At 33.5% G+C, this 72,089-nt stretch overlaps 1 protein-coding gene across 4 annotated transcripts; it reads left to right on the plus strand.

Annotated features, from left to right (window-relative positions):
- The first annotated feature begins 17,893 nt into the window (after positions 1–17,893).
- Positions 17,894–58,965, plus strand: LOC149487898 (uncharacterized). 4 transcript variants are annotated; one of them, XM_089696601.1, is made up of 18 exons: positions 17,894–18,149; positions 32,974–33,121; positions 37,726–38,054; positions 38,235–38,390; positions 39,950–40,133; positions 43,851–44,000; positions 44,904–45,019; positions 47,298–47,472; positions 49,181–49,309; positions 49,547–49,689; positions 50,025–50,241; positions 50,427–50,701; positions 50,809–50,990; positions 51,219–51,410; positions 54,588–54,747; positions 55,481–55,605; positions 55,975–56,144; positions 57,375–58,965. In XM_089696601.1, exons 3-18 carry the CDS (start codon positions 37,967–37,969, stop codon positions 57,562–57,564), a joined length of 2,652 nt encoding a protein of 883 aa, XP_089552727.1. In that variant the 5' UTR covers positions 17,894–18,149; positions 32,974–33,121; positions 37,726–37,966; the 3' UTR covers positions 57,565–58,965. The 4 variants fall into 4 exon arrangements, with proteins under 4 accessions (XP_089552727.1, XP_089552730.1, XP_089552728.1 ...); XM_089696604.1 differs by having other exon boundaries at positions 37,726–38,048; XM_089696602.1 differs by having other exon boundaries at positions 32,974–33,114.
- The last annotated feature ends 13,124 nt before the right edge of the window (positions 58,966–72,089 follow it).

The raw sequence follows: 72,089 nt of genomic DNA on the forward strand, positions 1-72,089 counted from the left end.
TCGTTTGTCGTATTGATCCGTGCTATTCGTAGCCGGTACTCGCTACTGGCGGCTAAAAAAAGATAGCTTAGCCTTTTTGTGCTTTGTCACTGTGATTAAGTATTTAATTTCGAACAGCTACACGTTTAAAATAGGTATTCATGAATAGAATTTATAGAGAAGTCTGGCATTTTTGTATTATTACCTTCTATTCCTCAGAGCATATCATCGAAGTGGTCGTTTTAAATATCTTTCTAATTTATGATACAGACGTAGCCTTACACAACACCATGGAGTTCTATTGCGACTTTGACCCCATTATTTGTAACGATATACATATTTGGAACAAGTACCGTGCTATCTGTAGAGATAAGAATAAAATGTGAGGTGGATTGCAGCGCAGACGGCAGTCCGAATGCTATAAATTGCAAGCTAATATCGGAGAGTAGAGGCGCCAGGTGACACTTTGGCGCAGTCACGGGGGAATACTGGTAATATTGCACTATCCTATCGTGTACATTTGTTAATTTCACCTACTTGAGTTATACTTTATTATGTGGGAATAATTTCATATTTCAAATATAGCATTGACACTGGAAATAAACCAGAAATAGGTACGCCTACCTACATACAAAATTTTCCGTTCTGTGTCGAACAACATATTTGTGCTAACATAACATTCATAACAAATCTGTTGACTAAACTTTGAAGATACCTACTTATAAAGCATCGATTTTTAATTTTCCACATTTGTGTTTAATTCCTTTCCTAATATGATTAAACACCGAATTTTACACCAGAAATGATAAACAGATACGTTTTCCAGGTAAATATTGGTTTTTCATTAAACAACATACAGGCCTGAAGGTAAGCTCGGTGAGCCAGCTAGTGAAAATAATGCTAACATGCAATTTATTTTTCGTTCATCCCTTCATTTTGAAAACATAAAAATGTACAGATAGCAGCGCAGTCACTGTGCTCTCATTTATTTTACCGCAACATTATTTAGAATGTACGTAGGTAATACGTATGTTTTATTATTATGTTAATGCTTTTGACAGGGACGGAAATTAAACTCAATTGTACACTAGAAAATACGTATTAAATTCTATTGGGACAGATATAAAAGAAAATTCAGTGATTTTTTCCGAAGTCGGGTTCGATAATCCTGTTCGGTCGCTTTTATAATTTTCTCAATGGCTGTCTGGCGTCTACCGTCCCATTACATGGCTCTCCTAACATATCTTATGAAATGATCACCTGTTTTCACCTTCATGTTCTAGTTCTACTATGGTTCTAGGATGATAACTAATACGTTAGATGTCGTAAAAGATTTCCCTTTAGCTAAGTACCATAACATTGTAGAAGAAGAAGAAGAAGTTTAAAAATGATCTGTAAATAGTTGTATATAAGTAAACAAACTATAAAAAATTCAACGAACAACTCGCCGTTCTATATATTATGTAAATGTGTTAATATTGTAAGAAAAATGTTAGGGCGCGTTCCCACCGTGTCGTGACGACAGATAATCGTGTAGTTTTAAGTGTCGTGGCTTATATGTTTAAATGGAGGTGTTCACATTTAGAACGACACAATTTACTGTCGTCTACGACAGTTTTTGCAGTGACGACACTTTGTCGTGACAGTGGGAACGGCAAGCACGACAGTCGTAAAACGATAAAAAATCGTGGACGGCAACTCTATAACGTCCATTGAACTCAGGAGAGTAAACGCACTAGTAATCACCAAGCGAACGCAGAGGCGACTAGATTTGTAGCTTGCTGATGATGTGTAAACGACAAAGCGACTCCCAGGAAACGATAAAATGTGGTCGCGATCCAATGGGAACAGCTAGATACGACAGTCGCTAAACGATAAAAAATGTTGACGACAAACAATCGTTATAATGGGAACAGGTAGAGACGACAGTCGTCGAACGATAAATTAGTCGTTACGACATAGTGGGAACGCGCCCTTAGTCGTAACCCGCCTAGATGCAAAGCTGCAAAGTAGAGAATTTATGTTAAACGCGGAGAAAATCATTTTTCATACTCTCGGCTTGTATAATGCTAAAAAATTAACTAAAGCTCAGTAACGAGACAGTGGTTAAATGAAACATTTGGCGCAGGTGGTTGACAATCCCACGGCAGCCGGCCACAGGCGTTACATAAAACGTAAAATAAATGTACTAGGGCTTTAATAAAAATGATGAACAGTTAACGCAATTCAGATGCTTTAGTAATGTATTTTGCATACAATTTTAGTTCTGAAGTTGAAAGTTTTGGTTTGTACACTTACCTATTATTTTGTACCTATGACAAATGTCCGATGCACGCTATATTGTACTCTGTACACTCTATAGTATACGTTTCGTTAACTTATCCTTAAACTTGATTCGGTTGATTACTTTATTATTTTCTTTGGTATGATTTAAATGCGTGTTGAAAGCATTTTAATAGCTACTTTTTAAAGACTGAATTAGACTAAACCCGCGGTACTATCTAGTTTTAAACAAATGAGGGCAATTACAACCTCTATATTACTACTTCTATATAACTACATACGAGCCTTTTGTAAAATCCTGGCAGCTGCATGGCCAAGGGCTTTTCAACTGATAATGCACACAAAAGCTGTATAATGTGTTACTTAATTGCTTCGCATTTAATATGTTAAGCACACTGTATCAATTAAAAGTTTATTGAAGTATTTAAATGTACTGACAACTTTTATATAACAGTGAATGTTTGTATATTTATTTTATTATAAAGTTGATATAATCACAGGTTTGAAATAACCTTCTTGATCACATTCTAAAACTCCAGAGTCCAGACGCTCTTTCTAAGATGCCAACATTCTTCAAACTCATTTGACTTTACAATGCGTTTTCATCGTAGGAAATCATGGGACGCAATGTTCAATGATTTTAAAAGTTTTATTCGACATCGTATGCTAGTAAAAGACATATGGAATGAGAGATAACATAGAGTTATATTACTTATAAAAATATGGTAATTTATTACATTTATCGTCTGTCAGCCTCCGGTAACCTTCAAGTGTGGACCAATTAGTGCGGACAAAACATGGGTCGAGAGAATAATATAATCAAATTTTCATAATTTGCTATCGACGGAGGTAAAAAAAAATTAATATGTTTGCTTCATTTATTTTTAATATAGTTAATAATCCTGTAATAATAACAAGTAAAATTACTTAATCTGCTGCGAATAATACGAATAAAATACAAAAATACAACAAAACACATTTTTTTTTAAATAAACTCCCAAACCACTTAATTATAAGTTCAAATAATACTAAAATATATAAGGCTTTAATAGCTCAATACTTAAAGGATAATCCACCGTAAATCTTGTAAAGGCAAAGGGTAGCGGTGGAAATTTACCTCGTCCACGACATTAATATTTTTATTCAAGGTTCCTACAGATATGAACATAATCTTTTCCTTTGACGTCCTTGCCCTTTAATCATTTTCTATTTGGTACTTATATCCCATCTTTATATTGTTATATATTTTTAGATTATCTTTTATGATAGTTAATGCTTATCAACAGAAAATTATTCTTATATTTTATGACTATAAAATGGAAATAAAATGATCAAATCTTCTTTATTTATTTTCGATTATGAAAACATTATATTGTTCTAGTATGAAATCGCTGTTACAACTAATAGTAGTACTTAGGCTTTGCTTCTGAAATTAATGCATATATTGAATGAATGAATGAATGAAAAATTCTCTATTGCACACAAAAATATAGGATTACAAAATAATAGCGATACAAGTTAAAATATGTACAGAGGGCGGTCTTATCGCTGTAAGCGATGTCTGCCAGACAATTGTATTTATTATATTGTCAGGAAAGTAATATTAAAAATAGTTTAAAGGGAATGGGGTTTTCATTCATTTAATAGGTATGTAAATAACTACAATTTTTTTATGAGCATTAGGTAACTATAATTTACTAAAACAAACCATTTTAAAGCCTATTTGTAGTCAGTTTCATGCTTAAACAAACTGAAATTTGAATAAAACGCAATATCGAATTATAGAATAAATTTTGTTTCCAGAATAACGCAGGCTGAAATGATTATGCTAATACTGGCAATTGCTTCCAGCTTGGTTGCCAGTATTGTAATTAAAGTTCATCAGACTGCGCCATGTGTACTGCTCGCTCATAAATAGCTTTACCTGTCTCAGATTCGAACGTTTCTACTACATTTTCTTTGTTATATCAAAAACATTATTTTAATAGCGAATGTTAGTGGTAACATGGAAGCTGTGCTCGCTTAACTGCGGCAATAAATTGCAAGTACCAGGAGCGATGCGGGCATTTTTCGTAGCAAGTCTTTAGAGGGTACTCGAGGGAACCGCTCCAGCAAGGATTTCTTGTGTGAACTAAGCCAAACGCTCTTGAACTTACCTGCGCAAGTAATATAGCTAATGGTGATGTTGCCTTCGATGTAATGCTCTTTGTAGTTAGCATACCTGTTAACGTTTAACATCACATATGTTAGAGCATCCATTTAATAGAAATACATGGAAATTGCTCGACCTTCACGAATCTGTAGATTGTCGTACGTAAGTATACCTAAGCGATTTTAATGACGTTAATCCAACGTTATCCAGCGACATTATAAAGTGTAAATAATGGAAAATGCGAGAGCGTTAGACAGTTTTTGTCTACAATTCCAACGTAGCGAGAGCTTGTTGCGGTTGCAGCACTATGCATTTCTGTCCGGAAAGCCTGGGATATTGCGTCAAGACTGCAAGTCCTTCCTATAATGAGACACGACCCGGCAAATTGTTGGCTCAGCCCAATGTTCCCTGGCTCAAGGGAAATTAAAATCGTTTATTTAGAATTATTTCCAGAAAATTCGAGATCGAGTCTGCGTAAGGAGCTGTTATCCAATTATATATCGTAAACATACGTTTACAATTGTCACGCTCTATTCCCATAGGCAGCGAGGCAGAATAAAAAATGTTTTTGAAGTAAAAATACATCCTTTGATTGCTATGTGTCCATTTTTTTTATCGTTTGTTTATTGTGTGCAAACGATAAAAAAATAAAATTTACATATCTATAAAGAATTGATATCACTGCCGCAAGAGCGTTTCCAAAATTCGGACAATAACTACCGAATGATAAAGTGACAACATGATAAATTGATTTTGAAATTTTAGCAATTCTAATTACATTGATAAGATACATTTAATCAATGCGAAATGAATATTTAATAAATTACTAATAGGAAATTTTGAAAATGTGCTTAAATTTTCAAACAAAATCAACCTCGTTTGATGTAGGTACATGCTAAGGGTACATATAAAATGTAAGAATACATTAACAAAACCATTAATATATCAGTATCAATACCAGCCTAAATCTCGTTTAACATAAAATTTGCACTGAAATGAAATTAAAACTTGTGTAAATATTAGCAAAGGAAAAACGTAAAACAAATCGTCGTTTCAACATCGACACAACATCCATCATGGCGGTTACTTGGCAAATCGCTGACAATATCGATTACGAACGAGAAAAATAATATTTATGGTACTTTCGAGTCAACTTTCCACATTATTCCTTTGTTTGTTTAACTTTTTGCACGCAAAAAATAAAACACATTTTCGTGGTATTTTACGAGATCATTCCTTTCAACCGTTGCTTTTATTGTCTACGGATTACGAGAATATTTTAAATGTTTCTTTAATGTTGTTAGTAAATGTATATGGAGTAATAAATAGCGCTACTTTTTATTCGGAATACTCTCTTATTTAGTCCATATTTTTTCCATATTGAAGGGGAAAATGATCGGATTGGATTTTATATGCGGATCTCTGAGTGGACCTTTTTCCGGGCAAGTCGTTCTGTTCGTGTGTCAATAAAAATACAAAAAAAGATTTCCTCCCGTAAATCCTTCAGCGATGTTCACGCATAACAATAGGTGGTGATAGTTTCAATTTACGTTGAAAACGATAAATTGTAACGGAATACAGGGTCAAAATGTTCGTGACAATCCCTGAGCTTACACTCAATACGTGAGAATGGTTACGACAGTGAGTGATTTACACAAATATTGGTGATTAATATTACTTTCACGGTCTTTTCAGGATCATTTGTATTGAAAATTGGGTTTAGGGTCTCCGGCTGTTTATCATAAGGAGATACTAATATATTACAAATACTGTTCCAGACAACTGAAGAACTTCGCGGGTAATATTAAAATTGTGATATTTTCGGAAACCTAAATAATTTTTCTTGGTAATACTCAATGTTATTGTAGTCGTGTCTGTTGTATTATCTTGTCTACTTATATATAAGGTAGACAAGAATATCTTAACCTTGCGGAGTTGTCTTTTATTTATCAAAACATTCGATATGTGACTTGCTTTAGGTATCTGACTTTATATAAAAATGAACTCTAAGATTACTTACCTACAATAAAAATAGGTAAAACAAGCGGGATAATTATATGAATGGCGATGGATAGAACTATCATAACAGTTATTATTATTTTTACCCATTACGACAGACGACAATATGTAGGTTACTTATCTCAGAATTAGTTGTTGTATAGTAAGTAACATAGTCACTTTGTAATATCGGATTGTATGTCGTTTACTTGCTAGTTAAACATAACCTTGACATCATAAACAGCTAAAAGCAAGTATGTTTACGTATTTCTTGTTACATTCAAGGCAATGTAAACTCGCGAGGAACAAAGGGCGCAAGAGAAATAAGGTAGGGAATTTAGTATTCCTTTATCACAATAGTGTCACAGAGGTGGCAACGGCGCATCAAACAAGACAGATCGCAAGATGGCCGGGGACGGGAGTCCCACGAGAGACATTTTTCACCCCCATTCAAATTACCGACTTGGTTCATTCTGAATAATTTATGATGCGACGTCTCTCACATAAATATCGTGGAACTCGAATGTAAGTCAGTCTTTCGACATGTTTTTCGATCAAAACAGTTTATGTGTGATAAACGTTACGACGTGAAAGTGCGTTTTCTATTGCTATTTGATTTTGTTAATTAGTTAATGAATGTAAAATAGCAGCAGTACTCCAACTTGTCTATTTTAATACTCATGACTGTCATCAGTAGTTTCTTTCAAACGAGTTTCCAGTCTCCACGGTCTCTAGGTCTCTCACGTCAACAGTCACAAAAAGGCTTTCAAAAGTACAAGATGTGTTTTAACATTTGCTATTTAAGTTTCTGAAGAAGTTAAAAGCTGTGTTGGTATCAGTTAAATTTATCGACAAAACGACGAGGTTTTAGAATACAAAATGCATACAAGATCCACATAGAATTCATATTTTATTAAAGCAAAATTACACTGTGGGTTCCAGGATCCGTTCCAACAAACTGTAACTATTCAACTGATATGAATCCTTAATTTTAGACAGCTTCTTGTAACGCCACTGCATGGCCTATCAATGATTCATTTGCGAACACTCCAGGCAACAACACTCAGAAATTCCACCTTCTTGAAACTCCATTCATTCGATTATGTCCTGGGCACTTTGGTATTTCATGTTCTATTCCAAAGGGAAATGCTTAGCACGGTTAGTTTCGGGTGGTTCTACAATAGTGTCCATACGGACGGCTAGTTATCGTCCTACGAACCTACGTATAATTTTGAAACGCCTCAAGCTATCCTTGCAATGTGCATTAGTATGCGCCAATTGCCAAAATTCATTATTTCGTCTGCAGATTCAGTACTAGCTTCTATGTTCAAACATCTTACATATATAGTTAAATATAAAAATATGTGATTCATTTGATTATGTGTACTTTGCGCTAATTTATGATTTTGCAAGCAAAAATGTGTTTTTAAAAGAAATGTTCTAAGAAACTAATTCATATTATAAAGACTTCAATTATATCTACGAATACTACCTACTTAAAATGAATATACGTTGTGGGATATTTTTCTTTTTCTACTTGAACCATTTCTCAATTACTTCAAGAAAGTGAAGCTCTCATAAATATCAACACGTGTATCTTTCGAAAAAGAAGTCGTCATACTATATTTAGAGATATCAAAATGAATTTAAAATGTATTTTTGTGAAAAGCATGTTTAATATTTGTCTAGACATCTCCGGTCCGTAGGCAACCAACTGTATTTACATGCTCAGGTATTCATATCACGTCTCGTTTATGTGTTATCATAAATATATTTTGTTGGAAACTATTGGGGCCACTTATTGTTTCTTTCAAAAAAATATCAGACATATATGAACTATGTGGCAATTAATTTAACAAATTTCCGAGGCTGAGGGTTCCAAGCGATGGCCCCCTCTGAAAGAAAGGAAGACAAAGTACAAAGGTAAAAAGATAAATATTCCCGTGTAACACTAACAGAGAATTAACAAATTGCAGTATTAAATCCTACTGTTATATTCGTTTCAAGCATTGTTGAACAGGATTACTCAATTAATAACTGCTTTTTTGTGTCATTTATCATTCTTTTTACAGCCTTTATTATCTAATGAGTTTTGAGTGCGATAAACGATCAACTGAATAGAACCTATTTGTTATAATGTGACATCTACTTTATATATTTAAGTATGTCCATAGAAAATGAAGAGAAGACGCAATTAAATAGTGGTAATTAGTATTTTTAAATAGCTTCTCCTATATAATGTAATATAAATACCATACTAATGATGGAGCACATTTACTGTGAATTCTGAACTATTTTGCTACCTGCTACAAATCTGACGTTTATTTGGCGCGTAAAGGCTAAAATTATCATACAGAGATCAACGCGCACCTTGCCGTTAGACGTGCGAATATAGCCGGTACAATTAAAGCGCATCGTCGTGTTACATTTAGCAGTCGTTAGCAGACGAACGCAACGCACTGATGCTAACAATTTCTAAGTTAAACTTACAGCCGTAGGTTCATAACAGGCTGCACAGTTCACCCACTGCAAATTGAATTTCTAAGTTATTCTCCAAGTTGTGAAGGCACGAATGAAGTGCGGTCGTTTCGAGTTGTTGTTTCCCGGGTCTCGATGATTGGAGACAGCTCGAGCGATGTCGGTTTAGAAACTTCGAGACCTCGAGACGCGGGTGATTAGGTGTAGCGTTCTTGAAGCTAACAATGCTTGAAGAGTGTGTGTACGTTGGTGTACAGCATTCGTATGAAATAGAATTCATTATGATATCGGACATCGTGGTTAATAAGCGTATGCTATGTTAATCCAATCCAGATGTCCTTTCTCCTTCGATATACGATATACATTGCCTCAGAATAATGTACAATGTTTCTAAATACCTATATTTAAAGTAAAGAAGAAAAGGCAAGAACATAAATAACTATTAATATGTAAATGTAAACATTACGTGAAGCGTATTAGTAGCCTATTCTCCTAGTAGGCTTTTAATTAAGCTTTTAATTATATTTTAGCTTTCTATACGATAACCTTCCGTGGTTCGCGTGCAAGCTATGCATTAGCACGGACTCTCATACTGCGTTACTCTACGATAATTGCTATTAATAAAAGTAGGAAGTCAAATCAAAATGAACCCTATTGTTATTAAACAAGGGTTTCTTTTCTCATAAAATATTGTAAGCGTGGAGACCTTTTCAAGTGGTACTTACTATTACTCTGTTACATACATATTTTCATTAGATGATTGAGATTTTTATATTTTCTGATGCAATAAAACAGGCAAATAAACTTCTATGGGAACACTAGTGTAACATGAAAATTTAAGATTAAAACAATTTGAATGTAAAACATACTGAGAAAATTCAGAGTCTAAGTCAAATGAAAAAATATTTAGAGGCCAAGACGTTGCCTCTACAATAAAGAATGTGTATTTTGATGAAACCACAGAATACAATTTAAAAATAACATACGTATTTTTCATCATAAAATGTTGTACTCACTATTACTGAGCCTTAATACTGACACTAAAATTAAATAAAAAAGTAATTAAGTAAAAGCGTGTTGCAATAGAACCATCACATAATGTTGGAGGCAAATGAAAGCGCGCATAAATCGGCCATGTCCGCTAAACGTACGGAGAGCCGTGACAGCACAATGTTCGCTTATCTTAATTGCTCTCCCAGATACGATCAGACTCGAATTTATCTGCGGCTCCTCTCCGAATACGTACCGGACTTTTAACCCTCGTTGCAAAAAGTTTAATGATAGCGATCGGGTTAAGAATCTGTAGCCGGTGTTTATTTATCGCTTCTAGCTACAGCCGTGACTTGGTTCGCTTTCGAATGTTTTTCTGCTTGAATAAAATATGGGACTCGATATTTTGTACTTTAAAAGTACATGAATACTACTCAATATAACTCTTTACATAATCAATCGACAAAAAGCTGGATTAAACAGGTAAAAAAAACAATGAAGCATCGTTATTTTTACCAACATTTTTAATATTATAATATATTCTTATTGCACTGACGCTTCTAAAATCCCACTATTTAAAACTATACCGCAACCGTATGACCTCAAGGTAATAAAAGCATGTTAAAGTTAGGCAGTATATTAATGAATGAGGAGCAAATAGCCGTTAATTCGCTAGTTGGCACGAACCAATGCAGCCTCCGTTATTCCGTAGAGCACGCCACTGGTTAATGTGTCATGTTAATGACTCCCAGTTAAAATATCGCACGTTTTCCTTTTACGACCAACCGATTTTACAGCGTACATAAAGTTCTTCAGCTTCCCTATAGTGTATTCATGTTTAAATAAACTTTACTAGTGTTAACGTGAAATTTTCAAGGATTTGGTTTTTTTATCTTTGACTGCCCAACTAAAAATGAAAAACTGAAAAATAAGATTCTGTTATGGTCTAGAAGAAATAAAAACAGAATTAGACAGTACTGCACATTAATACATACAGCATTACACTTTTTAACAGGATTGATGAGTTCATAAAATAAAAAAATGTGAGCCGTCATGGGACGCCTGGCAGATGTGAAACATCGTTCGGTTTACAAGTGAGCCTATAGATGTGTATAGCGTGGCGACCCGTCGCCATGGCAAGCGTCGCCACGTCAACAATTCGGTTTACAAGTGAGCCTAATATAGATGTTTCACATCAAAAAATGTATGCGTGTACTAGAGTACACACGTAAGAAGTGAAACTTCTTTATGACCTTAAAAATGTCACGAGTATGGCGTAACGCAAAAATGTCACGCGTACGGCGTAACGCAAAAATATCACGCGTACTTCGTAACGCAAAAAAATGTTACACTAAATTTTTGTCCAACCCCGATAAAGAAGTTTCACTTCAAAAAGATAGAATTGTAGCTGGTGTACATAATATTATAAAGGTCATAGAATAAAATAAATATCTATATGCCATAGGTATTTAATGGGTGGGGTAAGCCGCAACCACTGATGCCTATTTTGTGAAAATTGCTATTTTGTAAGGAGACACATTTTTGATGAATGTTGCTTCGCGTTTTAAATTTTCTTTTATGGTATTTTCCGCAGCGTGCCGATTCCATATTTTCATAGTAAATCCGAATGCTTCAAATTTTTTATTTTCAATAAAATTTTATACTTTTACCGGATATATGACAATAGTACATATACACTTTTTATTTTAAATTAAAAGTGAGAATAAATAGAAGGGTTACAACTTTTCTAATACGATATTTATCTTAGCGATTGTGGTGCTTCGTTTTATTTGCCGTTTACACTCAAGCATCAATCTTACTTGCGTCATAATCTACTACTCTGCATAATGGATAAGGGAATTTAGATTGTAATGACGCTCTTTACACATAAAAACATAATATTTTCTCGTCTTTATTCAGCAATCCCCCTAATAGCGTATGATTACATTAAAGAGCTACGACCGAGAGTATGTCACGGTATAACCAGCCTTACGAAAATCATGCCATTTTATTTGAGCTCTCAAATTTGTTCCCGTCGTATATTAATAATGCTAAGTAAAAGGTGTCGACCATTTTTTTATTAAGAACGATTTCGTTCACCTTGAGGTATAAAATTCATTCGTTTTTCGATTCTCGGTAGTGAGATTGTGAGCGGGCAATTTGGGCGATTTCAATTAAAAATTCTTCGTATATTTTGTGTTTTCAAAATACAACACGAGCGTTGTAAATTACTTGTAGTTAAATTGAGTAGCGAGAAAGTTTTATTATCAGTTAGCTGCCGTTGCAATGAATAATAAGGAGCCTTCCAGTCAGCGAGCTTAGCTTATATCCCGCCACCACTGGGCTTCAATAAATTACAAATAGTAATGTTATTATGCTGAACACAAACAAGTATGGCTTTGATTTAATTTTATTATACATAATAATTTATTGTTTAGTGTATTTTCATGTATTATAGAGTAAGCAGTGGTTTGTTGAAGTAATCCAAGATTTTAAAAACAGTACAAAGTACATATATGATATTTTAACAACAAACAATACAGTAAAGAAAAGTCACATTAAAATTTATAGGGAAAGTTGAAATTATAATGAGCGGTGATATTAATTTAATAATTATAACAAAGTAGTTGTAATATTGGATAATTTTCTCAGAATTAAATAGTTAGAGATAATGGTTGAATCGTTTGTCTGAAAGTAATATCAGGTTGCTAAGCTTAATTGATACCGTACTAACAAGTTTGTGTTAAGTTCAGGTAAATAATGAAAATGCGATACTGTTAACTGGTCTCGTTGTTTCAACGCAGGATTTATTGTAGATGTAAATGTTTGTGTTAAAATGTTTAGAAATGAATACATTGAATGTGTATACTCAGGTAATATTTATACTATACATCTAAATGGGTTTGTATAATGATATCTTAGGACTGTAATTAATAATGTAATACAATATGGTTAATATGCACAAAATTACGTTATCCAGAAAAATATAGCATACATTTTTTCGAAAACGGTCGTAATTTTGTCATGGTTCTTTATTTATAACAACAAGAAGTAGAGATTAAAGAAAAATGGTTTTTGTATTGGTTTCAGATGTGTGAGAATAATTTCAAACTATAACTTTTATATTTATGGCTATTTATTTTAAATTTCCTTTCTATACTTCTCATATAATATGATACAATTGAACGACTATATTTGACTAATGTTTGATACTTAAATATCTTCTTATATATAAAATTCTCGTGTCACAATGTTAGTCTGCATACTCCTCCGAAACGGGTGGACCGATTCTCATGAAATTTTCTGTGCATATTGGGTAAGTCTGAGAATCGGCCAACATCTATTTTTCATATGTACCACGGGCGAAGCCGGGGCGGACCGCTAGTATTTTAATATAAAAGCTGTGCACTCTATCTCGCTCCAATTGTGTCGGATCTTCCATCCCATTGAACTATAAAATTAATGGAATAGGCAGCTCTTTTGTTCTTTTGAATACTTGTGGTAGTACAATTAGTCAGACTAAATATCCCGTTTCTTTAAACAATAGTGTATGGGTAATTATATAGTAATAACTTGAAGTTTTTTCATGGTAATAGACAGAAATATGAACCACACCAACAAAGTTTTATTTCAAGAGCTGATTTTGATTGGAAAACACTCCAAAATTCGCGGGCGTTAAGTTCACAAATAGAAAAGGAATGTATAAATATTGCCTTGCTTTTTAGCAGTGTGCTGAGTGGCCGGTGACATTGTTGGCACAGTATGAAGACATCTGAATATGGTCTCGGAAATTTTACAGCTACGTAGGCGAGGGTTGTGGACTCGCTGCATTTCAATGAAGCCCACATTGTCATGGAAAGCTACCAACAATACAACTCGTATTGAAATATATGTAAATAAAAATATTTTATTGCATTTTTGGCTAACGCACACCCGACCAAATGTGATATGTAACTTGGAGCACGTTGACATTTGAATAATAGTGTTTCAAGAGGCAGGAGGAATGATATTATTCTAATTTGTATAGATATGTAAATACATATATAGTAAGTACTACTTGTATTTGTTGAAAATGTGATGTGATCTTGGTGTGATGTATTTATCTATGGAGTTTATTCTATAGTTTATAGGAAATAGTTTGTGGTTGAAAACAATAAAATTGAATCTTTTTATTTATATATTTTTACATTAACACCCAGAAATACTCCGAACATTTCATTGCAAATCTTTTACCAAATTTATGTAGGGTTAAGACTAAAGAAGGAGAGTACATAAATATTTGTAGTAAAAACACATTCACTTACATAAACGTCATGCTTAGGGGTACTTGTGCGAAATATATTCGGCCGATCATCCTCAACAAATCCCCATTACCAGCTAAGATCTCTGTTATACTATATTCAAATTCGCGTAAGCCTGTGTTTTCTCTGTATAATATGTTTATCCACCATCGTGTTGACCGTATTATCCTCTACCCCTATAAACCTTATTGAAATTCGTAAAGTTCAAACTGTGTTATTTTAACCTTCCTGTCGTGTAACATTTGCAACCGGGGCAAATGTTTATTTGTTTCGATAAAGACTAAAATCCTCTAAAATCCCTGCAAACGTGAAATGCTATGCAATTTAAATAATTTTGTTTATTTTATGTATACATATGTACCTCTGGAATAAGCCCTGTTGCTGAAGGTCTCTTTAGTCGTACTCGTTTGAAAAACATAACCACCCAAAGTTTTAGTTAATGTGCTATAATTTCGTAAGCATTTAGTAAAAAGGTATTATTTTATTTTAAGTCACTATAATAAAGATACTATACCGCCTATATCCGCTCTGATTAAAAATATTTCATTAGGAGATACATAATTTATTGTTTGATTCAAAAATAAATGTAATATTGTTCTAAATAGGAATTCAAAATTAGTTATTTCAAAGCAAATATTACAACCTTTGAATCGCTGTAAAATGTTGTTAGAACTGCAAATATTAATACCTACCACCGTAATGTACAAAATGAAAATATCTCGACCAAGCATAATGTAAATAAGCTCTATTGCTGAACTTATCACTAGTTCTCAGTCTGCAAATATATTTAAGGCTTATACGATGTGTAACAAAATGTAAGCATATTTTAATACGTTTATAAGTTCGTTGCCTCTGGGGGCATTAAGGGGAACCACGTTTAACGTTTGCATTTCATATTTGTTACCAAAATAAAAACGTTACAGAGTGTATTTTATCTACCTTTTAATTGTCCCCTTAGGCCTCATCAAATTATTATTTTCCAACGTCAGTTATATGAGGTTATGTGTATAAATAAAGCCTGTAGCATAATGAGGCGTGTGACCTGCGTCCTGACGTTTTCATTTTATTATTTTTAAATTAAATCACCCGCGTGAGTTTCTGAAAAGACATATTCTCATTATACATCGCAAATTTGTCAAGTTCCACAACGTTCCTCAGTTTTTTAGCTCATGATCCGTGAAAAATGAGCACTTTATTTTGAAACTTCGATAATATCCAACTTAGATTATATTGGTTCCTCGCTCGAAACTAAAAAAATGTAAAGCGCTTGTCGCTCGTTTTTTTGTTGTATTGCTCTTTACCAAGAAGAAGAATGTTCAATATTGAGTTAGTAGTTTTTGCTAATAAATAAGAAACAATTTAATAAAGTTACAAAATGTAAGCTTTTGTCTTTAAAATACATAAAGATACAAATATCCATTACTTTAATGTTGATGACTTCCCATTCTTTTAATTATATCACTACACATGGAAGGTTATCCATGAAAAATATTTGGCGAAGGAAATAAGTAGACCAGACACCCAAGGAGCATATGTCATGGACAGCAGAAGGTTTTATGTGCGGATTAATCTGCCCCCAGGGCTCACCCTCCATTAATTAGGTCGGTCTACCGCCGCCTTCGAGGTTTTTGCGGCTACAATTGACATATGTCTTACTTACGACCCTGATTGGAACTTATTATCAATACTGATGACTTTACGATGTCCTAATGAAAAGTTTTAATTAGCTTTGTGATTATTTTTAAGTTAAATTTTTTGTCACCTGTCTTATATAAAGATCCTTCAAAAAGAACACGAATTTAATTATAATATCAATAAACAATTGATGTTATAAGCACCTAGGGCTCGACTGATTTTCAGTAAATATTATTTTAGATTGACACATTATTCAATGTTTTACGTAGCTAATAGATATAATATTTCATCCAATATTACCATTACTATTCGCTAACCAAACTAAATAAACAAAAACTGTACGCATGATCATTCAACTGAACGCAGTCAAAATAATGCACAATAGTTGCGAAGCGTAGGTAATTTATGCAATTAGCTGTATAGTTATCACGAGACAAATGACAGACGGAATGCATTAAATATGTATCTGGAGAGTCGGGAGGTCAGTTGCCAATTGACTGGCTATTGATTGTAACTATTTTCAGTTTTACCGACTCCACCCGTCGGCGTCGCCTCGCTTCTGATGAGAAAAATAACTAATTGCCTCTGGAGCGTGCTTTTGCTACTATAAATATTTGAATTTATTAAACATGAAATTTCTTTTTCAATTTTAAAAATGTTTCAATATCACGGTCTGATAAGGTGATAGGTGAAGATACACTTAATTGGGTTATACAAAACTTGTTCTAAGAGAATATCAACCGCCTTTTTAAGAATAGGCATCATTTTTTAAGCTTTAATAATCTCATAAAATTAAAAAAAAATGAACAACCAACATAAACTCAATTATATTCTTATTTCATAAGACATGACATTTGCTACAAAAGCTCTTAAAATTAATTAAACAAATTATCGTCCACATCTACCTGCGCAATACACATTTAATCAAGAAAGCAATGAACATAGAATTCGACATTAGGTACAATCTCAATATACGAACAAATTTCAGGTACAATAGTTATACGAACGGGAGATATGCGTGCAGCGTGTTTACATGAACATTTAGTCCGTTCGTGACATCATTTCGGTGCAAAAAAAAACTGGTCTGCCAGCACTTTCCATTCGCATCACGTATGTACTTCCCGCGCAACCCTGTACTAAGCCGTGTTAGATAAAATTCCAGTTTTAAATCAATTCCACGTCCAAACTTACAGAATGCAAATGCAAATAATATTAAAATTATTTTAGAACTTCATTTCGTATAAAATTCATTAAAATACTACTGTAAAGTACTACTTTAAATAATAATTTTAATTTATAAATTAAATTTACACAAAGTTGTTTTCAAAATTTGACGAAAAATGTTTCAATTATTGATATCACATGTCATAATTATCGATATCACAATTAAAAGCGAATGCAATGCACCTGGATATCAAGTTAGCGCTGATGTAATTTTCCGTCAAATTATTAAATTATAGGCAAAGTTTCGAAACATAGTGTGGGAGCTTTTTGTATTTGTAATAAAAAGTAAGGGTAGAATGTATAGTAAGATGTATGTAATAGTAAGAATGAGTATTTCTTGTCTCCAGATAATAATTAATCAACCAAATATATTGTTTAAAAAATATAACCATGTAAACACGTGAAACTCCAAAACATTCCTGAACCCAACTGAAACTATGTATTTCGAGTCACTTGACCGTTAAATAAATTGAGCCATGCTATCGTCGTATACATTCTATGGGACGCGTCCCATGAATGAAAATAGGCCTGTGTAAATAAATTACACTGGTCAATCTAAAGGGTACGGTGAACAATAAGGAAGTCCTTAAGTGATTCTAGGATTCGCAAACACAATCAAGCATTCATGAATAATTAAAAGGTGAGCTACAAAAGCTACGTTCACACTCTACACAATTAACGTAGTCTACGATTTCAGGTCGATACTTATTATGAAATTAGAATGTCGTACCGGAGACAAAAATAGTAAATAGAGATGTAGATATATCGGTACGGGGTCTTAGATTGTTCATGTGAGTAAAGGTTTATTGTGATGGAGACATGCGCGGTGTATGCCCCGTAGGCAAGGTCTCAGAGTGACGTCGAGCGTCACGGAGCACGCCCGCGAGCGCTGCTCCTGTGTCCCCGCTGCCGGCAAACTTACGTAAGTTCAAACATAAACAGTGAAACTTACCATTGCAAATAGACATTACAAAGATCACAACGGAGCTGACAGCAAAAATTACAAGGGAAGAATTGAGCAAAGAAAATCAAGTGTGTGTTAGTGCTACGAACCTGTGTTAAGTTTGACATTAGAGTGATGTTTTTAATGTTTAAATTTTCATGATTAGGTGAGTTTATAATAACCAAAGGAATGTATTAAAATATTTTGTAGGTTGGAAAATGAATTAATAGTAAACTTAGTAAATAATAATTTTAGTATTATTATTATATTTTCGTAGTTATCACCTACGAAGCTCTACGGAAAGGGCAGCATCGTTTATGTTATCATTAATTTTATAAGTGCAATTTCGATGCACCGGGTATGCATAGAATTTGTAAATTTTCGGAGAGATGTAGAGAGTAGATTTTTAGCTCAATGCATAATCCCCAAAATATACTCTCAAACATATTTTCTATTAATTATTGGTGTAATTGTGTAGTTTATTTAAGTGAGAAATCTTTGTTAAAGTAATATACGCATGGTTATTATGATAACTATTCTTTCAGTTTCATAATACGCTTCGTGATTCTTAATCTGGGGGCACGGTAGTGCCCCCGCCAAGACGAGCCAAGCGAACGAAGCGCACGGGCACTACCTACCTTTTCTCGAAGCGCTTCGACATTTTTGAACCCTCATAACTTGGGTTTGGATTATGCTAGATCAACAAAATTTTTGGGATATATTGTCGTTAATTGTTTCTGATTATTCAAATTTAAACTGAATACCAAATTACAAAATAGATAATTATTATAAGTTTATTTTATTATACTCATCAAAGGTATATTTTTAATTTAACCATTAATTAAAAGATTATAATGAATATATAATTTAGCATACTATGGGATACAAGTTTTTCATTATACAATAGTCCCCGTGTTTTCCGGGATCAAAACTAAAGTATAACCTCTATCGCTCATTGATTAGCTATAGAACTTACTAGTCTACTGACTTCCTATTACTGAAAGATTTTTTATAAATCCATTTTTGAGTTAATCCATTTCAATTATGCAGAAAATGTAATTCAAATCCAATCGTAGGCCCCATTAACGTTATAAATGAGAAAATTCCTATCTGTCTGTGATATGCTTTTACATCTAAACTTTTAGTTAAATTTTAACCACCTATAACTTAGGAAAGGACTTAATATACACTTTTGATCAAATAAAAAATAATTTATGTGTGTATGGGGTTGCTACGCGAGCGGACCTGCGTGTGAACAGCTATTATAGTTGTAGATGTAAAATATTTTAATAATTACGTAGGTACTATATTTACAACATTACGTCACACATCAACTATATTAAAATGTCCAGTAACCACGTATAAAATAAACTCGTTTGAAGAGCTCCAACATTATATAAATTAGACTCATATTCACACAATACAGAATTATTATTATGCCGTGGACTGTAATAGCTGTTGTCACGCAAGAATACCTCACGTACTACATGACAAGTAAATACTAGGATTGTGTTATTATAAACTTTTTAGCGCTATTTTAAAATGAGACTTACTAAATAGGTACTTTATTTATTTATAATGTGTGGCTTTTAGTCGTAATATTTAGAAATATTTTAATCGTGTATAAAATCCATATAATAGCTATATTGAAAGACAATAAAAGGACTAAACAAAGAAAAAAATACGTACATTATTCCTGTGTATAATTTTTAGCGTATTGTTTTCAGTGTGTTTGCTACGAGCTTTTGTTGTCATCTTGTATAGTCTCACGGAGGTGTATTTTCCTTAGCATTAAATAATACAGAAGTCTGATTTATTGCCGTTCAGAGTCGCAACAACATTATGCGTTGCGTTATAATATCGATTTAGAAAAATAAATATTTCAGGGCAATTTTCACACACGGTACGATCTGATCCCATACTAAGCTTTCGCTTGTGATAAGGAAACCAGAAGGCTGATAAACATACATATATAATTTTAAATAAATACTGATATAGTTAAAATATAGCACTCAGACACAGAGCAAACATCTCTTTTCATCACACAAATATTTGCCCCGGGTGGGAATCGAACCCACGACTTCTGGCTTGGAAGGCAGGGCCACTGCCAACCAAGCCAACCGGTTAAAAGGTCAAAAGTATCATACATCGTACTAGTACAGTACACTGAGTACCAAAGGTATACAAAGGCTTTAAGGACCGCTATTGCACTATGATTACTTTATTGATGTGGCTTTCTGAGCGTAGCAAATAAAAAAGTTCACTTTAATGTTTATAGCAACATTATTATAATGATACAGGAATGCAATATGCAATGAATGTTTGCACAAAACTACACGAGAACTTACTACAGAAATGTCACAAAATTTGTATCTGTTTATCTTACAATTTCGTTGAAACCTAGTTAATATTGAGAAAACCTCGAAGCTTTCATACACAAATGGGAGTCAAAGTAGTAAGATACAGAGTTAAATTTTAAATTAAATAGTATGAATTGTGTTTCTTAGAAGCACTTCTTCTTCATCTTATTTACTCTTTATTTTCAGCTCCACACACCGAAACTGTAAACTTAATAGCACGAACAATAATTTAATTAACCTATTGGAAATAAAAAATAATGTTATTTTCATTTAAATAATCAACTTTGATGTGTCCTTATTACGAAGAAAAAACATAATTCAAAAATCATCATTCCAATTATAATTTAAGGCTTCATTTCATTGCCATGTTATATACATATAATATATATCCTTAAATTGTAATGAAATATGTGGCTGCTATTAAAATTTAACTTATTATCATGTTAAAATTTATATGATTTCAGTAATATAACTAAAAATCTGTTCGAATTTGAAGCTTTAGTGCAAAACTTCCCTCATTAACGATTAAACTGCGTACATTTGGTATGCCCTTGAAAAGTTCTGTAACTTTTCCGAATTTCGTAAGCCGCTACATATTTGCTTCTAATTTGCCTCTGAATCTTAAGGTAAGCTTCTTCTGCTTTTTTCATTTTTAATTTTATAATAAATACGTTACATAATATTCTCAAATTATATCGATAAAAAATACCTTTAACAATGCGTTTCCATCTCTTTATGCCTAACTTACGCTTACTCACATTAAGAAACTACTATTTATTAACTTTCAAATGACCAACAAACGAACGATTATGTCAATAATTGAGTTATAACAACCCTGTTTTATGCAAAATCCTATTACCTGAAATTTAAACGTAGCAGAAAAAACATTGAGCTCGGCAATAATAATTGGCATGATATTTTCAGTGCTTTTATTTCACAATATAAAAATACACATTTAAATAAAAATAGTATAGGAGTAGTAGCAATACAATGGGAAGGTCAAACTAAACTAGTATTTAACGACTTATTGTGTTCTTCTGAAACTCAGGTGAAGTGAAGAGGGGTTGCTAGCAAAAATATATTTTCTTTACTTGTCTATCAATATTTTATTTTTAAAATTTTAAGTCCTATTTTTATTTTTGTCTGTAAAAATATCGATAATGTAAAAGTTTTAAAAAGTATAAAAGTAGGTACACATTTATAAATTTCGTACTGCCTATTTGGCAAAAATCTTATAGAAGGAAAAGATAAAAACTTTTTTTTCCTTAATACCTCCACCTCATTACCCACTTACGCTTAAACATTCCGTTACACAAAAATGAAAGGCAATTCAAATATTTTTCTTGTCTTAAGAATTTTAGAAAACAACATAATACGCTACAATGTTTCAAAAAATTCAAATCACTACCAAAAAAGGTTTTCTTCGCGTAGTTGATGTTAGAAAGTTGTAACAAAAACAGCTTAAGGACATAAATAAGAACGGGAGAGTAAGATATAGGGGAAAATAAAGTGTTGAAATAACGAAGTAATTCGAAACAAAAGTTGAGATGCTCCATTATAATTCAAAAACTTAGAACATTAGATTATGTAGGTCAGGTTAACCAACAAGAGGATTGCGCCATTTCATCCGTCGTGGAGCCACTTTCATTTTTTGTATGCAAGCGAGAGTGCCAAAAGTTTTGCGCACTGCGTCGCTTCCTCGAACTGAATATGTATGGGGGTAAACTTGCCAATTCAAATTCCGCTAGATTCTTTACCACGTAGCGAAATATTGAATTTTTCTCCTTTAATGGCGAGGATTCGCGCGCCTGTAAAACAGCCCAGCTTGCAAGCTAGATTTGTGCAAATCGTAGGCAGCTTAGAGCTGGGTTACATTGTGTAAAATAGCAACATACCTACAAAGATAACCGAAATATCTTTTTCTTTATACAGAATCTTCTTTCTTTCTACAAGATCTCCACTGCTAAATATTTTTCTTATTTTACGTGTGTAGTATTTTTTTACTTTCTTTTCGTTTAATTATATTTTTACTAATACAAATTTTATAATAGCTAAATATCGTATCAAACACCTCTTATCCACACCATATCCGAGTTAAGCCTTCATTTATTAGAAGCAAAGCGGAGTCAAAAGCGGAATTCATTCAAACACTAACTTTTAAATAGAGTTCATGAGATTTCAAAGTAACTTAACGTTAGCATTTAATATTTATAATTGACGCCGGTAGTGCTAAAATAAGATATAAAAATGATATAAATTGAAGAAATATTAAATAATAAATTAGCCCCGTGACACGTCCGTGACCTAACGAAAGCTTAATGCACTCCGCTGCAATCGTAGCAAATCGCTGCAAGGCTGACGTGCTCGATTTATATACATATATTTTGGAGTGTTAGCTGTAGACGATAATGATGTCTGAAATAGATGACTATATTTCAGCTTAAGTAATACAGAAGCTTGATAAATGCTCATTACGGCTGTCTCGGTAAGACTAATTGTACTTCCGTAAAGTAATATATTGTTGAAAACTCTTTCAGTTTTTCTTGACGGCAGAGTAGGCGTCTTTAATAATTTGAGTATTCTTCAATTGTTCAAACGCTACAGTTGTTTGAATGACGGTCTCGCCGTGCTGTAACAATGGACTTCCGTTCGAATACTTGACTCAGAAACCCAGAATATCTCATAAGGGTTTTTCACTCATACAATGTGGTCCTAATTAGAAAAAAAAAACCATGAAAATCATCCTAATTCCTTTACCATGTAATACTTTACTATAATGGTACTTTAACAAGACATCGTAACATAAACTTCAGACATAATATTAAGACCACAAACAACCGTTACAACCCAACCTCTCCAGGTCAGTGATATATTACGTTGTAGTTAGTTACCTTGTAACTTACCTAAATAATAATCGTTTAAAATACATAAATACTTGTATTTGAATCTTGCATCAATAGTTTTTAAAAAGCCCTGGATTTATTGGATCAAAGCCACTATTAAAAATACCTTAATAATTTACGAGATCCTTTAGCACCACCTGCTCAATACGTCTTCCCAAACCACCTGCTCAATACGTCTCCCCTCGTTTAAACCTGTAACTTATCTATCAGTCAGTGAGTCGTTCAGTCACTGTACACTGAACAGATTTATAGGTTTTGAATTAGGCGGATCCCCATAGAGCGAGCAGCCTCGCGAAGTAATTGCTGCCCGAGACAGCTCTGTCAGTGTGGACGTAGCCCGAGCGACCTCGAAAATTATACTATTTACTTAAATTACAGAAATTGTAAGCATTTATTTATATCATTTAGGATTCAAAGTTTTTCATTATTCGTTACAAATTAGACAAGAGAGAGAAAATAAGTTCGTAAACAGTAGTAAATTCACGCATCGCGTAAAAACATTCGTATAATATGAGACAAACGAGAAAAGAAAAGTGGAAGCGAGATTGCTATTGTAAGACACATACCGAGAGTCTGTATAAAAACCTTTCGTGGAGATGTGCTAGATATCTCGGTTTTCTGTTGCTGTAAGACACTACGATTTCTTTTTAAATTGAATACTACTGAATAAAGTATTATTTCACGTTTAGATACTATTACTTAAACGTTATGGATATTTCAGTGGATATCACTTAAAATAACAGGGGAGGGATTCGTATGATAAGTTTAAAGGGAATATTGATTGAAATTGATATTTATTATTTTATGGCATTCAAATGCTTTATAAATATTATATTGATTTCTGAAATAATCACTTAATGGGTAAGTATTGTTGGTAGGCCAGAATATTTACGGAACAAATCAAATTTTGGGAGATTTACGTAATTCCTCTTTAATTTTTGGTTCATAATCATACGAACAGTCATACAAGTTTAATAGCATTATATTATGCTGATTTGTCCCTAACTCACATTATAATATGTAATATAGGTATAAAATACTTTTCTAGAACTCACTTAAACACGTTTAAATGCGTTCAACTTATAAGATTTGATTACCTAGAGCCGTAGGGAAAATGTAAAGCTGAATAAAAACATGCAGGAAATAATGTTCACAGTCTTTGCGTTCTAAAGGAAGGTTGCTTCAAAGCTAAGCTTTAACGATGAAGGTAGAATCATATTCTAATTATTATGAATAAGAATGCTGGAAAGATAGTATCATTTGATAGCATTTTACTCAAGTTTAGTACTTGAAATTATATTTTGAAGAAGCGGGAAATAAATTGTGATCAAACAGAATTAAATGTTCCATCAATGTCATGTTTTTCGAGGTCAAGCGTGCTCAAATCTAAGCTTGCTATCTAACATATTTATTAATAGAATGAAGATCAATGCAATTAAGTAAATAAGTTTTAACCTTGTCTAAAACTTTAATCGGAGGTTTTTTTCATGGCTACTTTAATTCAATGATAACTTGTTAATATTTTACTGTTTGGTTAATGAAAAAAGTTTGAACTTATGTTTATAAAAATTACCGCCTATTTTTTGTTCTTCTTGTTTGATTTTATTGTACTAACTAACTACTTACTACGTACTTAAAACGCTAAGCGAGTAAACATGTTTGTAATAAAACAATATTTCTCTGTAAGTTATTAAAATGTAATCTTTTTGAGAAATAAATGTCTTATAACCATGAATCGGTGTTTTTAAAAGATAGAGAGCTTTGTGGTTAAACACGAAAACTTGTTGCCATGACTATGTATAATAATTTAACTGTTCGGATGTATTTTATTACATTTGAAGCCACACCGGCGATATCACGTTATTAGCATATTAATCTAATACATGCTCTCTTGTTATCTATTACTGGCGTTAGCGAGCAGTACTAGATGATGCTGTTAGTCAAATTTCCGCATGATAATATTACCTACAGATTAATTAGTATGTCAAACATGCATTGGCCGACTATACCGAAGCATTGGATTTAATAACTGCAAATAATTACGCGGTTTCAAACATAAAGCGGTTGAAGCTAGTTAATTTTTATAACGGCTATCGTTTAGTTTTAACCAAATCAGTAATGATGTTCAAATGTTAATAGTAAAGAATAAAACGTAATAAAAACTTTACTCATTAGACATCGACGAGAAAGCTCTCTCATGCAGTTAGAAGTCTAAATAATCCGAACTTGCATATTTGAAAGGCCCAATTATTGTTCTGTTGAATAGAGATAACAATTTTACATAGATAACAATTTTACATACTTCAGTAGGTATTCATTAATTATTTACAATGCGAAGAAGCCTTCGTCCCTTCTGTACCGATTCCTGAGGGCTCTCTAAGTTTAGAGTGAACAGCTCCTTAAGGGTTCTCTTAAATTAGGGGTGATACATTGTGACAATAAATGTTCTTGATTTTTCAAGATTTTTTGACGTGACAACGTCTTATAATTCGATAAAGCCGGCTGCACGCACGAAAAAACATGACTCATGCGGCGTTACCTCGCTCTGAGGCGTTCCATGTAAGGCTTGAAGTGCAAGCGAGAGCGGAACGAGCGACAAAGAAGCACAATCGGACGTTGTCATGTTCAACTATCGTCAGAAAACCGACTTTACAGACAATTAATTTTTTCTGTTGTAATTTTTGTGAACGGTAGAAAAATGATATAAATGTTCTAATGTGCTCCATCGCAGTAGTTAAATTTTCATCGAAAGCGACAGAAGAAAAACTGATTACTGAAGTATACATAAAGTTGAAAATTTTCTTACAAAAGAAAGATAAATTATTGTATAGATACAAATAGGTCTAAGGATGAAGGCACGATATTTGTAACAAATTAATATTAGCATACATACCTAATATAGGTAAGTACTCGTACTACAAAGATTCTCACGAGCTTTATTTGAGGCTTAAGTGTTTGGAGTCATGGCAACGTATATGCCTATGTGATTTAATATTCCTCATTTGTTCAAGAATACTGTATGATATCATATTATTTACGGCGGTAGGCAATATTAATTAACGTAAGGTTTAATATGATTGATGTATTAACCATTATGTTTTGACGCACGGCTTGGCACATCCTTTTATCGGATGAAATAAGGAATATCAGTGCTAATTAAAATTAAAGTAATAATAAACCAAAATTTGAATACACATATAAGGACTTATAGAACATATAAGTATATAGGTACACAAACGATGCCGCGGAAAGCGAGCTAGTCATAACAAATATAAAACATAGCAATAGCAATAAAAAGTAATTTATTCTTATCAAATTCACCAATATAATGGTATTGCTTTCAATTTTTATTTATTTCTCTTTGAAAAATACGTAAATTCATAAGTATAGCTATTTTGCTCTCTAACTAAGGGCTTTCTTGCCCTACGGAAGAATAAATTTGCGAATGTTTTGTTATTTCTTATTTAGGAAAAATTCGTTTAACCGCGCGTGCGTAATTTGTTTACAAACCGCCCAATTGTGCTGCTTAAAAATATATTAGATTGCTTATCGCCTGTTTTATGTATCCCGTCTTTATTGAGCAAAGTGGTTTTCTTATTGTTGAGAAGTCATTTAGAATGCTAATATTTTGCCATCATTAGCACTTTAATGATAAGTCTTAAACATCAGAACTTTTCGTTATTTATAAGAATATAAACATGACTACTTAATAGTCAAATAAAAGGTAATAAGAAGTATATTGATATCTGTTAGTGAAGGCTTGAAGAGCTATATTTCTCTTCTATTCTGTCTTTCTTCAAACATCTTTAAATGTATAATAATAATGTTTTGAAATACTTACATTTTCTTATCTAAGGGCTTTATTTTCTCATTTTAAAATTGATATGAAAACCTAATAGCATAATATTTTTAGCCCAACCCGTGATTTAAATTTACTCATGAATATTAACGCCTCGAGTTATACGAAACTCTATGATACGTTTATCAAAATAGAAATAGTCTCACATTTTATGACACCTCTAGAACGTTAAATTTGATGGTGGCTACATTAGGCGCAAGCAATTTAAGTGAAAATGCGGCAATAACGAGCGAAGCTTTCATTACAGTCCATAAGGTTAGGATTTGCGTAAAGAAAGTTATAAAAACAGTGGCAATTTTACGAGCGTTTGTGGTCTGCAAACAAATGAGTACGTTTAGTGTAGGATATTACATACAACCAACAATGTATAGAAATCATTACAGCTATTGAAAAATTAATTGTGAATTCTTTACTTTCACGATAAAAAAGCGTACATTTCATGACAATTAGTACTTTTATAATGAAAACATTTACTAAACCCAACAACAAAAACGCGTTAAAACATCTATTTATCATGAACAAATGAGCGAAAAATGCAATTAGCGAAAAAGAAAAACCACTCCCAATATAGAAAACCTTTCCGAAGACATAAATCTTTCTTGTTTGCACTGTGTTTTTCGACAATTGAGGGTCAGCCTGCTTACTCGTAAAACCCTTTTTTGTTTACCATTTACCTCACCTACTAAGCTACGTGAATATACAGCTCTTCACGACGAGTTTTATTACGCGCTCCAGAAAACATAATAATATTTTACACGCGTATTATAAATTACCATACGAAAACAGAGTGAAATAACTTTACCTTAAATTTCAGAATAATGTTACCAACACACGTGTTTACCACATAATTGTGCTTGTGATTGAATGATGATGAACCTGCTCCTTTATAATATAATACTTGATAATATCTTGTTTATTATTATATGTTTAAGAAATTCTTAAGAATAATATTAACCGAAGGACTAAAAACAAATCTAAATTTATCATCTGATATTGGTCATTTACATTATACAAGCCAAATAAGCATTATTAAAACAAAAAGCTATGGAAATTGCACAACAAATATAGGCTCTTTATGCGGCACTTGTTTTGACAGGCCCTTTTTATTGAAAGTGAATTATCGCTGCACAGATTGGACGCCTGCTGTCGAAATTTAAATGCGGTTCAATTTTGGGGATTTCTGGCAATCAGTGTCCTTTATTTTCATATACACTCTTCGCGTTATTCGATACGTTATCATGAAAATTTCAATTTTGTTTATGTTTGTTGTTTCAGGGAGCGTATATTGTTCAATTTGTAAACGGAAAACATAAAACTCCATCTACGTGTGGGCGTAAAAGAGACGTGCCTTTTATATTATTTCAAAAAGTTCGTTACGTGAATATCTGGCTCGGCTAATGTATTCGGTCTCAAGTTATTTGGGTTATTACAGATGATGGCGCGATCCTTCCGCGCCGCGGGGACGACGTGTTATAAAGCGGACACTAAATCTTGCTGCTATTGACAAATGACGTCGCTCGTTACAATACCGTATCGTTTCCCAGGCCCATAGAATTTTATATTCCTCGACCCATTTCCATGCTATTCGATCGTCCGTAAACCGTTATATTATCCTGAACGCGAAGAAAGTGTACGCTATATTCCTGTTTCATAGCTCTACTTGTAAGGTTTTGTAGCTCGTCTCCCCTTCCGTCCTGTTTGGAAACATTTTCAGTAATGGCATACTAGACACATTACGTGCACTTATTTAAAAATATTAAAAGTTCAAGGAGAACGGAAAATCCGATGCAAGAATCTGACTTGTAGTTGTATTCTCATAAATAAAGGAAGTAGGATAATAAACATGTGCTCTGTTAATAGAGACGGCAAAAAAGGGGCAGTTGTTGTACAATAATTTACCTCATTACTTATTTATAAAATTTAGTTATTGTAAATTATATAATTAGCAACTTTTACTCATTCTTTTAATATGAACAGCTGATTATATAAAGAGCATTTTATAATTGTGACGTTCAGAAATGAATGATAAAATTCAACGGGAGATGAAATGAGAAGATGTAAGGTTTCGTCGAATGAATTTTATCTTCACTATTTTAAAGATTCATAAATAATTTAATTCATCAAAAATGCTAATATCATTAGGACTGTCCAAATTATTTTTAGCCATATTAGCATTTAATTAAAAGCTGACATAAATGAATGTATTTATATATTTCAGAGATGAATGTGGCTCCAAGTAGTGCTGTATAATTCTGCTCTTTGTGGAATTGCTCGTAAATCACCGCAAGACCCGAGTTCTTTGACAAAAGTACCGTCATATATAAATACATTTGTATGGACGCTCTTTCCTTTATATCACACTATTTCCTGAATCTCAATAGAATCGTTAGGAACACATATATCGATAGGAACGAGAAATACATTTTTAGCTTCGTTTTTAGGAATGTAAACAACAAAATGGAAGAAAATAATGGCAAGATTTGTTTCGAACGAAAGTAGGCAAAGCATTTTAATTGTTCACAAACATCGATATATCTCAGGTTCTTTAATATAATGATAGATATGAATTTATATTAACAACTAGCGGTCCGCCCCGGCTTCGCCCGTGGTACATATTTACGTTTTGTCTACATAAAAACCATCCTCGTACTTCAAGGAATATAATAAAAAAAGAATTATCGAAATCGCTTCAGCCGGTTTCGAGTTATGCGCTTACCAACACATTTTGCCATTCATTTTTATATATAAGATTGGGATAATAATTCATGAATATCAAATGAATCTATTTAATTGAGGCATCGAGAGAAAAGATAATAATTTTAATTTGATAATATTCTAAGCCAAATATAAATGATTAAAATAAGAAATATGTAATATTCTGCTTCACATAGACTAAGTCTATACTGAGCTTTAAGTAAAAATATGTCAGAGATTTTTCTCACACCCAAACTTAAAAAAAACAGCAATTTCAAGTATAAATAAAACAATACTACATAAAATTTCCTAAGTGTAGAAACTCGGAAAGTGTAAAGCGTGTCGGAGACATGGGAGGAGTGGCATTTCGGGAACCAAGTGCTGTTTGCTCCCGCGGCTCTAGTAATATAAACAAAACGCACTGGGAGCACTCACCGCTCGTACGATTGAGCCGGATCGAATATTTAACGTGGAAGCGATTTCAAAAACATTGTTACTCAAATATGGAGCCGTGCCGACAAGCACCGGATAGAGGTGAAATATTTCAATTTCACAATCCTTTTCTATCTCCCAACAATCCTACATGTTTATATGAGGCTTTAAAAGAAAAAGCTTTTTCCACCGGCCTTGCCTAAAACGATTTTTATATGAAACGTTGCAAAATCAGTGGTATAATAAATGAAATCTTGGATTCCATTTCTCCTCATAAAATGCAAATTTATCCAAAGTATATGACATTATAAAGTAATAAAAGTTGACCTACCACAGATGTGGCCTTCTCCAATTCTGTCCGGAAATGATGAACGGAATCGGCAAGTAAAAGGCATTAAATCTGTCTGGAGTTTTCGATTTGCATTGGGAAAATTGCATTTTCGAACTGGCGGCGACAAGGAGGCGACGCCTGCAAATGTTTGCGAGTGCTTCCTAAAGCTTTACTTAAGAAATTCCACATCTATATCACAACTTGTTCTAATATATTATGGAAATAAGTTTGATATATTTTATGTTCAAAGACGGAAAACTGCCATGACTTTAACTACCCAAAAATAAGATCACTCTTTCAGTCGTATATTCTTTTTTTTTTTTTTTATAGTAACCCTAGCAATAGGGCAGGCGACTCACTTATTCATTCTGCAATAAATAATTTATTATTGAGGATTAAATACAGGAGATACAAACTGGAAATTAGGTACGGGTGTTTTTTATTCTGTATTATCCTCGAAAAACCAACAGATTAAATATAAAAATTATTTATATGTAAATATTAATACATATAAAAACTTTTTGCGTTAAACGAGAACAAAACCTGGCTAGTACGAAAAAAAAAACTATAAGAGAAGAAAATTTTAAATGTAAAAATTACGGTTGTGTCTGAAAATTAACTTATTATAAAATAAAAATACTTTTGGCGTTATTATGAAAATTTTTAGTTAAAAACAGCAAAGACAAAATCTAAAAATGGCTTGCTGTTACGATGAATGTGGGGATTATCAAGTGACACCTATTCTTGTGGCTCCCTGTGATTCGTCGCCGTGTTGCGAGTCGCCAGCTTTATGTTACCCTTGTTTGCCCCGATGCCCTAAGGGCCAAGTTGTATACTGCTGTGAAAAGAAACCTAGGCGATCTCCACCCTGCATTGACGATGATTGTTGCGAACAATCGAAAAAGGGATGCAGTAAACAAAAGAAGGAATCATATCAACGGGATTGTTCTCCACATCATTGTTGCCCAGCTTGCAAGCATCCTACATGCAAACCTGTCAAAACGAAATATGTTATACCCTGTTACCGCTATGAAGATGGCCGCATTGTGAGTACATGTACTTATGTAGCATATTCTTTTTGGATGCGTTCCAAATATCTCGAATGTGGTTTACATTTGAACCATATAAAGCGCATTCCGACAAAATTTTTGTCATATTATCTTTAAGATGATTCCTGAAACCAACGACATATATTGTTTATATGTAAAATTTGTTGTTGGTTTCAGGAGCAATACAAGCCGTCTCGTCACGGTAGGTTACCAGTTTCCGCGTATTGCCGAAATGGACTACAGGATCAAATTCACGGTTATAGAGGAGCTATTCGATACCTTTGCGCTGGTGGACAGTGCAACGATTGTTCAGTATTCACTGCAGTAGAACCTATCCGTAGAATATTTCCTAAAATTACTCAAGAAGTTTTACCCATTAAAAAGAAGAAAGAAAGGAAACAATAAACTTAATAACACGAAAGATATACGCATAAATCGCATGTTTATCTCAAAACGATTTACATAAATTTGTCACCCTAGAAACATCACCCGACAGGTTCACCCCATGCCCTCCTCCGCACTCAAGCGAAATGGACTACAAGATCAAAAGTTTGTAGAAAGTGGTGGGATATCATATATTAGAAAATGTTGGCGTAATGCGCAATGGAGTGACTATCCATTTGCTATAGCTGTCAAACCCGCGAAGAAACTTTCTGCCATAGTGCCTAAGAAGAGGTGAACCGATTGGGTGCGTTAATTAATCAATTTTGTCACTTGCAACCGCGTTATGGCAGTGAGTAATGAATTGTAGGCATGGCTATGCTTTTGATAATATTTTATAAAGTGTATTTTAATAAATGATACAAAACGGATGTCATAACAGATGAAAACGGTGTACAAAATGTAAACTCTCACTCAATAAAACGGAATGAGAATGTCTATAATGATTAAATTGCCACTGTCGGTTGCAGGTGCAAAAACTTCCCGTGTCTGCGTTCAAGAGGAATGGAATGCAAGACCAGGAACACTCAAAACTCTTAGGTGCAACTAACTTTCTTACAAAATGCCCCCGTGATGTCTCCATAGAGTGCGATGTTTGTACGAATCCTGTGAAAATTAATGATCCCGTAAAAGTACCCAAGATGGAAAAGTCTGAATTGGGCTGCAGAATATTAAAAAAGAAGCCTATAGAAGTTTCTCTAGAAGATATTTTAGATGACTGAATTAATTTATATGAACCAAATATGTGTTATCGGGTGGAGTGCTAAGTTTGGATAATCGATTTCTTTGAATAGGTACTAAATAGAGTATATTTATCTAATATTATTTTACATGATAAAATAATATTTTTTCATGGACGCTGTTTTTATTATTGCATGATATTTTCTTTGTAATTTTGAAATATATTTCTTTTTGTTTCAGGTGAACCAGCCCACAGTTCTTACGCGCCGGGCTTGCGAAGTGGCCGTAGGTTGTAGACCTCGACGTAAACCATTTGTTGCTTCTTCGTTTTGTGCGGATTCGGAACAAGAAATACATCGATACGTGTCTGAAGATGAGCGGGTATCGTGTTAGTTAATTAATAATATGTAATAACTTATATAGCAGAAATCCTAATCTTCCTCCCACTAAAAGAAAATTCTAGAATCTAGTCACAGTATATTGCAAAATGTTAAATCGATACTCTCACATGTTCAAAGAGAACATTAGCCGTAATTTGAAACGATATAGGTAGCTTTTTATAAGAAATTAATATTCTACTAAAGGCCCGCCACCTGAATCAATTCCCACGCAATATCCTTTGACGAGGCCGAAGCAAAAAGCCGAATAAACGCCGTCGGTGACGCTGAGGTGAAATTCAATTTCATTACTACTCAGCTCAGAGCAGAAAAATGAAACGAGCCAATGATAACTATGAAAGCATAAAAATGTTAGGTAATTAGACACGAGTTTTAATATAAATCATAATAACTTCAAGGATATCTTTGAAAATTCTTTCAACGGTACTTGTAATATCTTTTATATTATTTACATCTCAATAATTAAGCACGCTTTTAATGCCCCAAATATTTGAATTCCAGATTGACCCGATTAGTATTTCATTAATATGTTAATTTTTGAAAGGTCACAGCTCAAGCTTTGACTAATTGAGACATTAATGGTTAAAATAATGGCCCGTTTTGGGTTGCTTGGTTGTTTAGAGTTTTTGCCATCGATCGCGCCCACTCACCGCAATGTTTATTCGCCCAGCGCCGGTCGGGTTCTGCTGGGGATTTATTTCCGACCCGGGATGAAGATACGGCTTTTCGTGATTGGTCCCAATAATCCAACTATTCACGACTCAGCCAATCTATCTTAAATACAACGGCGCGCGGCGCCTGAGCTTAAGTAATCAACGCGTATATATCCAGTCAAATTAATTTAGAATTAATACGTTTACGGGTTTAGGAATAAAATAGAGATACATTATGGAAGCGATTAACCTTTGATTTGGCAAGCTAATAGTCGTTTCTAAAAATAAAGCATAGGAAATATTATAATATTCTTTGGCGTAGAGGAAGACTATAACGAATCATAGATATTTTTACTTGAATAATAACAATATTTTTATTATTTTATTTATTTTTAAATGCATTCTAAACGGGTAGTAAATGCAAGTTGTATAATAATTTCAACTATATAAACTCGTATTACCTATACCTACTAACTATAAGAAATATCTTAGTATTTCGTTTTAAATTTCATATCAGCTCAGATTGTATTGAATTTCTTCAGTCGGTGTCAATTTCTATTAATTATAACACACATCATTTTCTATTTTATCTTCTGTAGAAATAATGACTTACAAATTAATATTTTCGAGCTGTGTTTAATTATTATTAGTTGAAATAAATTTTACTGAATTGTCATAATATAAGTGTTACTTTTTTATCGAGAAAACATTGAGAAAATATGATAAACTGGTATTTTTTTATGAAAATCCACAGCCATCCCGTTATATTATGCCAAACGTGTCTTTGACAGCTATGTACCTATCTGTCAAGGTTATTATTGGTAGTAGGCGTCTGCATACTAAGCATTTTAAAGAAAATAGGATAAAAGATATTTATAAATTTCATTATTTGCAGTTAGAATATTGTCTTTGTAATAACACTTAACGTTTCGAAACAAAACGAAAATTTTAAAGCGCTTATTTAATCCCAACTCTAGCACAACAGAGTCGGCTAGTTGCTTCCTTCGACTAGTAATAGATATCAATAACAATTTCTCCTTAACCCAAACCCGCACGGAATTTATTACAGTTTACAGAATCCTTATTAAAACGTTAATCATTTGAATTTTTCGCTATTTATGTAGATTGGATAACGGAATTTAAACTTTCCAGCCTCTTCAGTAATTAACAGAAAGCGCAGTAGCTCGAAACACGAAAAGTTCCGAGATAGGAATTTCGTCTTAGGATTTTTTACCTGCAAAGTTAATTAATTTACGAGATTCGAGTTGAGGAACTTGACTGCTTATGCAAATAAGTAGTTTATTGTCGCTTCGCGGAGTTTGTGGAGTCTTGATGGAACTTTACATTCGTATTTATGATTAATTCATATTAAATGTGATCATTTCCGTCTCGGAGGCGCAAGTTTCTTAGTTACTCCCTGTAACTAAGTACCTGACGAGTCTATAATTGTTTTTTTTTTGTTCAGGGTAACTGTTGCTACCATTTCGAGAAAAAGAAAAATGGATGTGGCATGAACGGCTGTCACGCGTGCAGCTCGTGCCCCCATTACGGAGATTGCGTACCGGCGAGGAGTGTGCTTCCAAACAAATGTTATTTTCATTGTTGTTGATGCTAATCCATGCGGGATGTTTGGTTTTAAATTGTTCGTTTGTTTGCATACAATGTAACTCTAAACAATATGGTGGCTATATTATTATTAAACTCTTTATTTACTTTTCTTTTTTTATTTCGTAAAATGATAGTTTTGTGAATTATATTGTTGTCTAGAATCTCTGATATAATAACAACAGTATCATAAATCTGTATCTTTTTATTATGGTATATAAATGAAAGTCGCATTTGTTACAACACTCAACTCAAAAACGGCTGAACGGATTTTAATGATTTTACTTTGTTAGATTTGCGACCTAGGGCGAGCATTTGTCTTTAAAAAATAATTCTCCCAATAGAATTTGTGTCAATTAAAAATGTTCATGCAACAATTAGGATTATCACTATCTTATATTATAGAATACTTATTATAAAAAGAGCTCAACAGATTTCGAACCATTCAACTTCCTATAAGAATTATATTATAAAGAAGCTATTCATATGCATGGTCACGCTTGAACAATTCGCTAAAATTCAGTATGTACGAATATATGTACCTAAGGAATTTAGCATGCACCATAATTAACGGAATTGAATATTGAAGCTGAACTTTTACATAATATTTTACTTAGCAGTCTAAGCAACAAAAGTCTAATTATTATTAACGATTGTTATAGAAAGTTAATAAACCTGCTGGCACAAGGTATTGTGTATTGTGAAAATAATTAATCATAGTCTTTAAGAACACATAGGAGGTATCAACTTTTACACAATTTGTGATTGCATTGCAAAAAATCTGAAACCCAAATTATAATTAATCTGAATAAATTACCATGCCATAAAGTAAACTGACTCTACAATTTTGACAAATATTTGCGCAAATCAGTTCCATAAATTGACGAATAAGGGCTGATTTTTCAATCCTTAGTTAAAACTTATTCGTCGAATAACGTGCTAAACTACTATTTCAAAAGTATTCTAATTGCCCATCTTTTAAAATTTTACAGGCGGCATTTTTATATCAATATGTAATCACTTATTTGATGTAGTTTTACCCATGTTTGAAAAATCGCCCTAAATTGAAGAAAAAGTGATTATTCTTGGAATTAAGAAAAAATCGCTTTTTTACTTTTTGAAGATTACCTATAATTATAACCATTACATTTTACTCCGTAATTAAAACTGTATTTAAACTTTAATATCTACATTTTGCAATCGAAACTTCCTAGTTACACCTCCACAGTAAACAAACTGACAAAAACAAAACACGATACTGTCAATCCCATCTCTGTATGTGTGGATTTATAAATAGGTATATTCTATGTACCTGTATTCGACACCATGTTATTTTTATCTGTGACGAGGGAAAAATAGGGAAATTATCCTTATGTCCGTGACTTTCAATTTTTTAATAACTTATTTATAATATTTTGGATATGTTTTGGAAATACCTTTGACATCATCATATGAAATTGTTCCAAAAAAAAAGTATAAGAAATACAAGAAATAGTTAAAAAAGATCACCGCTTCACAGATTAGAAAAGTAAAAATAACACATGAATTTACAGTAACTCAATCTAAACGTAGCTTTGTAACTAGCCCTAACTAAGCCTTTATAAAATACACTTCATATTTGAAGTGTAATAAAGATCCAATTGGCTAACATTGCATCCGAAATCTGCGCAAACTTTATTTCCCTTATATTTGTGAAACGGCTACTAAAAGTCCGAATTTTCTTGTGGAATTCCCCAATTACTTGATATCGATTTTTAAGGCGGTAAAATTTTGTAGAGCGCAGGTCTTCTCACCTTCGTTGGTGTTTTATGTTCAAGTTGCGACTTTCCTTAATGTTTTGATCCTGTTAATTTTTGTGGAAACTTGATATTTGCAGTCGAGTTATTATGCTTTCCCTATATAGATTTAATGGAATTAACTGCTACTTTGTATTTGTATAGTACTTTAAAGCGCCATAAGGCAATGCTAAAGAAATAACTTTTAATCTTGGTTTTCATAGAAATCTTTCACTTGTTAGGCAAAGGCAATTATAAAATTTTCTAGATAAGGGTGAATAATGTGATAGCTAATATCTATAATATTTTGTTCCGTTCAGGCTGTAGGTATAATTTTCAAAATCTAAGATACCATTTACTATCAAGTTTATTTTGTGGATTTAGTAGGTATTATGATCTGTGATGTGGATATGTGAAGCCAGTGAAGGCTGTCTAAAGACAAGAGTTATTTTCTTTTATAAGTCCCAACCATAAAACAAGAAAATATGAGAAGTCGACTGCAAAAAACAGTATGCAATAAATATAAGATTCTCCAATAACGGGAATATTACTTTGTTTCAGACAACGCGCCGGCCAAAATGCGAAACGAAATCAAATGGAAAGAGGAAGATCGGAAAGATTTGTAATAAAACCTCGATAAACTAGCTCCGTTGTAACAATAAAAGCTTTAGAGGTTGAAGTCAGTCATGCGTATCGAGGCATCTTGGGTTTTTTATTTTTTTGTTCGGGCGTGAGTCGTGCGCCAATGCGAAGGCGAGGCGGGCGCGAGGCGGCGCGTGCGCGGTGACTGCCCGCGCGCACCATGCGGCAGCCGGTGGCCTTGCTGCTTGCCGTCGTCTATGCTGTTACGGCTCAAATCGCTTGGACACCTATTTTCCTTGACGGTAGCAGTATGTGCCTGCTATGCTTCTTTTCTCTGCTCTTCTTATCATTTTCACTTCCTTTAATCTACTTTTATCATCTATAACTTAATTTATTTGCTTAAACAAAACAGCTTAAAATTAATTTCCGTGCGAAATAAATTTAACGTAATTTAATCATCCAATTACAAAATACGTAATTACAAACAGGCCAAGTGGACCTCTGGACGCAGACGTCGACAGGGTGCGCGTGCGCGGGCGGCGGCGAGGAGTGCGCGTGCTGCGTGCGCGACGGCGCGTGCCCGTGCGGCGATGTAGCGCCCACACGCTGCGCGCAGTGCGGCCTGGAGCAGTACTGTTCCAATAGTACGTGTTTTGTCAATAGGAAAAGAATGTTCTACAATTTTCTTGTGGGCGATTTTTAGCGAGTATCAAAGTCTTACGGACTTTAATCTCTCCATGAACATTATCGCTGTAAAGTGTTCGAAATCATAATATAATGAGTGTTTAAAATCCGTTAAAAAGTCTCTTATTTGTAAACATTAAGTGGTAATTAAAGAACCATAGAAACGTACGAAATTGACATTTCACAGCTTCCTTGTTTTTTCATTGTTGTTACACGTGTGTGAGGTATTTTGCAAAGATTTAGACATAAACTTGTTGTTCTCATTTCTAGGAAACCACTTTCCGGAAAAAAAGTATTTTAATGGAATTATGGAACATTTTCAAACTTTCCTCTTTATTCATTAGAATAATAGCCTTCCTAACGCTGTCGATGTTATCGAAAATTGATGATCTTTCGTTAATGAAGTTATTATTTAGATGGAATTTACCTAACCCAACTCTAACCCACACTCAATATCAGTAATGAGGAAATCATAGTCCATATAGGTTCTCTCTGGAGAAAAACATACTTTAAATCAGAATATAAAACTTACAACAACACTTCAATGCCCTGATAATATCCTAAACTTATATAATAAAAGCCGAGGAATAAAGTTCCAAAGTTATAAGTTGATTTGAATGGTAAATGGTTGAACTAGAAAGTAAGAACGAAAATCTGATTTGATCAAAATACATGGAACGCGAATATAAACTATTAATCAAGTTTACTTTATCTAGTTACGTAGCTTTTTAGAGCGCTGGATCAATAAAACGTATAAAAGTATTTCGTATTGAAAAGGTAAAATCTCAAACAGATAAACAATTACTCATCCTTCCAAGTTAATTAAATACGGATATGTGTATGCGAAAAATTACATACGGGCGAATTACTTCTCTTTTTAATATAATATTGGATGAATATTTTGCAGGATATTAATAACATTATCAGAAACTTAATATGCAAACGATATAGTTTATGCAGTATATTTTGGTGAATATTGAGGTTTTTAATTAATTGTTTTTTTGTGATGTGGAAGTAAGTGCTGACAATTTTCTTGTATAATAAATATAACGGAATGAAAAGTTTTGTTTTCTATTTTTGCACATTGCAGCAGCTTTGCGAAAAGTCGAATGTGCCTAAAAATCTTCGATAATGTTTACGTCCAATATCGTTAAAAGCATTAAAAGCAAAGATAGCACTTTTATACTAAACAGCGATAAATGATACGTTAGCTGATTTGAGATTTATCACATACAGTGCAGAAAATCCATTTATGCGCTCTCCATGTCTGATCTTTGCCTAACGGACTTTACGTGATATCGTTGTAAAGCTGATTTTAACTTAAGTTCGAATAACTTTCAATGATTTTATAGTGAGTAGCCAACACGATCTGAATATAATAACATGGTCAGTTTTATTAGTTTCTAATCAAAGATAGGAACATTAATTGAAAATCTATTACATTTTTACTACCTACATGATGTTTTTGGAAAAATTTCAATCTATTAGTAAGTATTAACTATCGATTATTTTTTCATAGTGTGCAACATCACAATCGATTCCCGTATTCTGAAGAGCAAGTCGGGTAAAACCTTTGGGCAAATCAAGTCGCCATCTATCGAAGGGCCTGGTGCGTGCTCGTACCTCCTTCAGCCTGATGCGGGGCAGCGAGTCGAGATACAAATATACAGACTGGTTTCTGTTGGAAGATTTAATGGCACTAGGTAAGTTCTTTAAAAAAGCGTTTTATTATGTTCAGCGCTTACGGTGTATTCAAGGTTTATACCTAACCATAACTATATGTATAACCACAACATAATATTTTCAAATGAATATGTTTTTCTTGCTTATATGTTAGAAAAAGCTTTATATTATGACGTAATATTGCAGGATTGATGAAGATTTATCCCATTAGCTAATTATATTAAAACTAGTCGCGTGTGATATAGATACCGTGTGTAGTTTATCGTAGGAGAAAGCTCTAGGATTAAAACTGCAGTGTTTTATTTTCTACGTTATATTTTATGTCTTTTGAGTTTTCCATTTACTATACTATAATGCTATAATTTCATTATACTGTTTTTAAGGATTGATCGTGTATTTTAATGAGCTCTAATTTTGAAGTAAGTGCCTACTTACTGGTTTCTGTCAAATCAATTTATGTTCATCTGTAAAAGACTGGAAGACAAGCGTGGAGTGGACGGAATTATAAGAGAACCCTAGAATCCCGCAGATACTTGTAATCAATGTCCCGTCAAATTGAATATGTCGTAATGCGACCCTCGTCGTTTCTTGTTTGCAAATACGGTGCTGAAGATGAATAAATTGTTAAGTCTAACACATCTTCAATTCTTTTTTTTGCAATTATATAATTTATCCAACGTGTAGTATTTTATTGAGTCGATCGCCGTAATCTAATAACAATCATATTTTATCTGAAATACATGTTAATACTTAGAATTACCTATAGTAAAAGAGTTAAAAAGGATAGATGAATCCTGAGATTACTCTCCATATACAAACTCATTTATTTTTTATTCCATTACAAATTAGTAACAATATTTCAATGAAATAAAAGTAAATATTAACTCAGTTGTTCGAGAAATCAATTCTGCCAATTCTTCAACATTTACCCTATATTCCTATAACGATTCTAAGAGCCTGTTGTCCATTCCCCTTGATCTGTTGATAAGACACGCCGCCTAACTTATCCTCGACTCAATGTAAGTCCCTGACCTTTGGCATCTCGTCTTCCGTGTCACATTGAATGCCTTTGCATTTCAAAGAAAATATCGGATGCATATAGCGAAATGCTTGCAATGCACTACTTTTTATAATGTGGTTCATATTTTGAAATACCTAATGATGATTTGGATGAAAAAGTAGAGTTACTTTATATTGAAAACTTATAATAAAATAAAACCGGCCAAGTGCGAGTCGGGCTCGCGCACAAAGGGTTCCGTAGCAGCAAATATAATAAATTACAGTTAAATCAACCTATCTCAAAAACTATAAGAGATACTTTGATCAAACCAAAAATCGTTGAAAGAGTTAATTAGCATGCATCACCTCTATTTTTTTTAGAATTTTATACCCCGTAGTTATAAAAATAGAGGGGGGGGGACATACTTTTTACGACTTTGAGAGCTGATATCTCAAAAACCGTTCACTTTAAGAAAAATGTTTTTTAGAAAACTTTATATCATTTTAAAAGACCTTTCCATTGATACCCCACACGGGTATGTACATCGAAAAAAAAAATTTCATCCCTCAGTTACATGTATGGGGGGCCCCACCCCCAATTCTTTTTTTTACTATTTAGTGTCATATTTTTGTAGCGGTTCATACAACACATATTCCCATCAAATTTCATCACTGTAGTACTTATAGTTTCCGAGTAAATCGGCTGTGACAGACGGACAGACGGACAGACGGACAGACGGACATGACGAAACTATAAGGGTTCCGTTTTTGCCATTTTGGCTACGGAACCCTAAAAAGGAAATAAAGATATTTTGAAACACATATGTATTTTGTAGGCTTTATAAAATGCAATGATGATTAATTATGTAATCAATATATTGTAATACATTAATTTTATAACATTGCTGAAAAAAATGTTTAATGCCTACAACATTTAGTCTATGTATAGTGCATAATGTGTGTATCATTTAGTATATTCATAGTAGAAATTTCTCGTTAAACAAATTCCACCACGTATAAGTTACGCCCGAACCATAAACTCCTTTACTACCGCAACCGTTTTCTCTAACCAGTGTAAGTGGGCTCACGAATAAATAAGTAGTCTTATTACCTCAATCCATAGCAGTAAGTTTGCTAAGTCTGCTATCTTATGTTCACTAGCTAAGCTACACTTTCATGCTTATCTTGATTTGCTGGGATTCAACTCGGAAACTAGACTAAATACGAGTTCAACTTATGCATCTTTAACTTTACATTTCTTGTTGACATTCTTAATAACGGGAGATATAAACTCGGACTCAACTACAATATTAATAATATGACAACACAGGGAATTTATTTTGTAACAAAATGGAAAAATTAATAAACAACGAATATCGCAACCACCAATAAAAAGATGCGTATGAAAAGCTCTTTACAACAAGTAGCTCTAACCTCTACATACAAATTAATTAAATAAAATTTTAATTACCTGCATTTCTATTTTGTTTTTGTAAAAGCTGTGGTTTCATAAAATGAAATATTACAAACATGGACATTCATACACATCTTATTTATAAATCGTAAAACCGTCTACAACAACACATCAAAAGATACACGATTCTTTTGAGTCTTATTTTCTTAGAAGATTATAGAAGGTGAGGTACCTACTTTTAATAAGCTAAGTAACAAAAGAAAATAAGTGGCTGAGAAGGTCGTGTAATCCACTCGGGCTATGAGACTATTGAGGACGCCTGACCTTAAACTACACACGCTATGTCAATAGTGAATTATACGCCGACGTAACGTACTTTTATGAGGGATTAAAAAGGTTTATATTATGTCATAATACCTTTATATTTCTTTAGTGAATCTTTTTTGCAGAAATGTAAATAGTAAGTAAAGGTTGAACATAATAGTTTAATAGGATAAAATGAGGCAGATATTAAGCTTCTTAGCTAAGAATTATTATTTTCTCTGTCGCTTTTCTTTTTTTTTTTCGGATGCACTATATTATCAATTTAAGCAGCTTTATTATCTTTTATCCATATAATGTTTTTCTGGTTTTTGTGAAATATTGTATGTATTACACATACAATGTACATATCTATATTATTTTCATTCATTTAAGTAAATTAATTAACCATGTTATTGAACACGACGTTTTAAATATTTCCAGCGAGTGTGGTCACAGTTAACATGTTTGCGGTTTTTAATTTTATTAAATTCAATAGTTTTTTCAAATCCATACTAATATTATAAATGCGAAAGTAACTCTGTCTGTCTGTCTGTTACTCAATCACGCCTAAACTACTGAACCAATTTTCATGAAATTTGGTATGGAGATATTTTGATACCCGAGAAAGGACATAGGCTACTTTTTATCCCGGGAAAATGACGTAATCCCGGAAATCCCACGGGAACGGGAACTATGCGGGTTTTTCTTTGACTGCGTGGGCGAAGCCGCGGGCGGATACCTGTGTGTTATAAGTATAACAATTCTTAATATACATATATTATGCCAATCAAGGCGCCGCGTTCGCGGCCGCTTATAAATATACGAGTATAATATTTCGTTTGTATTTACTCCTATTTCACATTCTATTTGTATTGTAACAGCCTTAAGTCTTATCCCAAAGAAACGTAGGTTGGAATCTGTCAATATTCGTAAATGACACTTGTCATACTGTTTATTCCTTGAACTATGACATTATTATTGGGTATACCTTGAACTGTGACATTTCGTTGTAATTGTTTAGTTGCGTGGGTGGTTGGTTGCAACTGGGCGGTGCGAGTGCTGTGCAGGACGCGACTGGGGCGGCAGAAACCAGGTTATGTGGCGCCAACGAGAGATACACCCCGCCTGTGGTGCTCTTCGCTGACCATGGAGCTTCAGTTCTTGACTTTAAGTAAGGATTTGAATAATCATTTCGTTACAAAGAGTATTCAGTGAAACCGTCACTGTGTTATCTTATATAGATAGATGAAAAGCTCTGTCTGTGTATGTTCATCCACTGTTTCAGATGTCACATAAATACACAATGAGATTATAAGAAATTTTAGGTTCATAGAATATTTAATATAAATTTGGATAATTTAAAAATTCTTCACGTCGTGCCTTTAATTTGTTCTATTAATCAATCGTTAATTACGATATTGTACTTAAATATCCCCAGAAACGCAAATAGAGCCGTTTCGAATTCACGTTACATCATTGTTATTCGTATCAGGCCGCAGCTAGATGTCGGGTGTTTAGTCAATATGAACTACCCACTGGAGATCAACAGTGATTATGACTATTGTTTATCGATTAATCAGAACGGATAATTCTGATATTGTTGTAGATTTTATTCGATGTGCGTGACCTGAAATTTATGGACGTGATTTGAAGTTGCGTATCGCGATTATTTACGGCGCTCGGATTTTTTAAAGCAATTAGTTGATGCAATTGTTTTTGTTTGTAATTTATTATTATTACGAATATATAAAACGTATTAAAATATAAATTATATATTAAACAAAATAGATAATACAGATATTTGAGAACGAAACATTCAAACTTGTTGAATTTGTATTAGAAGTTGAAACTTTAACCTGAAATCTAAGAAGTTAAATCAAGCTTATACTATTATGAATTTATTAGTATGTGAAAAGCATAATAACAACGGAATAGTTTTAGTTATTTCACGTTTAAAACTTTATTATAAATTGTCGATTACTAGGTCGAAGTCGAAAGTTATAATTTACAAAATCTATAAATTGCTATAGAGTCTATATAAATATTTAGTTTTAAACGCTCTATTTAATTTTAGAATAACCGAAACAACGGTGAGGTCGCAGTTCTTGGCGTTCTTCAGTTTCACATCTTTGAGCAATTCTCAAGGCGTTGGGTTTCATCCGCGAGGCGGCTCTAGAATACCACATACAGGTAATAATTAACTACTTCATGATTTGAATCATGAATAGGATATCTATATATATAAAACTCAAAGGTGACTGATATAGTGATCTATCAACGCACAGCCCAAACCACTGGACGTATCGGGATGAAATTTGGTATGCAGGTAGATGTTAGGACGTAGGCATCCGCTAAGAAAGGATTTTCCGAAATTCTTGCGGGAACGCGGTAAAACGGGGATGCACGTACAAAGTCGTGGGCGGAAGCTAGTAATGTAATATTTTGAACAATCTTGTACATAAAAGTTTACCTAAATATGAGTACTTACAAAATTAGTAGTATGTCGCGAATAACTGAACTTCATATTTTATGAAGTGGGCCAAATTTTATATTAATCCATCAGGCCCCGGAATCACAGACACAATAGAAAATCTATTGTGTCGTGGCCCGATCGGGGCGCTCGGTGGTCAATGGGTAACCTATAAGAGCTTAAGAAAAGTGAGGAAAGTTTTAGTTGACTTACTAAAGTTTTAGAATTTGTTACGAGACTGGATCAAGATTTTTGAATAATGTTTAAAAGGTCACGAAGCATACTCCGAGTACTTACTATAATTTAAGGAGTAGTGACTCTGTATTGTATATTCAAAAATAAAATCAATGTGTAATATATATATTAAAACATGTATTTCCCATCATTCACACAATAGACGATAGAAAGTGAAAAGATAAAAGAGTATTTATTGGCTTCGAAAGATTTTTCATAATAACGCAAGTGTGGTGGACAAAGGTACGACCCTCGTCACGATCATCCTATACACATAGCACCACAAAGATACCCTGTGGAGTATAGACGTAACGTATCACATATTCTATTTTATCAACATCAGCTCCTTTTAATGGCGTACAGATGCCCTTTTATGATTTCATATTAATAACTCGCCCGATGTACATCGAATTCCGGTTCGACGTTATTAAGAACACTTCTACGGTGTCGTAAGAAGATTTAATATTGAATAGCATTAACGTTTGCGTAAGGGATTTTAAATTTGGCGCCTTTTTACGTTATGCTTTGAATGGTGGCGAGATGAATAAGCACAGTTCATAGAATCCTGCTCCGAATGTTACTATGTCAAGTTCTACAGAAGGGGCTATACAGAGGACGGTTTCTGAAATTTAATCTTTTTCATAATGATGCGCTCGGCGTGGAAATACTGTAGCTTACTTTATCTGCTACGTGCGATATGAACAGTGAACACAGAAATTGCACGCGATGATGTGACAACCCCCGCCAGCTCGAGAATACGGAAAATTGTTTCCACTAAGCTCAAATGGTGCATTTTTGCCACGTTTTACTTCGTTTAGATGCTCTTTTGAAAAGCTTTTCACGTTCATTCAAACTCTTTACACGGTCTGGTTTTGAAGATAAAATATAAAGAAAATTGTATGTATTTGAGGACACTTCCTTTGAAAACACACTGAATTTTCATTTGAAAAGGAATTTAAAAAAAGATACGATTCACGAAGATTCCACATTACCTTTACCTCTACAAGGACAAGAACAGAGCCATTTGGGCAAAGCGGGCGTAATGAACCGTTAAATTGCCACTGTGAACTACCTATTTCTGCCACTTTTCCTTTATACTTCACTTCTATCTTTCCACCTCCGTTCTTTACAAATATTGGTTAACGTTTATATAACAGGGCTCTTATTAACAAGGTGCCGGTGTATGGGCCAAAATAGCGCGATTTGAGTGGATATATCTCTTTATGGAACGTTTATTTCATGTTACATTACGTAAATATTAGGCCAATTTTAATTGTTACGCATTCAGTTTTTAATTAGTAGAATTAATAGTTATTTAATGTGTTTACAGATATTATGTTAATGTATGAAATTAGTTCAAATATTTTAATTAATAATCGTAGCGTTTACGATTATTAATTAAAACATTCGTATCGTTAGTTATTATACCTACATATTATGTTTAATAGTTGTTAAAATTAAAAATGTGTATGCTATAAAGCTGTATTGCACCACAACATTTTAGGAACCTCCAATTATCGCTAACAAGCATTGCAAATCACTGTTTATTTACCTCTGTGTACCCAAAACCAACACATGCAACGTCAATAAATATCCACATCAAACGAAGAAGTTTTCGCTATGAAGTTGGAAATTCGAAACTCGATAGTGTTCGAGCTAGCATGATGTAGATGTGATACCTTGTAACATTGTAACGGATGGCGATTGGTTGTACCAAGGCCGTGATCAGCGTAGTACATGTGATACCTTGTTACATTGTAACAGATTGCGACTGGTTGTACCAAGACGTGTCGTGTCGATCGCCCGGCTCGTGCGTGCTGGCCAGCCCCGGCTACCCCGGCCTGTACCCGCCCCACCGCCGCTGCCGATACCTGTTCGCCACTAATTCGGTACACACGAGGGTCAAGATCATATTCATGTCGATTATATTGCCGAGGAAGTAAGTATTCAGTTTACTAATAGGTACGTGTCTGCGAATTGCTAGATTAGCCGTGTCAAAAGTTATAAATAATTGATATAGCTGTTTTAGGGATGAGCCGGAATAAATATTACAGGCGGAAAGCACTTTGATAAAGTAATAGATAAACGTGTTTTCTTCACTTCATATTCCATTAATAGAGTCATTCATTTGAATAAATTTAAATATGATTATCTAGTTTTAAACTTTAATAAATTTAAATGGCCAATGTTATACTTAAAGGCGTATTTTTACAGAATTTATTAAAACGCTTACATCAAACATCTCAAACTAAACTTCAAAGTCTCAAAGATCAGACAATAAAATATTAAACATCACTTCATATTTCTCTTTTACAAGCAAATCTTATTCGCTTTCATATATGAAATATCATTCATTAAAATTAAAGACTTCAATTCAGACGAAATTAGTTGACAAAACTTATTTAAACCTACCTGCCGTTTTTGTTCCCCGTTGGTTATATTTCGAGGGTAAATTCGTTAATAAATTACTTCGGCTTTTGTTATTCTCATTCTTGTTAGCTTAGTTCACGGCGCGCGGTCAAATTTCAAAATTTATTTTCTTTGGTCGTGAGTTGAGCTAATACCAAATCAGCGTCTTTGTTTTTGTTTTACTTCATTATGAAAAGTATTTTATGGATAAATCGTTTTACGAGCCACGGGCTTTAATTAATTATCGCTTTGTTTGCAGATAATTAGGGCTGTAGTTGCTAAGCGTTCCGTTAATATTAATAATAGTTGTTTAATTGCATCGTTAGATTTATCAATTCTGTTGGGCATTATAAATTATAATTGAATAATATGAAATTGGGGACTAAAAATATCCGCGAATACAACAAAAAAGTCCAATCCCGTGAAATAACGAAGCAATAACGTTACCGAGGCGTTGTTAAAAAGCCTAGGGAGTACCATTAGGGATCTATTCCCGCGGAAGTATTTTTATCGAACACCCGTATGAAGTTCGCTCGGTCGCGTTCCGAAAGGCTCACTAACAATCGGCTTCAGTAAATAAAATGAACGCCGCCCAATCTCCCACCCCTATGCAAGGCTAAAAATTTACATCGACATAATCAAGTTTCGAAAGTGGGACGTCCATTTACTTAAATTGATGTTTTCAATTGTGCTCCACTTTGTGAATAAGTTAATTGAAATTCTACCGATGAAAGCTTTCATCAGTGATGGATGTTCTATTAAACAAATGTTTTTGCTGCTTTTCAACTGTGTATTTGCATAAATGCTCACCAGTCCATTGCTTATATATCTTCTTGTTAACAATAATTCATCTCCCAAATTGATTTTCTGAATCTCTATTCAGGGATTTTAGTTTAAATTTTAATGTTGAATACAATTACTTAGCTGAGATAGTATTAAATAATCCTTAGTTAATATTGTAATTCTAAAGTGTTGTTTATTGAGATAGATTAGACTTTAGGGAATTTAGTACCTACTCTTAGGTTTACAGAAACTTTAGGGGGGTAGAGTGAAGTAAGGCTTGGTTTTCGAAGCTGCGGGTGGAAAGCCAGTAGGTATAATCAAATATACGTAGAATGTATTTTGTATAAATTTTCATACACCCTGGTGTGGTGTCGATAATTATTATTTGGTAAAATTTTCAATACTTAAATATGACTTAAATTTCCAAGTGTATTTTTAACAATATTTCTCTTAAGTCATTGTACGACGGACTATTTGACGCTCCGAGCCGGGAGTTCCCCGTCCGCGCCGCTGCTCGCCTCGCTTTGCTCAGAGAGAAGCGCCACGTTGGAGCACCCTGGACCGAATCTGTTGCTGGAATTCAAGTAATTGTCTATACTGCATTATTACATGTATGAAATGAAATAATAATTCATAATAAGTTGTTACTTACCACATTATTAATTATTAATAACACACTGTTTACCACATACACGTATATGATTTAGTTTTACCATTTAATTGAAAATTTTTACTGTTTTCTAAAACTATAACGGTCAAGTTACGTTTAAGTTACGTTACATACTATATCCATGTTTTTTTTACATCGTGCTTTTGTTTAGTTCTGGCCCACTCGTACCTCCATATGACTACAACGGATTCCTCGCGAGATTGGAGTTTGTTGAGAAAATGGAGACGAGCGGTCCACCGCCCACAGTGGTCGCGGCGTCCCCACCTTTAGCTGCGCTCACGCACCTTACACATGGTAATCCTGAAAACATATTTATTACATAAATCTATATTTACATGTATTTTAGGTATATTTTGCATCTTTAATAAGTTTTGTATATACATACATACTTTTCATAAGTGTTCTACTGGACCCTTTTCTGTGAAAAAAGTCTTTTTACTTTTTAACATTTTTTCCATTAATTTTTTAAGGTTTAGTTAGTATTGTTTTAATAATTTTAGTTGTAAGTGTCTCCACTCATTCTAAACATAGGAAAAAATCTAACTTGTGTCTTTCAGATTCATTGATTTTACGTCCCTTACGTTCGCAAGTCCTTTAAACGATTTTTATATATATCTTGACTCTCACAGGGGATAGGTTAGCAATAGACCACGAAGCGATATCCAACGAGATATCGAGTACCGGGCGGATAGGGTGCGGCTCCACTGTGCGAGGGTATGGCGCGGGCGGCGCGCGCTCCGGTCACTTCGACACGAGAGCGAGTGCGTGGCGGTCGCAGTGCGCGATACATCTACTCGGCGCTACTGCAGATGTGGTGCAAGTGTCGCTGTTCAATTATAATTTAAGGTAATGTTGTGGTGGAATTAAAATAATGACACCGATATGATGAAACCGGTGTTTAGCCAGCTATGAATGTAAAAAAAATATCACTTATTTCTATAAAAAAATGATAAATAAATATTCTGACTGCCTTCTAAAAATCAAGCAATCAATTTCAATCTAAACAATCACATTTCATTATCTTATAACAGATTACAAAGTTGTCGATCTCACATTGAGATCTTGGAGGGACTTCACGATTTTGGTGGTAGAGGAGATAGAGCAGATAGATATGAAAGAGGAGATAGAGCTCTTCTGAGGGTATGTGGACCGTCTGTGAGAGAAGCTAGAGATCCTTCTGGAAGGTTCCTTGTTCGTCAAGCTGTTACTTCGAAAGGTGCTAACCTTACGATCTTAGTTCGAAGAGCAGCGTCACAAAGTGTGGATGAAGAGGAATTTGTGGATGGTGCTTTTGCATTTCATGATGGTAAGTAGCCTGATACATGAAATATTTTAAATAGAAATCTACACTGTTATCGATAGTCAATAATATATAATATAGACAGAATTATTCAAAAAAAGGAACATTTGTAGAACAACACGAAGGCACAGTATCACCAGATGCGACATGTGCGTCGACACATTACGGTCTGGCTTCGCCAGCGCACGGCGGTGTGTCCGCGCCATCACATCATCATATATTCTGGAATATTGAAGAAAGACTGCTATGCACTCATCGGTTCATTCCCGCTGCTAATCAGAGCGTTACAATAGAGGTAAGATAAAATGAAATGTGTAAAGAATTTGTACATAAATTGCTACTGTCAAATATGATGTTAACTTGTACTGGAACTGCTGATGATAATGGACGTAAGTATTTGATTTCAAAACTTCTTTTGTTCTCTTTTGGTAGTCTATATGACCTAGTAATATTATTCCATCTAGAAAATCTATCAACTCGATGTTTATGAACCACCGCACTTACCTTGCAAGCGTTTCCATAGATACAGCGGCTGGAGAGAATGTGGAGTGCAGAACCAACAGGGCTAGTGGTACCAGGGGCGTCTGGTTGTCGTACAGCGTGTGGGGACGCGGGCTGCGAGTGCCGGTCCGCCACGCCGCTGCATTACCACGACCATATAGCGTTAGTGGCGGGGGATGGGACGCATTTGTCCTGCCTTTGTGGTGACTTTCAGGTAATTTTCTTTACCCTCATCTAAATACGTCATATTACTGCATTATCATGACCATAATATGGCCTTAGTGGCGGGGGATGGGACGCACTTGTCCTGCCTTTGTGGGGAGCTTTACTCTTTAGTTTAGAGAGTCTTTCTAGGTAAACTGTTTTACTCTGTGTAATCTTCTTTTCGAACTTTTTTATGTGCTATGTATAAATCAATCTGTTGGGTGGTTTTATTTTAATTTGATCAGTGTTGAGTGTTGACACTTTCAGACATCTCATTTAGTTTTAGTAGGTACTTATGTCATATTAAGTGTGTCGATGTGTGTTATGTCGATTTTTTATTTCATTTTGATTGAAAAAAAAATTACAATTTCATTTAAGTGTTTTAAAAACTGTTTAAAAGTCATTTTATTTTACAGCGTTTAAAACGTAAAGGGCTTAAGAGAAAGTATGAACGTAAAATGGTACTTTGATTTTACTATGAGTTATTTTAAAGTTCTATAACTTCGCAAGCACTGTTATAGAATACTGGGAAGTTTCTATAACATAAAATATTGATCAAGCCTCGTTAAACTTAAAATATGCAAAGTGGGATGTAATGTATATTTTATAAATATTCCATTACATTTTTAAACAACGCTTATAAATATTATGGGCATTTTTTGTTAAAAATGTTAATTCGTTTAGTCCTCCCGACGTCAACTTAATTAGTTATGAAATGTGTGTAGGTATGTAGCGTGAAAATCTCATATTCAAGTTATTTTTATAATAAATATTTATAACGTCTCAGCATAATAAGAAAAATATTATTGCCATATTAAAACATCGTCTCCAAAACTGAACATAATAACAAAAGGAATCAATCAATACAAAAGGAAAAATCACGGATCGTTTCAAGCGGCGCGGCGCGCGCGGGCGTGTAGAACAAATTAGCAATTTCCTTATATAAATAACCAGCTATAACAACGTTTCGAGATAACCTAATGAGTGTATCGGCAAAGTTTTATATTTAATTTCTTTGTTCTTACATTATTTCATTTATTTTGTACCCCTGTGTATTTCTCGGGGCTTAAATTAAGTCAATAACAAGTTAAAAATAAACTTACAGATACACCTATTTATATTTATAATGATTTTTCTTTAAACAAATATTTACATAACAGTCAATAGGATTAAAATATAAAATCACTAAAGCATCTTACGAAATAATTAATTCCAATTCCAGTTCATGCTATTTAGATAAAAGCCTTTCCCTTTTTCGTATTTCGATGTTTTCGCTCAAAAGGATTTACTAAATCCTCTGAGCACGGCTACGTCAAGGCAAAGCCCCGCGCCGATACCACACGGACTCGTAGCTAAGGATGTAATAAATAAAATAATTGTGTTATTTCGGATTCGGGACCTATGCTAACACGCCCATGCGAAGAGTCAACCCTTCCGCTGCCGCCCGCGCGGCGGCACCATCCGCATAATTAACTAAGAGGGTTACTATTAAGTATGTAACAGTAATAGAACGGGGTGCGGTAACCGAACCGTAAGGGCCGTCTACGTGAAAGCGAATTTACCACTAAATAATTACCGCGTGCTCCCAATATCACGTGTACACCCAACCTTGTAGGTATTCTAACCCCACACGATAGAATGTTACACCGACGAAGCTTTAAGTTTAAGTTGTTTATGCTCGAACTTTACACAGTCTTCGTCATTGATATCACGATATAAATTTTGTTACATTATTGGTGTATGAATTAATTCGTGGTAAATTTTCATGAAATTTTGTGAAAACAAACTTTCAAAACGTGCCTCAAAATTTGAGAAGCAATTATATGATAACCACGTTCAACTTTCGTACTACTTCAAAAATTTAACGATGAAAGTTACCAACTAAAAAGTGATAAAAATGAAACGGGGCGTGACAGAGTTGACGATTCATTATCTTACAAACGTATAGGATTTCATATAGTTGCTGGAAAAACAGACTACCGAATATTTCTTAAAAGAAAATTAAAATAATATTTTAGGTATAATATCTGTTATAGATTAAGTAAGTTGTAATGTAAAAGTAATAATAGCTAGCCAAATAGCATTTTTTATGTTTCAATCGATATTCAGCCTGAAATTCAAAATGTATTCCTTACAAATAATTCTATCCCACATCCAAAGAATGTAATGCATCGCAATTCGCATATCATGAATATATTGGTCAGCAGTGCGAGTATGTCGCGACGCGCCGGCGGTCATAAAGCGTCACATAAGTGGCGGTATGTCCGTCATGGATGTTAGTGGCCGGACGGAGTAACCCCGCGTGCCACTGTCACTGCCCAGTAAATTCAATTACCTACTCACTAACTTAATGTGAACGTGATTTGTGGAAGGTGCATGGATTTTTAGACAGTTTACACTGTCTAAAAATCCAATAAGGCACCTTCTACATATTATTTAGATAGTTGATAGATAAAAAATTTTTATTAGTGTGTTTCTTTTTGCCTTTTATTTATCCTCCTATAGATAAAGATTTTACTACAACCTACGCTATAGGTACATATATTTGAGATATCTATTTCCTACATTCCTGTATGTTTATTTTTGTCCTTTTATTTAGAAGTTAAATACGATAAATACCATCATGATCCAAACCGTGTCCATCCTTTATTTTATTTTTGGTTACCTTCACATACCTTTTGAATGTTTCTACGTTTTACTTAAATAGATGATTCTATTGGGAAAATATATATAGCATTCTACGAATATTGAACCCAACAAATACGATATCGATACGGTTGAATGTCCTTGGGTAGGTCATAGTCTTCGTACGGAGTTGAGTCCATTGGAGCTCACTTACATGTTTTGACTACCACAAAATTGTATCTTATTTCTTATCAAATCGTTTGAACGTTTCAATATCGTCGATACCTATATTACTTTAACGCAAAACCCAATATTTCCATTCCCCAGAGAAAAGGTTGGGGTTCTGTCCCTTACTTTTTATTATCAGTATGCAAAAAATCAACTTATTAAGTCTACGGGTGGGTACGCTTTCTCATAAAAGGTTTCGAGAAAATATTCTCAGGCAGCTCTTTGAATGTTTAAACGTATATGGACTCGTATTTGCCTATGTAAAGTGAAGGTATACTTTAATTAAATTATTTTTTCTGAGCGTTTATTTTATATGATATTTTCTTTGTAAAAGTCTGCCTGGCTGCCTGTTGTCGTGAGAAGTTGGACAAGTTTAAGACTCGAGTATTCGGTGGCACACTACACGTATGCAAGCCGGGGATTTGATTATGCAGCGGCATATAGCTTTAACGACGACGCGATGTGCGGCCAACGGACATACACCACGCATTCTGGTAAGTCAATAACAATATTATTCTCATTTTAATATTCAGCTCACATTTATTATCTCACAATTTGGAAGGCACATTATAAAAACAATCTAAGAAGCCGAATAGGTATTGCCTTTTTCGCAAAAAAATGAATGATCATTTTAGGAAATCGCGCCGGAACGAGGGATAATCGGCAATTTATCTGAAATGAACTCGTATCACCTCAAATGGTGTAACGCGAAAAACCAACAGTTCAATTTGACATTCGTCGCGCGTCGTGGACATTTGGAAAAACGCGTCGGATATTGTTCTGGGTAGCGCGAGGCATGTCCGAGAAAATTACGTGCCACGACCCAGTTTCACGCTCCGCGCTCGAGACGAAAAAAACCTTGAACAAGGTCGTAAAGTTCCAATTACATAGTCGCTATTGTGGTGACTTGTCGCTACGTTTTCATATTCGTAGCACCCCTAAAATTTGTTTTCCCTTTTTGTTTCCTCGAGAAATTTTCGTGTTTTTCTCTTATTTTCCATCGGAATTCGACAACCTGATTGTTAGAATGTATGTTGTTAAATTAAAATGTGATGATGAATAGAACTTGGAAAGCGTGTAGATGTTGTAGAAGAATTTTCTCTTCTACAAATGAAATATTACCTGTCAAAATTCGTGACTGTAATACCAAAAATTTAACGTTTTGATTAATTTAAACAAAACTGTGTATTTGCATAATATTATGTTCTATTTTATTGTATGTGCCAGGTGAAATATCGTCGCGCAATGTGTCTGTAACGGGAAGTTTGAATGAATTCTTCTATCAGCAATGCACCTGGGTCCTGGATTCCAATGTCGAGCGTCAACTCTTCATCGATATATCTTCTGAACAGGTATTGGAAATTCCATCTCATTTGGAAACTCATCAGATGAGAACCTGTACTCATCAGATGTACACATCTATGATAATTATATACATAATGAAATAATTTTATTACTCTACCACAAAAACATAAAAAGTTGAAAAACAGTAGTTAGGTACATCTTTTGATGAACTGAAAAAAAAATTAAAAAAATAACAAATTTATCAGGTACACAATTTACAGAATTTTATAAGAATGAAAATTGTTCATAGAGTAAAAAGCGTAGTACCTAGCTGTTTTATAATTTTTTGCGTATTATCTGAAAATCAAAATTTCAAGTAGAGAATTATCAAGGAATCTAAATTAAATGAATGTTTCACAAGATCCAATATTACTTAGGACAAGTCCTGCAGTTCATGGAATATAACGATCCACGAGTGGTCAGGCAGAGGCGCTCACAGTGACGGCGGACTCGCTGCATCAGCTGGTGACCTGCTGTACACCTTCTGTGCTCGACATAAGAACCACACCTATACACTGCCGTGGAGATTGAACACTGTTGTTATAAGGTAACGTATGGTAACTTTTATGGAGATAAAAAATATTGTTCCTTTCATGGTAATATAGTGATCCGAAGACGAGCCTTGAGTATCCGATCGAGCTGCTATTGCCAGTTTTATGTGGTGCATTTTTACAATATTATTTTTTGTTGCAAAGTTTAGACATTTTTTACCATTGGCAATTTTTAGTCTAGGAGTTTCAGTGTCACTTCGAAGCACAAGGTACACTTTCCCATTTATCAACTAACTGTATTTTATCGAAAGGAAGCAAGCTCATTTAGCCAGATCAGAAGTGTTTTGATCGCTGTATTTAAAAAAAATTAAGCATCTTATATGTATTTTGCAAAAACATTTATTAAAAACGGTGTAAATTTATTTTAAAACAAAGTATTACAACGCTAGACTAGCAGGTGGTCCTTTCAGAACAAAATATTACAGTTTCTCAAGAAGTTAGTTCTTACAAATAGAACCACCTCTTATCGTCAGCTCAGCAGTCGTACGTGACCTACATTCTAATTCCTTTTACATGAGCGGTTTAATGTTATGAAAAAATGTGACTTTGCAGTTGTTATTACAAATTTAACTACATTTGTGTAAAGGGTCCCGGCGGCACGGGACACATTTCATGCCCGTTATGCTGTGTTCACTCAGAATCCTTTATAGGGGCTTTCAAGACACCTTAATCAAAAGAAGGCCAAATTTTGCGACCCCTGTGTTAAATTATTTATGAATGGCCCTAAGCTTTAATACGTTACTCGGCCGAGTCGAACCCTGAAAGCGCGTGCTTTTATAGCTAAGTATTTTCACGGTTCCGAGATCTTTTTGTACATATTAGATCGAATTCCATGACGTACGTGGAGGGTTTCCGAAATGACATTTTCATTCGTAAATCTTGAATAACGATGTACTTGTCTGTGTCGGTTTTTGAATTTATAGAGCAAAGTCTCTACATTTTATCGATAACATGTTTCATCTTTCATGCTCTTACTATAATTTTATTTGATAATCATTTAAATATAATATTTGAATATCTACTATTTGAGTATACTCAATCACTTATTTGATTTGAAACTATTCATTAATATATTAATGAATAGTTTCAAATCAAATAAGAAATTTAGTATGGGATATTTAGAAGGTGCATTTGTGTGCTGACGAAGATTAACATGTGCATGATTATTTTCCCACATTTTCCATACATAATGTACAGATTATTTACGTCAGCTTTATGTGTGCAAGGTTGGTGGCTCTGTCCCGACAACAGCCGCTGTACACGATACGCTGGCGGTCCCAAGTAGTGCGCGCGAACAACAGGCTGGGGCCGCCGACCCCTGCGCCGGCCGCGTCCGCGCGCGCCTCCCACCTCGCCACAAACCTTCTAGTGCAATTACTTATCTGCTCCCTGTGGCTCCTCCGCAACAAACACTAAAAAGTGCATTTACATACATAGTTAAAAACGAACGGTTGTTAGATATACAAACTTTTTGTACCACACACGTCTTTGTAAAGAATAGCTCGTAAGTACATAGCGTTTTCGATGTACCGGTAAGTAATAACATATAACATGAAATGTGAATTGTGTTAACGTATCTGTGGTAATCGTTGTAAATGACAAATGGGGGTGGAAATGTATTTGCAAGTAAACAATCCATATCGCGATAACTATTAGTTCTGGTATTGAAGTGCGATTGTAACAATGTAACTCGTACAAAATGGAATGGTTGTAAAACTATTGTTTGTATTTGTATGCATTTTACCATCCCTATTTATCGTGTTTTCGCATATACTGTAACTCATGGTTTGGCGTGCATTTTGTTGTCAATATATCAATACTTCTGTTAAGCCATAATTATTCACGTTTAATTTTTTTTACCTTTTAAAATGCTCATCGAAGTATGTTTTCTATATGTTCGATTATTAATTAATCTCCAAGAATTTATGATTCTATTGAATAAAATCGTAAATCTGTTACCTACAGGGTCTTATCTACAGGGTAAGGACTTACGATTTTAATTTTAAATAAAAAACTCAATGTTTATTTTATTTTTACGGATCTACATCAGCTGTATTCAATTCGTTACTTTTTCGTTGTTCTAGCAGTTGTTATTTTTATAATCCTAATATAGGGATTATAAAATAAAGGTATATTAAATTATTATTTTTAGTCAGAGTGAGATGGCAATTCAGCAACTATAATAATAATTAGAATTGGTGATGATAAAATAGCTTTCATCTGTGGCTTTCATTGGTTCACATGATCTTACTTTTTTTTTAAATTTTACACAATAATTAGTCATTATAAAATGTTTGTTAATATTTCCGATTGACTGATGTAAAGCAAAATTTCGCACGTATAGATTAGTACAGAAAGTCAATTAGTATTTTTAAAATTAAATCAAGAACACACCTCCATGTATAAAGCAGAAATTAAATGTATTTGGGTATATTATTCGTTTTATTATCATAATATGTATTTAAAATGGCATAAAAATATAAACTTTTGAAACAATTAATTTCATTTATTTAAGAATCATTTAGGCTTTTGATTTATCGTCGCAAATTGCTAGCGGCATATTTCTTTCGCCCTGTATTTTATTTCCATGATAAGTCTAATTCCTACTTACACACAGAATAAAAACGACAATTATATTGCTATTACTGAGGACTATAAACATCGATGTTCGTAGTATAGTATAATTTGCATCTCATGTCGTTGCATTTGTCAGATGCACAACGTAAATCATGGTAGTTTATGGGGTATAACTCCGCATTAACAAATTGAAAGTGTATATACCTGTCTCTTACTGAATGGCTATTTTCTAGAGTGCACACGAAATTATTTCACAAGGAACAAGATTTACATCTGTCACTAAAAAATATTGCTAGCATTATTTACCATAAGGGTATTATGTTATTATATTTTTGCCGCGATATTTACAGAAGTCGACACGAGTAAAAGATAAGGACATATTATTATCGCCGCACAATGTAAAAATAGAACTTTTACTTTTATTAATCGTTGTAATGTAGAGCATAATATTATTTATTTATGATATTATATATGCACTCTAAATGTTGCTTCTTCTAAGTGTGCTTTGTACAGATGTGAGATTTAAAAAAAATGTACGAAACAACAAACTGTATTTTATTTCATTAACTTAATCAAAAATCCTATGCAAAAATATAATAGAGGTCTAGATGACTAAAGAGAAATTGTTGTGAAATATCATTACATATATGCTTCTGTATTGATATTTAATTTAGTTACATAATATACATATAGTTTATTTATAGCAAAATGTAAACCAAAGTTGTAGATGTACATAGCACAATAGTTGTACAATAATTATAATAAAATAGGTGAATCGAAACCTTGACCCAATGTTTGTTATATGAAATAGACAAAATGAGCAAAATTTGTTTGTATTATTTTCAACCCTTTATACCATTTATAGTGCGACGAATTTAATTAATTTCTTTCAGCTTCACAGGTTCACAACTCAACTGCATAAAATCATATCAAATACTTTTTACTTGCTTCGCTCCATTATGAGATCATGGCCACAGACGGGAATAATTCAATCATTTAGGGTGGCAGGCGGTTATATTGGTGGCTCTTAATTACTTTGCATATGCGAGCGAGCTAACACGTGAACACTATTACAAATTATTTATCAAATATGCATACCGTCAAAATCCATCCACAAATCAAAAGGTTTGTTATTAAACATATATGCTCCAGTAGATTCGACGAGCGTACTGATTGTTGAAACAAAATCAAGTATTCAAACATCTGGGTTCTAACATTAACATGCCTAGAAATACACAAGCATTGAGAGGCTACGAATTCTGTAGCAATGAATAATTAATTTAATTTGTTCTTCGCTTCATTATGTGGAACAAAAATTGAATTTTGACCTTTATCAATGTAGACTTGCAAAATTTCACAGTTATTATAATCAGTTCACTTGATATAAACTTGTATTAATGAACTTCATATTCTATTTCACCGGTATTTAATGATCAAATGGTCCTATTTAGATAAAATAATGAAGACTTTCCAGATAATCTAAAGCGACTATTGGATGTAAGGGAATACTGTGAATTAACAAAATAGAGTACAAACTTGAAAGCCAAGACTGCAGTGAAGCTTTATCGGTTCGATCGAGCCTTTAAACTTTCCATTAGGAACGCTCGCCTTTGCTTTTCTCTCAACTTCCTTCAAGGCGATCCTTTGAGGTTTCTTAAAAGAAACTCTCTTTACTATTGATATAAAATAAAAGAAGTATCTACATTCTACATCGATCAAAGCAGAAACGGATGCCAATTAATATCGAAGAATATTTTTTTTTTTATGATTTATCCATATTTTTCATATTTAATTTAATATATCGAATAAATAAAAATAGCATCACTAATTTGAACGAATTTGAGTTATTTTAAGCATCTTTGATCTAACATCGAATTCGTAACGTCTCAAATCTTTTTTTTTTCTTTATATAACAAGGCAAAACATCATTAGTAAAAACAACATAAATAGAATATCACTTACAGAATAATCCATACTTAATATTATAAATACACTTCGGCGAATGCGCCACTGAATTGCACAGCATCATCCCTGCTTCCCCTTTTTTTCAACGAACATCCAGGCGCACTGCAGGTTACCATCCTTACTTGGTGGAAATGCCGACTGCTCGCACTTCACGCTTTGCGTCGTCATTCTTAGTGCGAACCGCCAAAGAGTGGAACTCCCTGCCAGAGTCTGTCTTTCCGGAGAACTACAATATGGGTTCCTTCAAGAGGCGAATAAATAGGCATTTTCTAGGTAGACATGATTTACCACCATAGACCGCGTCACCGCTTTCCATCAGGTGGGACTGTGGTCAAATGTCTACCTATCCGAATTAAAAAAAAAAATGCAAAAGTAACTCTGTCTGTCTGTCTGTTACTCAATCACGCCTAAACTACTGAACCAATTTGCATGAAATTTGGTATGGAGATATTTTGATACCCGAGAAAGGACATAGGCTACCTTTTATTGCGAAATATGTACCACGGGCGAAGCCGGGGCGGAGCTCTAGTTATAAATATAGGTAACTGGTGCATGGCATTTTGAATATGTTAGGGAATTTCTCTATAAAAGTCAGGTGTCGCTCGACACGATCAATCCGCCTATTTACCAGCAAGGTTTCATGCACGTTTCACACACTGCTATAATATATTTCTCTCAAAGAAACGCAATTCAAGCTATATGCGGGTGCGGCAAATATTCAATCCTTTAACCGAGGATCCGCCCGCACAAAATTTCCAAGTTTATTTTTAAGATCTACTCGGGAAAAGCGCCAAGCGGCCATATTCGGCCCAAATTTCCATAATAACAATTGAACAAATCCGAATTAAGCTTAACTTTTACGGGGTCCCCTGGAGTTCGTTAAAAGTCCTCTAATTGGGGATTTAGCTATTTTATTACACGGAATTATAAGGCTCAGTGAAACTAGATAGGCATTATTCATTAGACGGATAAAGAAATAGTTTTATCGTTGATTTATTACAAGATTCATGAAAAGTGAAACCTTTTCATTTACTTATTAAAACAACTCAAATAAAAAAAATAGCAAACATAATTTTTCATTAGTTATCCTAGTTTATTTTGATAGTAGATATTTTCTTCAACTCGGAGCAGTTAAATTATAATAGGTAAAAAATATTCATACAGCAACGCTTTTTAGAATTTGAAGTAATTCGATTTTAATATTACGTGTGTATCGAAGTCAAGAGTTCCATAATTATAACATCTCAAGAGATCTTAATCTTAGAGTAGCATAGCAAGTTTCCATCAACAAGACTAAATGGCAGAGTTCTCGGCGATACACACGTCTCTCTTAAATTAGGGATTTATGTATTATTCATGACCCAGAGCGAGCATGCTCCAACTGTTACCTTTTCATTTCACTGAACATCCACTGTATTAACTGCATCTCAACAAATTAGAGCAAAAGTGTAGCTGAAAAATCTATTTTGGCGCGCCCCCAATTACTGCTTGCTGAATTGTATAATTGAATTCTCGTTTCTTATGCATCTGAGTATACAACGTTTAACATTGCGATTTATATTTTTTAATCAAAACGTGTTTCGTTTAAGATACGAGTAAACATTATGCACAGTACTGGTAAATCATTGAAAGGTCTCGAAAATTTAAAAAAATGGAACGAAAATTGCCGTGATAATTTTTGTAACGAGAAATACGCAGTAGTATACCACAGTAATTAAATCATTTGTTCCGTATCAAATCAAGTTTATAATGAAACTATATCTTATAAAATTACTTAAAAGATTATATTTTGTGCGTTATCTTATAAAATTACTAAAAAAATTATATGTTGTGCGCTCGTGTTTTATCTCCCTAAGTATAAATATGGCAGTGCTTATAGTGCTTACGTATAATAAACATTATTTTGTAATCTTAGTTTGTAACTGATAGATACACTTAAATTATAAACATTTTTGACATTATACATATTTCTTTTCTTTTTATTTCTTAAAGAACAATATTATATAAAAATACGTTCTACCCACTCACGAAAATCAAATACGCATTATTTATCGCTTCAATAAAACATAACACCAAATATCACAAAACAAAGATAAACATAATTGTCGAGCGTGAAAACATTGTTTGTCCTTTGAAAGCTGTTGTGAGCGTTCACTTTGATACTAGTCTTGGTTAATTAGAAGTAACAAGACGAAAGCACTCACTTGTTATATAAAACTGATGCCAATTATAAGCTATACCTACTACATACATATAGCTAGAACATTCTATGTACACTACGATCTAATTAGCCCTGTCATTGATATTTAGGTCAAACGTATCAAATTCTGGGACAAATAACGCAAATATGATAACAGCTTGCCATATTTATTGAACAAAATCTAATTAACTTGTCCACTATCTTAAGCGAACGTCGTTCGTTTAATATTTTCATACAATAAATTCGGTAATGGTATATCTTGTAAATACTGTTATGGATTTCAACTCTTAATCAATGAAGTTTTTAATATCATTAATTTATTTAAGAATTATTAGTTATATTAAGTACCGAATGTTTGAGCAGGCAAGACTGCTGCTGAATTGGTGGGTTTCTAACGGTAAGTAATCAACAAATTATGGTAAGTATAAAACATTTGAATGCTATAGAACTAAAATAATTCAATATACAACTGTTCGAAAAAAATCACTGAAAATGAAAGTCTTTAAGGAAACATAAACATCATACATCTGATTCACCGATCATCTTTAATGGCAGACGAGTTTTTATCTCCACCGGGAATCGAACCCAGGACTCAGGACCCCTCGGATTTGCATTCGCTCTTTGACAGCTGTCTCAGGAGGCATTAAAATATTTATGGGCTTTTATTCAGCTTTCGAAAGTTCATCTTTAATGTTGTATTTTTGAAATGAAGATACTTACCTAATCGGTAATATGGTGGTTAATAGCAAATTGTTAAGATTATTTCTGCAACTGATTATCCAATAGAAATATTTTACTGCTAAGGAAAATCTCAAAGAAAATACAAGATATTTCCCCAACAATACAGAGCCGTAAATAGTCAAAAGTATTAATGAAGAATCCTGCAGTAAACTAGTGTAATACTGAAAGTTTCGCAAGCTTTACAAAAGTCTTTGCCAAAACGTGAAATGTAGCACCAATAAAGTTTAGACGAAACAGATATAATATCCATGTTACATGGATATTCTATAACTCAGTACCTCTATGTTGCTGTTTTCTGCGCTGCGGTTAATGCATCGAAAGTTTATGAGGGAAAATGCACTATAAATATGATTTTTAATAAAAATACAATGTAAGTTATTGCTCAGTTACTAAAATGGTATGACATCACAACAATTTAAATTCAAAATACAATTTTACATTGAACTAAATATGGTGCCTATTTAAATAAAATTCATATCTCATTAATGTTCTTCCAATTTCATATTTTTTATCTAGCGCGCTCCACCTCAATAACATATTTTTTTTTACTACATATACCAACATCACGTTCTATAAAAATGCAATCGTTGAATCTGTAGAAAAGATTCATCATTATGTTAAGGGGATTACTATGGTCAAAACCGAAAAACACCTTATACATATTGAATTTTGTTGAGGAAACTGTTGGTACGATTGTGTTAAAAAAAATATATGTGATACTCAAGGATATAATTAACAAAGTGTATTGTTTACTTTTCATTTTAGAACGGCCTAAACATAAAAAAAATACATACAAATCAACCCCTTTTTGAACATAAAACGCATTTTGTTAGGAAAACGGCTACATATTTATACATGAAATTTATACCAAAAAATATGTTATGATATTTGTAACAATTTGTATTGATTGTTTTTTCAATTTTCATTATTATCGTTACATTATCAAGAAAAAACTCGAATTTATAATAAAACCCACATAAAACCTCACCTCTATTGCATATTTTCGACGAAATTTGACGGTGTCAGTTCGACTCGGACGGGGGACTGTACGTGCGGTTTTTTTTGCAAAATAACGCTAAAATTCACCGAATTGAATGCTTTGTTAAATTAAACCAGATTGTAATAGGTATTTACATGAGCAGTTCATGAAATGAAAGTTAAAAATAGGTATGTAAAGATATAAAAATCTGTTTGTAAATTAGTTTTGTTTTTGAAAGGCGTCATTGAATAATATCCAGTGTTGATAATTTTTGACAGTTAAATATTATCAGAAAACACATACCTATAAAACAGTAACCAGACTTTCCCTGTGTCTTGAATATTTTTTTAAAAAGATTAATTGCTGTTCTATCGTATATTTTAAGGGTCCAAAACAATCCAAAGCCGGGAGATACTGGCACAAAATTTTGGGTCATTTGTAACAGGATGGCGGTTCTACAGTGATCTTAGTACGCAATGACAAAAAGAAAAATCATGGTCAGAACAGTGGTACCGGCAGACTAGTCGCGTGGGCGTTAGTCGAACTCGTCGGATAAATTACGGAAGGCAAATGATTTGTAACACAAAAATTTTAGGATTTACCGATAGCCCATAAAAAAGAAGTAGGCGGTAGTGTCATGCCATACTTTTTCGGTGTAATTTACAGCCCACAATACCGACGTGAATGCGTTGATTTAAAAAAAAAATCAACCATTTGTACCAGGCTAATTTTTGCACAGGTAATCATCGTCCAGTAGCCATGTACGAAAATCGCCATGCCATACTTTTCAGACAGTTCCAAATGGTCGCCATACCGCCGAAAATCAGCATTTTTTTTTTATATTGTATAAAATCATTTAATTTTATATTATTGTATAAAATCGTAGGAAAGTCAAAACTGACATACCTAAACGTATAGCAACATTTTTAGCCAACGCCATTATAGGACGAAATTCTCAATTCAACTGAATTTTTTGTTGGTTCCGCACTTTTAACTGGGTGAACCGATGATTTCTTCTACACTAATAATAATATTATAAAGAGGAAAACTTTGTTTGTTTGTTTGTTTGATTGTAATGAATAGGCTCATAAACTACTTGACCGATTTTAAAAATTCTTTCACCATTCAAAAGCTACATTATCCACGAGTAATATAGGATAGGTTTTATCCCGGATTTTCCACGGGAACGGGAACTATGCGAGTTTTTCATAAAAATATAAATTATACATATAACAATAATTCCTTTGCAGTGACTCTCCGAGGAAAAAAGAAATAGATTCGTGTTACAAATTTTAAAATCATACATAGAACATTTCCATCGACAAGGTTTTCTGGTATTTATAATCTACCGCCTGACAACTTAACCTCCCCTCCAGTTGGTTAGTTGTCAGTCGATCGCTTACATTTTTTGAAGAGACGATCAGCGAGCCAATTGATCTTAAACAGCCGACCAGTGCGGTCTATAAGTGCCATAGCCGTGCCTTGTGATTTATGTAAGATTTAAGAAAACTATCAAGTGAATGTACCAAGTGAAGGAATAATAAAATATGAATTGTGACGAAGGCGTTTTTATTCTACAACCCAACATTTGGGATAATAATAATCAAATAAGGTTTCATTATAAATATATTTATAAGAAAAACGAAGGTTTTTTCAATATTATTTTTTTGTTAAATTTTTACTTGACGAGAGCGAAAACTCTTCTGAGGACGTCAACTCTCTGGGAAATCTGTTTAATCGGAGGATTTTAATAAGATACTAGATAATATGTCGCAGTCATCTGGAGCTGCTGCAGCTGGTCTGCTATTTGATTGAAGACTAGAGCGATTATTGAATGACCACATGTAATTGAATGACTAAAGAACAACTCGTCATCCAACAATATGCCGAACGTTCTATCCGCTCTGTTCAAAGGGCTATAAATTCGCTAACTAGTTGGACGTCGTGAGTGATGCTTGTTAAATCAGATGTCGGCGATGTCTTATAGACACAAATAATGGAAACAATGCTAAAAAACATAAATTTAAAGTTACAGCATCATAAAAAATAGATTTGATCGGAGCCCTCAGTGCGCGAGTCTAACTCGTACTGGGTAGGTTTTATTTCCTTCTCGAATACCTTTAATCTTCAACTGTACTATAATTTTCCTGTTGCCATGACATGGTGGCACTGATCTACACACGTCACATGCATTTTTTCCAAAGCCACAACAAAATAAATTATCCAAGTTTGCACCCTTATAAAACCAATTCCAAGTTGCCCAATTTCTTCCTTGCCTGCGCCAACATAATATGTAAGTCTGTTTAACTATAGCGTTGAACATTGTAATAGACCATAGATACCGACACAACTAATACTGTATTCTTTGAACGGAAGGTATGACCCATATCAGTCATAGTCATAGGCTCTGGTAACTTCAGTCGCAGGAAAATCACTCATTTTGTAATGTGTTCAAAGATAAACAGTAGAAAAAAATAAACTCAGTGTAAAACACGTTATAATATTTTTGATTTTAAGCTGCTATATAGTCGATAAATAGGCACCAAACTCTTAAAGGGGTATAATATTTTAATGTTTAAAAATCGAAACACATTTTTTTCTCGTCATCATTTCAAAGACGTAAGGGATTTAAAAAATTAACCCCGAACTAACTACAAAATACATAACAAGTCGAAAAAAACGTGATTTCTTGTCCCATTACCATTCGATACACCATGACATGGTAGAGGCCGTTGTATAGAATTACGTCAAATAATGTACTCCATCTTTTATATCTCTGTAGGTGAGATGTTCTCCACCCTAGCCATCATCAGGTCTCCAGAATATAGTAGAGTCCGTTTTGAATAAAATTAATTTCTAAATCGGTGTTTTCTTAACTGTTCCCCACTCTAGAACTTATAATTACTTGCTTAGTCATCTTAAGGTCTCCAGAATGGGTCATGTAGTAGGTAACGGTTAATGTTGAAAGATGAGTCTTCCTACATTACATTTACAACATACATAGTACACAATATTTACTATTCATAAATGTAATATGTTACTGCCTCTCAGAGAAAACATAAATTAGGTAGAAACCACTAACACATTACGATACAATACGATACATTTTACAATTCCATAATCTTTGGTCACTTTTACTTCAACAATGATGTATATTATAGAGGGCGGTTAAAAAAACAAATTCAAATATAGTGACAGAATCATTAAGGTCGTTGAACCATGTAATTGCCTTAAAAGTTTCCTAATGACGGCTCTCATTTATATTCCGAATCATTATAGATAGGTAAGCAGTAGTTTAAACCATAGAAATCTAAATAACAAGACACATAGAAGGGCTATAATGTCATAATTCGTATGAAAACCGCTGTCGCCAAAATCAACACATTCAAACCGAAAGCTAAACAGTACACACAAGTAAACTATGCCTTTTATTGGACAGCTTGATTTTAGTGAAAACTAACTTATCTATTAAATTAAGCTTTGAATATGTATCCTAACGCACGAATTTACGGTTTATTTTAGAATAACATCCCTAAGTATATGAGACTTTTTGCTCCAATACGAACAAACGTGATAATAAGAATGGTCGACTGTGTCATTCATTGTTATTTCGATTACTATGGTGACACTCGTAATACTTGTAAATATTCTATAATTTTAAGGAAAAACGGCATTATTTCTAAAAAAAAATATTTTCCGATGAAATATTATTCCTTTATAAGTACAGTGAAACTTGGTTAAGTGGGACCTGGATAAGTGGGAAACCTCCATAACTGGAACTCATGCTGAGGCCCCAACACTTTGGCACTGAATTACCTCTGTTAGTGGGACGAGGTAAACCTCTATATCTGGGATTTGTTCTTTCGATTTATCATCATAGTTACCTCTATAACTGAGACAGCGAGTAAATTTTATATGCATAAACCTCTGTAACTGAGATAACATTGTTTGTTTACTCCTTCTTATTCTACCCTACCATATATTTTATTTAATGATCGGACCTGTATAACTGAAATAACCTGTATTTTCACCTCTATTAATGGAACCCTCTGTAAATGAAACAGATATTTATTTATACCTGTATATCTGAGACACTGGGTAAGTGGAATACCTCTATAAGTGAAACGACATTGCCGGTCCCTTGATGTCTCACTTAACCAGGTTTCACTGTATAACTACAACTTGTGGAAGAATTTCCGCAATGGGAATTGCTGAAACACACCATGTATACACTCATACGTCTCCAGAGCAACTGAACAGTGACGAATGCATTGGTGATGTGCAAATCACCTGAGTGGCGACAAGGTCACGCACGCTTACGACTTCTAGTGTCTTGTTATTTAGATTTCTATGGTTTAAACCCAGGACGGAAGTAAAATTAAACTAATTACCATTCGCTTTCTTAACACGACATTTCTTAATTGACCTTTGCGAGACGGCAAAAGTTTCACATTTGTTAATTGGAGTCTATAATTAGAGTCAGTCTTCAAGTTAAAATGCTTCCCTCCTCAATCAAAGGAGGAGATTTTTATAAGTTAAGTATTAAAAACAAATATTTTGAAGAAACTCCGCTTGTGAAAAAGAAATCGTTGTTTCAATTTTTATAGGTAATATAATATACCCAGGCAACTACTAAATATTCGACGCAAGTTCCAACCTTTGGAGCAGTTTATTCTGCAGAGTATGACAAAAATCACACTACGCACTTTTTAACGAAATCAATAAAATATCCAATATTAAATGGTTAGGTTAATGTCCAATCAATAATATTCATCAATCATTTTTGCACGACTCATGATGCGAAGCATCAGAGAGTGCTTTACGATCGAAAAATTTTTTTCGCCTCATTTTTGCAGCTATTCTTATTATTATAGCCTTGTTAGTTCACGGAATCAAGATATTTTGCATACTATTGTCGAGATAATTTAATGGAGATTAATCCCATACTTTTTAAAAATTGATTTACTTCAATAGAATTGGAAAAAAACACCGAAATAGGTCAAAAAATTTTCCTGTCCGTCATGTGTGAAACCTGAAAACACTATAACTTGTGAAAAAATCCATCATTTGAGTTAATTTTTTTTTTATAAATATTCTAATCGACGATTGTAGTGTCGTTTAATTGCATTTAATAAAAAACGAAAACTACAATAAGTTTTTTTTTTTTTTATATATATTTCATAATTAAATGAGCATTATGAGTCGTGCACTTTTGGATTTTCCAAACTTTTGTTATTTTCTAATCAGCTTTATGTTATTCATGTGTAGAGAGACATTCAAGGATAACAGAATTTTCCTTAACTAGGTATAGTCTATTTACTTGTAGGTATCGGTTTGTGTTCTCTATTGACAATCATCGCATACCTTCGACATGCCTTCGACTCAATTCTCAGTAAACAAACACGATCCGAATTCTCTTAAACAAATGTCAACAACAATGAAACAAATACTCTTTGGTTTTCGTTTATTGGACGTGATTGGATCTCGATGCGTATTGTATCGTATGAGAGAAATTAAATAATTGAAAAATTTCCCAACATTTTTGGTGTGAAATATACATAGCTCACCGTGATGACGAAGCAATTTTGTTGTGCAATGGCCCGAAAAAACCCTCGTGAAAGGTCAACATCCCTGGCCGCAATTTCAAACAGATTACGATTCGAACATACAAACTATTCGCCCAGACGAGTTTAATTATAGTGATCAATTTGATAAAGGTATGTTGTTAACATGTGTGAAGCATTTACATTAGAGATTATTATTTATTATTTTTAATTCTCGTAGCACTGCGTCAATTTCATGGATTACGTTGAATTTAACAATCAGAACATAATTTAAGCGTACCTCATTAAAAATTATCTTACCAAAATCCCTCCCGCCAATTACGTCTATTTTACATTCATTAATGTTGACATTCCAATTATTTTGTAAAAAAGCTTAGTTGCTGCTCGTTTACTTTTATAATACTTTCTTCAAGAAAAGTGTCAAATTAAATTTACAAAACTGGTCACTGACTCTTGAGATTGTCGTATGGTAGTTATTTATTGAGATTAATTAACCTAAATCTATTAAATACATTGAATTTCATATGTAATAGAATCAAATATGTGATTAAGTTTGGATTAAGTACCCTTATCAACCTCTTTCAGTCTAATCTACTAATCCTCCCGTTCTATTGTAAGTATTTTACCATTTTCGTTCCTAATAAAAATAAATCCTAACTGATCCAGAAGCTTAAATGAAGAGATAAGTTCTTTTATGTTATAATCATGACAATCAATCAGAAAATCTACTGTTGTAATGTTATTGACTGTATTGTTAGAGTACTTAACTAATTATTTGATTCAGCCAGGATTTACAAGATATGTAGCGTTTATCTAGAATAAAAATGTTTGTTTTCTGTAACAGTATAAGCTCGATGGTTGTTTTTCATATTTTTATTTCTATTTGTAAGCTTCAAAACTCGTGACATTTCATAAAAGAGCAGAAGACTATAGGTACGCAACAAAAATGTTTTAAAGTCGTATTACAGCTAAAATTACCTACATTACACCTTCTAATGGTTCTATAAATTACCAATTCATCTGTAACGATAACAGAAGCGCTTTTTAACATCGCGATCACGTCCCTATATTCAATTTCCATTTTTCCCGCAATCGCACTCTGCTTCAAGATTTAACCTCATTACTTGTAAACGTGCAAAATAATATTTACTTTCAATTGATATTGCTTTATTTGTTATTGATTCCTTTTCCCTTCCTTTTTCTTTACAATTTGATTGGATTGAATGGATTATGGAATATTGTCGTTGTTATTATTTGAATGAATGTATTCTAATGATTAGGAAGGAAACCTCGCCTCAGGGAGATATCTGATAAAATGACGAATATTTTGTTGTTTATTATGACGATTGTTTGAATATAAAGAAATTATTTAATGGTGACTTTTAGTATCTACAATCTACATTAATTATATAATTATTATTTATAAAACAACCATGTTGACTGAATATAGGTATTTACTTAGACTTAAAATTATATATCTTATATATCTAAGGATAAGGTTAGACGATATATAATTTTATAATTATATTTTCTAAAAATAATTTCTGATCCATTTCCAAAAAAACTACTGACCTCCTTGTCTCTCCCTCCTTAAAAGTCTATTACACTACATATACCTACCTTGACTATTAACTTCACACGGTCATACGCTCCCACCAAAAGATCAAAAAGGATTAACCCTAAATCTTTAATATATCCATGAACTCATTTGCCTATGGGATACGCGTAGACGTTTAAATAAATAATGAGCCGCAAGTAAGCAATTGGTTGGAGCGAGCCCTTAAGTTATTGATGTGTTACATAAGCGAGAAACACTTTCCATTTGTTATGCCAACACCTGATACTGGTGCCGGTTTGTTCACACGAGGGTAGATTGCAATGGCCCGTATTTATCTTGTACGAATTCGCAACAATA

Source organism: Colias philodice, chromosome 6, assembly GCF_061535455.1.
Source record: "Colias philodice isolate Cphi_HAF_F1 chromosome 6, ilColPhil1 Martin Lab GWU primary, whole genome shotgun sequence".
NCBI classification, from domain to species: Eukaryota; Metazoa; Arthropoda; class Insecta; order Lepidoptera; family Pieridae; genus Colias; species Colias philodice.

What these genes read in the sequence shown, in the direction of transcription:
- LOC149487898 (XM_089696601.1), top strand. Translation starts at nt 37,967, where the DNA reads ATGCGGCAGCCGGTGGCCTTGCTGCTTGCCGTCGTCTATGCTGTTACG. An exon ending in TGCTTTTGCATTTCATGATG is followed by an intron (nt 50,702 to 50,808) that starts GTAAGTAGCCTG and finishes GAACATTTGTAG; the next exon opens with AACAACACGAAGGCACAGTA. An exon ending in TTGAACACTGTTGTTATAAG is followed by an intron (nt 56,145 to 57,374) that starts GTAACGTATGGT and finishes TATGTGTGCAAG; the next exon opens with GTTGGTGGCTCTGTCCCGAC.